The sequence below is a fragment of the Leptodactylus fuscus genome, chromosome 11 (genome assembly GCF_031893055.1).
Source record: "Leptodactylus fuscus isolate aLepFus1 chromosome 11, aLepFus1.hap2, whole genome shotgun sequence".
Taxonomy (NCBI): Eukaryota; Metazoa; Chordata; class Amphibia; order Anura; family Leptodactylidae; genus Leptodactylus; species Leptodactylus fuscus.
This window is the reverse complement of record NC_134275.1, coordinates 37,828,510-37,900,598: the sequence shown is the minus strand read 5'-3', so window position 1 is coordinate 37,900,598 and position 72,089 is coordinate 37,828,510. Positions and strand designations below refer to the sequence as shown.

Below are 72,089 nucleotides of genomic sequence, written 5' to 3'. Positions count from 1 at the left end.
CCAAGCACATTCTCTATTTATGTCCCGCTTGGGAGTCCTACCTTGGACTTATGGAGAGACGAGAATTTTTATTTTTTTTCCTTCTTCTTCTAACAAGAGAGTTGGAAGATTCCTGACTAAAAAACATCATCCGAGCACTCCTACCCAAATTTTCACTGCTATACAAAGCTTTAAATCACGGAGAAATGGGGGCGAGATGGCTCGTGACATCAGCTCATTTGCATACATGTCTCCCATTGGCTGGCTGCTGGAACTCTGTGCATGCAATGTTCTGTGCAGAGTGCAAGAGCTGCAACAGGGCTGGCCACTTATCTAGTGCTTCTTGCAGGTGAGCAAGCACACTTCCTCTGGAGTATTATTATTTTTTTTTTTTCTTTTGACATAGCATTCAGGTATGGTAACAATATGGCATTATTTTGCATTGACATCTGTTACCACCTCATCATACTGTCAGGATTTTTCTAATTCTCAAAATTTAACAAAGTAATCAATCAACAATATTTTACAGAAAGGAAACAAAAACAGCTTACTTTAACAAGTGTTTCCATTTTCAAAACGTCCACATGCCTTCAGTGTCAACATTGAAGGAAAAACGTATAGTCTTTCATGTACTCATGAGCAATTTCTTTCTTGAGAGTCTCATAGATATTAAGACAGTAGCCCCTGTCATAAAACGACACATCATAGGTGCTTATATGTGAGAATTGCTGAATGCAAAAAACTCTATCCAGGTCTACCTTAAGCAGCTTCTCCAAGATCATCTGAATGACATGGCGCAAGCCGAGGTCCCCAGCGTCATTTCTTGAACACACAAAGCGGATGGTATGACGTTCACCGGATCTTCTTTCAAATTCCATCTTGACAAGTAAGAAATGCCCAAGGCACGGAAATTGGTCCAAATCCTTCGGTTGGTAAGGGCGGACCCCTGATCACACCGTCCACTCAGCCCAGACACTTGGCCTGAGCCAAAAGGCCGAGACCGATCCTCTCCCCAGCCTGAAATGGCTGATAACAGGGAGCAGTAGACTGCATACACCTGTTCTACGCTCAGCCTTTGCCAAGACTGGAACGGCTGATAACAGAGAGCAATAGATGTCTGCCCGTCCTCTGCTCAGTGTCTCTCCAGCCTGACATGACTGAGAAAGAGAGCAAAGCAAAGTTAAAGGGAGTGTGTTAGGTATAAATAAACAATAACCGTGACATGCAGGGGCTTTAAAACAGCAGTGCAAACATACCTTTAAGATCGCAGCGCGCAGTAGCAATGTAGCGATAAGCATCTTTTTACGGATATGCAAATCAGCCATAAGTGCACCGGGGAGGGAAGGAAGGAGGAGGGCTCTTCACTTACCTCTTTGCCTACAGATAGTCGCAAGGGCTCGGCATGTCTTCTAAAATTGCTGCCTGAAGTCGACCCCCCCCAGCGCCCAGCCAGCCCGCCACCCGTTACCGTATGCAAATCTAGTTAATCGGGCTGTGCCCCATGCACTTACAGGCTGATTTGCATATTGAAAAAAAAGATGATTAGTTCTGCATTGCTTGATGGGATTGCGGCTGCGTATGAAAGGCCTCTACACAGCACTATGTTTGGTTTTGGAGATATCTTGGATCTGAAAAACGTCCCTTAACTGGTCTAGCTCTAGCCGCTGTCCAATGTCAGTTGCCTGATAAGAGAGAGCAATAGATTGCTTGCTGCATGGGCTTATTGTGCAGTCAATCTACCTACCCCCAGCAGCTTGATACGGCCGATAAGAAGGAGCAGCGGACGTTTGCCAGTCCAGCAGCCAGCCTAAAACAGCTACCATAAGAAAGCTCTGATTTAAAAAAAAAAAAAAAAAAAGGTAAGTTGGTCACAGTGAGATGTTTTTTTTGTCTGTGATGTTACTTCTGATGTTATTTCTTTCTTTATTTCTTTTCTTTTGACATACCATCTATATGACCACCTTACCCAATGATATAAGCCAAGCACATTCTCTATTTATGTCCCGCTTGGGAGTCCTACCTTGGACTTATGGAGAGACGAGAATTTTTTTTTTTTTTCCTTCTTCTTCTAACAAGAGAGTTGGAAGATTCCTGACTAAAAAACATCATCCGAGCACTCCTACCCAAATTTTCACTGCTATACAAAGCCTTAAATCACGGAGAAATGGGGGCGAGATGGCTCGTGACATCAGCTCATTTGCATACATGTCTCCCATTGGCTGGCTGCTGGAACTCTGTGCATGCAATGTTCTGTGCAGAGTGCAAGAGCTGCAACAGGGCTGGCCACTTATCTAGTGCTTCTTGCAGGTGAGCAAGCACACTTCCTCTGGAGTATTATTATTTTTTTTTTTCTTTTGACATAGCATTCAGGTATGGTAACAATATGGCATTATTTTGCATTGACATCTGTTACCACCTCATCATACTGTCAGGATTTTTCTAATTCTCAAAATTTAACAAAGTAATCAATCAACAATATTTTACAGAAAGGAAACAAAAACAGCTTACTTTAACAAGTGTTTCCATTTTCAAAACGTCCACATGCCTTCAGTGTCAACATTGAAGGAAAAACGTATAGTCTTTCATGTACTCATGAGCAATTTCTTTCTTGAGAGTCTCATAGATATTAAGACAGTAGCCCCTGTCATAAAACGACACATCATAGGTGCTTATATGTGAGAATTGCTGAATGCAAAAAACTCTATCCAGGTCTACCTTAAGCAGCTTCTCCAAGATCATCTGAATGACATGGCGCAAGCCGAGGTCCCCAGCGTCATTTCTTGAACACACAAAGCTGATGGTATGACGTTCACCGGATCTTCTTTCAAATTCCATCTTGACAAGTAAGAAATGCCCAAGGCACGGAAATTGGTCCAAATCCTTCGGTTGGTAAGGGCGGACCCCTGATCACACCGTCCACTCAGCCCAGACACTTGGCCTGAGCCAAAAGGCCGAGAAGCGATCCTCTCCCCAGCCTGAAATGGCTGATAACAGGGAGCAGTAGACTGCATACACCTGTTCTACGCTCAGCCTTTGCCAAGACTGGAACGGCTGATAACAGAGAGCAATAGATGTCTGCCCGTCCTCTGCTCAGTGTCTCTCCAGCCTGACATGACTAAGAAAGAGAGCAAAGCAAAGTTAAAGGGAGTGTGTTAGGTATAAATAAACAATAACCGTGACATGCAGGGGCTTTAAAACAGCAGTGCAAACATACCTTTAAGATCGCAGCGCGCAGTAGCAATGTAGCGATAAGCATCTTTTTACGGATATGCAAATCAGCCATAAGTGCACCGGGGAGGGAAGGAAGGAGGAGGGCTTTTCACTTACCTCTTTGCCTACAGATAGTCGCAAGGGCTCGGCATGTCTTCTAAAATTGCTGCCTGAAGTCGACCCCCCCCAGCGCCCAGCCAGCCCGCCACCCGTTACCGTATGCAAATCTAGCTAATCGGGCTGTGCCCCATGCACTTACAGGCTGATTTGCATATTGAAAAAAAAGATGATTAGTTCTGCATTGCTTGATGGGATTGCGGCCGCGTATGAAAGGCCTCTACACAGGACTATGTTTGGTTTTGGAGATATCTTGGACCTGAAAAACGTCCCTTAACTGGTCTAGCTCTAGCCGCTGTCCAATGTCAGTTGCCTGATAAGAGAGAGCAATAGATTGCTTGCTGCATGGGCTTATTGTGCAGTCAATCTACCTACCCCCAGCAGCTTGATACGGCCGATAAGAAGGAGCAGCGGACGTTTGCCAGTCCAGCAGCCAGCCTAAAACAGCTACCATAAGAAAGCTCTGATTTAAAAAAAAAAAAAAAAAAAGGTAAGTTGGTCACAGTGAGATGTTTTTTTTGTATGTGATGTTACTTCTGATGTTATTTCTTTATGTATTTCTTTTCTTTTGACATACCATCTATATGACCACCTTACCCAATGATACAAGCCAAGCACATTCTCTATTTATGTCCCGCTTGGGAGTCCTACCTTGGACTTATGGAGAGACGAGAATTTTTATTTTTTTTCCTTCTTCTTCTAACAAGAGAGTTGGAAGATTCCTGACTAAAAAACATCATCCGAGCACTCCTACCCAAATTTTCACTGCTATACAAAGCCTTAAATCATGGAGAAATGGGGGCGAGATGGCTCAGCTCATTTGCATACATGTCTCCCATTGGCTGGCTGCTGGAACTCTGTGCATGCAATGTTCGGTGCAGAATGCAAGAGCTGCAACAGGGCTGGCCACTTATCTAGTGCTTCTTGCAGGTGAGCAAGCACACTTCCTCTGGAGTATTATTATTATTTTTTTTCTTTTGACATAGCATTCAGGTATGGTAACAATATGGCATTATTTTGCATTGACATCTGTTACCACCTCATCATACTGTCAGGATTTTTCTAATTCTCAAAATTTAACAAAGTAATCAATCAACAATATTTTACAGAAAGGAAACAAAAACAGCTTACTTTAGCAAGTGTTTCCATTTTCAAAACGTCCACATGCCTTCAGTGTCAACATTGAAGGAAAAACGTATAGTCTTTCATGTACTCATGAGCAATTTCTTTCTTGAGAGTCTCATAGATATTAAGACAGTAGCCCCTGTCATAAAACGACACATCATAGGTGCTTATATGTGAGAATTGCTGAATGCAAAAAAGTCTATCCAGGTCTACCTTAAGCAGCTTCTCCAAGATCATCTGAATGACATGGCGCAAGCCGAGGTCCCCAGCGTCATTTCTTGAACACACAAAGCGGATGGTATGACGTTCACCGGATCTTCTTTCAAATTCCATTTTGACAAGTAAGAAATGCCCAAGGCACGGAAATTGGTCCAAATCCTTCGGTTGGTAAGGGCGGACCCCTGATCACACCGTCCACTCAGCCCAGACACTTGGCCTGAGCCAAAAGGCCGAGAAGCGATCCTCTCCCCAGCCTGAAATGGCTGATAACAGGGAGCAGTAGACTGCATAAACCTGTTCTACGCTCAGCCTTTGCCAAGACTGGAACGGCTGATAACAGAGAGCAATAGATGTCTGCCCGTCCTCTGCTCAGTGTCTCTCCAGCCTGACATGACTGAGAAAGAGAGCAAAGCAAAGTTAAAGGGAGTGTGTTAGGTATAAATAAACAATAACCGTGACATGCAGGGGCTTTAAAACAGCAGTGCAAACATACCTTTAAGATCGCAGCGCGCGGTAGCAATGTAGCGATAAGCATCTTTTTACGGATATGCAAATCAGCCATAAGTGCACCGGGGAGGGAAGGAAGGAGGAGGGCTCTTCACTTACCTCTTTGCCTACAGATAGTCGCAAGGGCTCGGCCTGTCTTCTAAAATTGCTGCCTGAAGTCGACCCCCCCCAGCGCCCAGCGCCCAGCCAGCCCGCCACCCGTTACCGTATGCAAATCTAGTTAATCGGGCTGTGCCCCATGCACTTACAGGCTGATTTGCATATTGAAAAAAAAGATGATTAGTTCTGCATTGCTTGATGGGATTGCGGCCGCGTATGAAAGGCCTCTACACAGCACTATGTTTGGTTTTGGAGATATCTTGGACCTGAAAAACGTCCCTTAACTGGTCTAGCTCTAGCCGCTGTCCAATGTCAGTTGCCTGATAAGAGAGAGCAATAGATTGCTTGCTGCATGGGCTTATTGTGCAGTCAATCTACCTACCCCCAGCAGCTTGATACGGCCGATAAGAAGGAGCAGCGGACGTTTGCCAGTCCAGCAGCCAGCCTAAAACAGCTACCATAAGAAAGCTCTGATTTAAAAAAAAAAAAAAAAAAAAAAGGTAAGTTGGTCACAGTGAGATGTTTTTTTTGTCTGTGATGTTACTTCTGATGTTATTTCTTTATTTATTTCTTTTCTTTTGACATACCATCTATATGACCACCTTACCCAATGATATAAGACAAGCACATTCTCTATTTATGTCCCGCTTGGGAGTCCTACCTTGGACTTATGGAGAGACGAGAATTTTTTTTTTTTTTCCTTCTTCTTCTTCTAACAAGAGAGTTGGAAGATTCCTGACTAAAAAACATCATCCGAGCACTCCTACCCAAATTTTCACTGCTATACAAAGCCTTAAATCACGAAGAAATGGGGGCGAGATGGCTCGTGACATCAGCTCATTTGCATACATGTCTCCCATTGGCTGGCTGCTGGAACTCTGTGCATGCAATGTTCTGTGCAGAGTGCAAGAGCTGCAACAGGGCTGGCCACTTATCTAGTGCTTCTTGCAGGTGAGCAAGCACACTTCCTCTGGAGTATTATTATTATTTTTTTTTTTCTTTTGACATAGCATTCAGGTATGGTAACAATATGGCATTATTTTGCATTGACATCTGTTACCACCTCATCATACTGTCAGGATTTTTCTAATTCTCAAAATTTAACAAAGTAATCAATCAACAATATTTTACAGAAAGGAAACAAAAACAGTTTACTTTAGCAAGTGTTTCCATTTTCAAAACTTCCACATGCCTTCAGTGTCAACATTGAAGGAAAAACGTATAGTCTTTCATGTACTCATGAGCAATTTCTTTCTTGAGAGTCTCATAGATATTAAGACAGTAGCCCCTGTCATAAAACGACACATCATAGGTGCTTATATGTGAGAATTGCTGAATGCAAAAAACTCTATCCAGGTCTACCTTAAGCAGCTTCTCCAAGATCATCTGAATGACATGGCGCAAGCCGAGGTCCCCAGCGTCATTTCTTGAACACACAAAGCGGATGGTATGACGTTCACCGGATCTTCTTTCAAATTCCATCTTGACAAGTAAGAAATGCTCAAGGCACGGAATTTGGTCCAAATCCTTCGGTTGGTAAGGGCGGACCCCTGATCACACGTCCACTCAGCCCAGACACTTGGCCTGAGCCAAAAGGCCGAGAAGCGATCCTCTCCCCAGCCTGAAATGGCTGATAACAGGGAGCAGTAGACTGCATACACCTGTACGGTTAAACAAACTACTTTATTGAGTTTAAAAGTTTCACATATACAAATAAAAAACCGTAAGAATTTTTTTACAAAATTATAAACTGACATCCATATACACAATACAATGACAAGATAATTATACAGTTGAGTTTCACCAGAAAGAATTCCAAGAGGAAGGCCTCCATCGAGATACGGCCTCCCTCTTGCCAAAGCGGTTCACATCTCTTAAATAATATACATAAGCTTCACTTAAAGCTAGGTTACAACAGTTTTCTACGTCGATTTTTTCTCTATTAAATAGTAAAATGTTTCGGACTTTCCATAACGCACTTTTAAAACAACAGATAAAAGACCAGCATATTTCATGTTTAATAGTATCTTTACAATTAAATAGACCATAAAATACATAACCATAATTGAGTTCCCTAAGGCCGCACACCTCTTTTAAAATAGGTCCCGCCTTCCTCCATACCTCCTGCGAGAACCCACAGTTCCACATAGTGTGCAGCACAGACTCATCATTTCCACACCTCATGCATCTAGCTGATGCTACCAGACCCCTCCTACATTGGAATTCTCTTTTAGGGAGGCACTGGTGCACAACTGACCGGGCTAGGTCTTTATGGCTATTCGCTAAAAATTTTCCAAAAACATTTCTCCATACTTTTCGGGCCCTGCCCTCTGTGAACCCACTTACCCTTTCACAAATTTCTTCCTTTCTGCTAAAAACTGTTAGTTTTTTCTGTTCTTTTAAAATATTGGGATCAATTTGTTGAAGCTTTAAAAGTCTTATTGTCCTTTCTAAAACTGCATAATGTTTAGGTGGGCACAATAAAACCGTGGAGCTCAGGGGAACCCTGGCCCACCTTTTAAAAACCATACCGCAAGTATATCTAAGAAAGGAACTAAAAGCACTGTCTGTATTAAAACATTTAAAGCAAAAGCTAAGATATTTTATATAAAAGAATTTAAAAAAATCAGGGACATCTCTCCCTCCATTCTCTCTACTTTTATACATTATCTCTCTTCTCAGCTTTTCCATTTTGGATCCCCATATAAAATAAAAGCACATTTTGGTTATCTTTTTTATATATAAAATTGAGGGGGGGAAAACCATCGCTACATATAATAGCATTGGAATGATTACACTTTTCACGATTAAAATCTTCCCCTCCATGGTAAGTTTCCGCAGTCCCCAAAAGGAGATTTTTCTTTCAGCTCTAGCAATTACTGCGTCCCAACTTAAAATACCGTCATTGATAAAATTAAAAACTATACCCAACACTTTTATATTATTCCTTTGCATAACAATACCATCCACTTTCGAAGAGTCCCAAGGATCAAAATAAAAACAGTCACACTTCTCCACATTTACTTTAAAACCGGATCCTGTACAAAAAATCTGTGTGTTTAAAAGCGCCCTCCTCAAGGATGGGGAATCGGTACATGCGATAGTCACATCATCCATGTAGGCTAGTATTTTTACATCTTTCCCCCTACCCCCAGGGATGGGCACCCCGCGTATAATTTTGTCTTTTCGGAGGAGTATTAAAAGAGGTTCTATGGCGCAAATAAATAAAAGCGGGGACAATGGGCACCCCTGCTTCACGCCTGAGAATAAAGGAACCCCCCTAGTTAAAAACCCATTGATAGATACCTTGCTAAAACAGGAACGGTATAAAAGTTTCACTTTAGATAAAATAAAATCAGGAATATTCATTGTGGATAAAATGCTAAAAAGATATTCATGGGACACTCGGTCAAAGGCTTTTTCAAAGTCCAGTGACATAATGGCTAAGCCCTGACCCCTTTCTTTTTGGTACCATATTAAGTCTCTAAGTAGGTTTAATGATTCAGCTATGCTTCGACCAGGGACACCACAAACTTGACTTGGGTGTATTAACTTAGCGATAAAAGGTTTTAAACGTGTTACTAAAATCTTTGCTAAAATTTTATAATCTACGTTTAAAAGAGTAATGGGGCGCCAGTTTTTTAAAAACCCCTTTTCACCCTTTTTTTTAAAAAGCAAAGATACTAGCCCCTCCCTCCAGGAGGGGGGTAAAATTTCAACATTAAAAACCTCTTTAAAAATCGCTAACAAATCCTCTTTTAAAATGTCCCAGAACTGCAAATAAAATTCTATGGGAATCCCATCCGTCCCAGGAACCTTCCCTGTTGAAAAGCTTTTTATTATTTGCAGTAATTCTTCCTGCGTTATGTCTACTGCTAGCCTCTCTTGGTCATAGTGGTCTAGTTTACGAGTTATAAGGCTATTTAAAAAATCTTTACAAGAATTATCTATTAATTTAGTATCGAATAAGTTTTTATAAAATTCAAAAGTCACCTCAAGCATTTCTTTTATTGACTCCTTCCCTTCCAAACTGTTTATAACCTCTTTCCTTTCGTTGGCAATTTTAAAAAAATACCGGGAACATTTCTCCCCCTCTTCCAAATCTTTAACCCGGGCGTTATGTATAATTTGTTTCCCTCGGTCATCAATGACCCTATCTATTTCTGCTCTTAAGACAAGGATATCCCCTTTAACGTCTACCCCTATCTCTTTGAGCTTAAGCAGAACCTGTAGTCTTTTATTAAGAATGAGGAAACTATTCCTTCTTTCGGCTGCCTTCTTTTTCCCCATCATAACAAAGAAAGCTCTCATCTTAATTTTTATTTGTTCCCACCATTCTAACATGCTATCGTTAACCCCTCGCTGCCCCTGCCAATGCTTGTATATTTGTAAAAAAGCAGTTCTTACCCCAGGGTCCTGCAGCAAGGGTACGTTTAACCTCCAAGGCCCTCTTTGTGTTTTTGGTTCTCCTTCGAGTTCCAGGGAGGAAAATAACAGCATATGGTCAGAAAATACATTATTATGCAGATTAAAACCTACAGGTAAAAAATTTTTAGATACAAAAATAAAATCAATTCGAGATGAGATTCCTCGACTGGTCCAGGTTGGTCCAGGATCTCCAGGTCGCAGTTTCTGCCAACAGTCTACAAGGTTAAAATCAGTTACAAAATTTGATAAAATACCCGATGAGCGGTCTTTAGTATTAGCCCTCCCTCCACTCCTACGCTCCCCCATACAAACACAATTAAAATCCCCCCCCACAATGAGGGGAGAGGAAGCTGGACAAAAGAAGGGCAACATACCTAATAATTCTATCCACTCTTGTTTGTTTGGGGAACAATAAATGTTAATAATTTGCAATTTTTTACCCTTAAATAAAACATTTAACAGCAACATTCTCCCGGGTACAATTTCCTCTGTTGATATAATGTCCACATAAGTCCCTCTGCATAAAATTCCAATGCCGGAGGATTTACAATCATTCCCTCCGGACCAGACTGAGGGTCCATGTATCCAGGATTTCTTCAAGTGTCCATAGTCCATACCATTTTGAATGTTACATTCCTGGAGTAAACAAAAGTCAAATGAAACGGTTTCCAAATACTGAAATAAAGCAGCCCGCCTGATGGGGCCCTTTAGAGATCTCACATTAAGTGAGGCGATGGTTATCGGAATCCCCATCAGGTCTCGGAATCACCAGAAAACTCGGAAATACGTTGCGTTCCTCCACCGTCTCCCTCCGAAGTCCAGTCGGGATCCATCCTTGGAGTCTCGATGTCGGAGCCAGAGCAAGGCGGGGTCTTTCCAACACGCCGGGTAAGCAATTTCGGGGGTCGCAGGCTTGGATCCTCCTCCTCTCCGTCCACGGACCCAGACGACGCTCGACCTCTTTTAGCTGACTGCGTGGAATCCATCTCCTCCACCGTCGCCGTCCCAGGCCTTTGGTCTTTGATTCCAGCCACGGGGGTCTCCGGCACGGTAGCAGGTGTAGACTCTTTACTAAGAACGCAATGTTTATCAGGCGGGTGCTCCGCGGGACTCCCTTTCTGGGGGGTATCCCCAGACGCACCCCCTTTGTTTTCGCCTTTCGCCGCATCTTTCGAGGAGGGGGCACCCTTTGAGCCAGTTTTTTGACTGCTAGGCTCAGGGGCCATAGCCCCGCTCCCTGCGGATGGGGGAGCCTTAAAGGTGCCACCCTGTGCGGCTGCCGGCTTTCTGGTTTGAACAGGCTCAGTAACCTTAGCTTCAGTTGCTGCCGGGGCAGCGGTTTTGGGGGTCTGTTTTTGGCTCCCCTGCGCGCCTCCGGACGAGGCCTCACTACCTCCTTTACTTGTAGCGGGCGCCGCGCTGCTACCACCGGAGCCACTTTTGCCACTATCATTGGAAGGTCCAGCCTTTTTTTGCTTTTTCGGGCAATCAAAGAACTTGTGCCCAAGCTCTCTGCACATGTTACAACGCCAACCGTTCTTACATTCTGACCCTTCGTGGCCAGTGTCACCGCATTTGTTACAAATTTTGGCCACGCACTGTTCCTTAAGGTGCCCATATTTTTTGCACCTTCGGCAAAAGAGAACCTCCATGCCATTGAAAAACAGCGAAACCCTTTCGCGCCCAATGTAAAACACTTGGGGCGGGTGAATAAATCCACCAATTCCCCCTTCTGTGGCAGGGGCGGGCCGGAATTTAACATCGAATTTATATTTGCCCGACCAGGCTTCCACACCTGGGACGTTAGTCACTCGCATCGGACCTGCCACCTCGCTACAATACCTCTTCAGGAATGTAACCACCTGTGACGAGTCCAGGAATGGGCTGTACATGTTGACCACTATCTGGGCTTTTTCGTGGTCGCCCAAGAATTTGAACACGAAACCCCTCAGGATCTCATCGTCCTCTCTGGCCTCTTCCAAGGCCTTTCACACACTATAATATGTGTATTTCTGATTGAATGATACTATGCCTCCATCCTTAGTGCTTTTGAGGCACAGGATCTCATCTTTCTGTACTCCGAGCCTTCTTAGCAATATCTCCTGATAAATGTATGAGAGGTCTTTCGAAGCCAGGCTCTTATCCGCAACCACAATCCGGATGGACTGTTTTAACGGGGGTTCCCCATGGTTTTGTACAATGTAGACCATATTTCAGCTTGGATCTTTATTCTCAGCAAGGGAGAATTCTTGAGGTCACTTTGACCGATGGAGGGAAGAAATGGTCGCTTTCCGCCAACCACCGCCCTTTTAGGTCTGGACCTATCCCGAAGGACAGCTGAGGTCTAGTCCTTGTCCGCACTAGGGAATCCCCCAACGAAGCTTGTCCGCACTATTTCAAAAAAGCGCAACCACAATCGCCGCTTTCCGCTTTGTGTACACTCGGTTGGGCCTAAGCCTTTCCCAGTGCGATCACAACTCAAAAAGGTTTCCGGGGACTAATCCACCAGCCCGATAGCAGCAAGGAGGTTTAGCCTGGGCAGTACTCCCAAGCGATCCTCCAAGGCCAAGCGGTGGGTACCCCTTTGCCTCCTTAAGACTTTCCACCAAGCACAATCTGTTACAACTGCACTTGATCGAGCCAAAAGGCCGAGAAGCGATCCTCTCCCCAGCCTGAAATGGCTGATAACAGGGAGCAGTAGACTGCATAAACCTGTTCTACGCTCAGCCTTTGCCAAGACTGGAACGGCTGATAACAGAGAGCAATAGATGTCTGCCCGTCCTCTGCTCAGTGTCTCTCCAGCCTGACATGACTGAGAAAGAGAGCAAAGCAAAGTTAAAGGGAGTGTGTTAGGTATAAATAAACAATAACCGTGACATGCAGGGGCTTTAAAACAGCAGTGCAAACATACCTTTAAGATCGCAGCGCGCGGTAGCAATGTAGCGATAAGCATCTTTTTACGGATATGCAAATCAGCCATAAGTGCACCGGGGAGGGAAGGAAGGAGGAGGGCTCTTCACTTACCTCTTTGCCTACAGATAGTCGCAAGGGCTCGGCATGTCTTCTAAAATTGCTGCCTGAAGTCGACCCCCCCCAGCACCCAGCGCCCAGCCAGCCCGCCACCCGTTACCGTATGCAAATCTAGCTAATCGGGCTGTGCCCCATGCACTTACAGGCTGATTTGCATATTGAAAAAAAAGATGATTAGTTCTGCATTGCTTGATGGGATTGCGGCCGCGTATGAAAGGCCTCTACACAGCACTATGTTTGGTTTTGGAGATATCTTGGACCTGAAAAACGTCCCTTAACTGGTCTAGCTCTAGCCGCTGTCCAATGTCAGTTGCCTGATAAGAGAGAGCAATAGATTGCTTGCTGCATGGGCTTATTGTGCAGTCAATCTACCTACCCCCAGCAGCTTGATACGGCCGATAAGAAGGAGCAGCGGACGTTTGCCAGTCCAGCAGCCAGCCTAAAACAGCTACCATAGGAAAGCTCTGATTTATATAAAAAAAAAAAAAAAAAAAAAAAAAGGTAGGTTGGTCACAGTAAGATGTTTTTTTTTTTTCCAGTGATGCTATTTCTTTTGACATACCATCTATATGACCACCTTACCCAATGATATAAGACAAGCACATTCTCTATTTATGTCCCGCTTGGGAGTCCTACCTTGGACTTATGGAGAGACGAGATTTTTTTTTTTTTTTTTCCTTCTTCTTCTTCTAACAAGAGAGTTGGAAGATTCCTGACTAAAAAACATCATCCGAGCACTCCTACCCAAATTTTCACTGCTATACAAAGCCTTAAATCACGGAGAAATGGGGGCGAGATGGCTCGTGACATCAGTTCATTTGCATACATGTCTCCCATTGGCTGGCTGCTGGAACTCTGTGCATGCAATGTTCTGTGCAGAATGCAAGAGCTGCAACAGGGCTGGCCACTTATCTAGTGCTTCTTGCAGGTGAGCAAGCACACTTCCTCTGGAGTATTATTATTATTTTTTTTCTTTTGACATAGCATTCAGGTATGGTAACAATATGGCATTATTTTGCATTGACATCTGTTACCACCTCATCATACTGTCAGGATTTTTCTAATTCTCAAAATTTAACAAAGTAATCAATCAACAATATTTTACAGAAAGGAAACAAAAACAGCTTACTTTAGCAAGTGTTTCCATTTTCAAAACTTCCACATGCCTTCAGTGTCAACATTGAAGGAAAAACGTATAGTCTTTCATGTACTCATGAGCAATTTCTTTCTTGAGAGTCTCATAGATATTAAGACAGTAGCCCCTGTCATAAAACGACACATCATAGGTGCTTATATGTGAGAATTGCTGAATGCAAAAAACTCTATCCAGGTCTACCTTAAGCAGCTTCTCCAAGATCATCTGAATGACATGGCGCAAGCCGAGGTCCCCAGCGTCATTTCTTGAACACACAAAGCGGATGGTATGACGTTCACCGGATCTTCTTTCAAATTCCATCTTGACAAGTAAGAAATGCCCAAGGCACGGAAATTGGTCCAAATCCTTCGATTGGTAAGGGCGGACCCCTGATCACACCGTCCACTCAGCCTGAGCCAAAAGGCCGAGAAGCGATCCTCTCCCCAGCCTGAAATGGCTGATAACAGGGAGCAGTAGACTGCATACACCTGTTCTACGCTCAGCCTTTGCCAAGACTGGAACGGCTGATAACAGAGAGCAATAGATGTCTGCCTGTCCTCTGCTCAGTGCCTCTCCAGCCTGACATGACTGAGAAAGAGAGCAAAGCAAAGTTAAAGGGAGTGTGTCAGGGGCGGATCCAGGGCGCCAATGAGATGAATAAATAGGCGTTTAAAGCAGGAGCTGTCACAGTTCAGCTCCTTCTTTAACGCTGCGCTCCGGCATTTGTAGCCGCGATGTGATGACGTCACATCACGCCTATAATATGTGTATGAGTGAGAGAGCGGAGAGAGCAGCAGGGGAGCGAGGGAAGGTGGGTGTGTATTTTTTGTGTTAAACTTTAAGATGGATCATAATGTAGGGGGCCCATGAAACTGGGGGCAGATGGAGGGGGGAGAACGGCATGACACTGGGGCAGATGAAGGGGGAGAGAACGGCATGAAACTGGGGCAGGTGAAGGGGGGGAGAACGGCATGAAACTGGGGCAGGTGAAGGGGGGGAGAACAGCATGACACTGGGGCAGATGAAGTGGGGGAGAACGGCATGACACTGGGGCAGATGAAGGGGGGAGAACAGAATGACACTGGGGTAGATGAAGGGGGAGAACGGCATGACACTGGGGCATATGAAGGGGGGGAGAACGGCATGACACTGGGGCAGATGAAGGGGGGGAGAACGGCATGACACTGGTGCAGATGAAGGTGGGGGGAGAATGGCATGACACTGGGGCAGATGAAGGGGGGGAGAACGGCATGACACTGGGGCAGATGAAGGGGGGAGAACGGCATGACACTGGGGCAGATGAAGGGGGGGTAGAACGGCATGACACTGGGGCAAAGCGGAGTAGGAGGTCATTGAAGGATCTGAGGTTACGTGTGGGCAGGTAGCGGGAGATTAGTTCAGAGATATATCGAGGGGACAGGTTGTGGATCGCTTTGCATGTTAACGTTAGTAACTTGTACTCAATCACGGTTTAACCCCTTCCCGACATGCGCCGTAATAGTACGGCGCATGTCGAGTCTGTAATTGTCCCCGGACCGATCGGAGGCATTAACCCCTCCGGCGCCATGGTCAAAGGCGCCGGAGGTGCTATTTTCCCGGCGGCGCATGGGCGCCACCATTTTGCTGGTGATCGCCGGCTCCTGGAGTCACCTTTACAAGGCTCCCAGGCTTGTCTGCAAATTGTCTCTTTTGCAGGCTGGTCTATGCAGCCTGCAAAAGAAAGGATGATTCTTTGCAAACCATTGCAATGCATTAGCATTGTAATACATTGCATTAGTGATCAGACCCCCTGGGGTTCAACACCCCTAGGGGGTCTAATAAATGCAAAAAAAAAATATATATAAAAATATAAAAAGTATTAAAAGTTCAAATCACCCCCCTTTCCCTAGAACACATATAAAAGTAGTTAAAAACTGAAACATATACATATTAGTTATCCCCGCGTCCGCAATCGCCCGCTCTACAAATCTATAACAATATTTTTCCTGTTCGGTAAACGCCGTAGCGGGTAAAATAGTCAAAAGTGCCAAACCGCCGTTTTTTCACTGTTTTGATTCTGATAAAAATTTGAATAAAAAGTGATCAAAGCAATAACATTTCCCGAAAATGGTAGAACTGAAAAGTACACCCAGCCCCGCAAAAAAAGACGCTCTATGCATCCCCGTACACTTACGTATAAAAAAGTTACGGCCGTTGGAATATGGCGACTTTTAGAAAAAAAATGTTTTAACACAGTTTTGGATTTTTTTTTAAGGGGTCAAAATGTAAATAAAACCATATAGATTTGGTATCCCTGGAACCATACCGAAACACAGAATACAGGGGACATGTCATTTTGGCTGCACAGTGAACGCCGTAAAACCAAAGCCCGTAAGAAATTCGCAGAAATGCATTTTTTCTTCAAATCCACCCCATTCTGAATTTCTTTCCTGCTTCCCAGTACATTATATAGAATAATTAATGGCTGCATCGTGAAGAAAAATTTGTCCCACATAAATTAAGACCTCATATGGCTCTGGGAGCGGAGAAATAAAAAAGTTATGGGGTTTAGAAAGAGGGGAGTCAAAAACGAAAAACGAAAATCAAAAAATGCCATCGGCGGGAAAGGGTTAAAAAACAACAACTTTATTTAACCACTTCAGGGCCAATTTGTGGTCCAGGATCGGACACATTTTAGGTTTATTTTGTATGTACGGTTTTGAGGTTTGTAACATTTTTCTCGTATGTCTCAGTCAACTAATTTTTGCGTCTTTTTTCAGGGACACATAGGGCTTTATTTTTATGTTGTTTTTATTTTCGAATGTGTTTTATTTATTTTTTATATCCGGGAAAATATAAACAAAATAGGAGGGAAATTGTGTCTGGTTTTCAATTTATTTTTTTATTTTTTTATTTAAAAACACAAAGTGTCAATGAAAAACTTTATAATATAGTTTTTCCTCTCCGTTATGGTAATTTTTATTTTGTATGGTGTCGTCGGGGGTGGGGCTATAACCTTTAATAACGGCGTTTTATTAGCGTATTATTTATTTATTTTTTATTATTATTTTACTTTTTTTTTTTTTTTTAACTTTTTTATTATATTTTTTTTTTTTTTTTTTTTCCAGATTGTGTCCCCATAAGGTGATAAGAGACCTTTGGGGACATCTGATCACCTTTTCTTTTTTTTTTTGTACTGGAGGCAGATTTCTCCTATAACTGGGGCTGCTACATTTAACCCCAGTTGCAGGAGAAATCCAGCCTCCTGCACGCTGTATACACAGCTTACTGAGCTGATCTGGGGTCCTGTAGGACCCAGCAGCAATTGCAAGACGCTGCTCCCGGTGGATCACGTGACCGCCAGGTCAGAGGGCGTCCGCATCATGGCAGCGTCCATAGCCGTGTATACAGCGCTCATTGACAGCAATTGAGAAGGCAGGGGAGGTAATAAATCTTCCCTTCCATCTCTCTGGGAGCTCCGGCTGAAGTTACAGCCGGCTCCCAGCTTCAGTAGCTGCACAATCTCTGTGCAGCTACTGTGTTCTGACTGGACGTACAGGTACGTCCTGTCAGAACAAGGCAACCACTATCCTGACGTATCCGGAAGTGGTTAAATACCAGACATACATAAAATACTAAATTCATAGCCAGATACATACATAGTCAAATTGGATGCGCAAAAAAAAAAGAACAGTAAACAGTGAACAGTATAAAGCTCAGACATACATAATAATTCATATAATTGCACATCAAAGCATTTATAGACCAGAATTATACATACAATAAACCTTAGGGAACATTCCAAGCATAAGGCCTCCATCGAGATACGGCCTCCCTCTGGCCTAGCTGTTTTACATCCTTGAGGTAATAGATATAGGCTTCACTAAGGACAAGTTTAAAACAGTTTTCAACATCAATAGTTTCTAGATTATAAATAGTTTATTTCTTACCTTCCAGAGAGCACTTTTAAAACAATCAATGAAAGACCAACAAACTATTTGCTTAGTGACATTAGAACATGTGAAAATACCATAGATTACATAAAAATAATTAAAATCCCTAAGACCACAAATCTCTTTAAAAAGGGGACCAGCCCTCTTCCAAACTTCTTGTGCAAAATTACAGTTCCACATAAATATGCAACACCGTTTCATCACTGCCGCACCTCAAACATCTGGCCGATGCTACCAGTCCCCTGCTATGTTGAAATTCTCTTGTAAGGAGACACTGATGAACCATAGACCAGGCCAAATCCCTGTGGCTATTTGCTAAAAATTTCCCAAACACGGAACTTTTCAAGCGGACAGAAAAACCCGACATGTAGGTTTTTTCTGTCCGCTTGAAAAGTCGGACATCTTTACAAGCGGACAGTGAAGGAAGGGCACGGAGTGCAATAGAACGCACCCGATCGCCATTTAAGTGAATGACAAGTGTCATGGACACAGCTAGTGTCTGCTCCTAATGTCCGTGCCAGATTTTGAACGGGCACTAGGAGCGGACACTACCTGTCAGACACTGACGGTAGTGTGAACGCTCCCTAAGATTACATAGTGTTTAGGTGGACACAACAACGCGGGAGATCCCAAACGAACTCTAAACCACCTTTTAAAGATCATACCACATGTATATTTTAGGAGGGCACTAAAAGCACTCTCTGCAGAAAAACATTTAAAGCAAAAGCTAAAAAATTTTATGTAAAAGAAGTTAAAAAAATCTGGGATATCTCTTCCCCCATTCTGCCTCCTCTTATATAGAATTGTCCTCCTAAGTTTTTCCATTTTAGAACCCCATATAAAATAAAAACACATTTTAGCTATTTTTTAATATATACAATTGATGGTGGGAAAATCATGGCCACGTATAAAAATATAGGAACAATAACGGCTTTGATCATTAAAATTTTCCCTTCCATCGTAAGGTTTCTCAGCTTCCAGACAGAGATTTTTTTCTCCGCCCTGGAGATCGCCAAGTCCCAGCTTAAAACCTCGTCGTTAACATACCGTAATTAACCCCTTAAGGACCAGGCCATTTTTTGGTTTCGCATTTTCGTTTTTCCCTCCTCACATTTCAAGAGCCATAACTTTTTAATTTTTCAGTTCATATGATGGCTTATTGTTTGCGGGACAAATTGTACTTTGTAATGGCACCATTCAATATGCTGTGCAATGTACTGGGAAGATGGAAAAAAATTCAGAATGAGGTGCAATTGGAGAAAAAATGCATTTGCGCCATTTTCTTATGGGTTTAATTTTTACAGCATTCACTGTTTGGTACAAATGACATGTTACCTGTGTTCTACGTGTCAGTACGAACGCGGTGATACCAAATTTATATAGTATTTGAAATGTTTTGATACTTTTAAAAAAAATGATAAACTTTGCAAAATAGAAAAAAAAAATAGTGTCAGCATGTTCTAACACCTGTAACTTTTTCATATTTCCATGTATGGAGCTGGTTGTGGTGTCTTTTTATGCGGGACAAGATGACGTTTCTATTGATACCATTTGGGGAAAGATCTGATGGTTTGATCACTTTTTATTCAATTTTTTATAGGAGGCAAAGTGTTGAAAAAAACGCTATTTGGCTATTTTTATTTTTTTTGCCGCTACGTTGTTCGCAGTACGGGATAAATGTTTTAATATTCTAATAGTTCGGGCATTTTGGAGTGCGGGGATACCTAATATGTTTATGTTTAATGTTCTTTAATTACTTTTATAGCTGATCTAGGGAAAGGGGGGTGATTTGATCTTTTATATTTTTTTAATTTTTTCAATACTTTTAAAAACTTTTTTTTTTCTTGTTATACATTTATGATCAGACCCCTTAGGTACCTTGAAACCTAGGGGGTCTGATCGCTCATACTATTCACTGCAATACTACAGTATTGCAGTGAATAGGAAAATCGCAGCACTTCTATTAGACGATGCCTCTGGCATCGTCTAATAGATCTAGTGCAGAGACAAGCCTGGAAGCCTTCAATAGGCTTCCGGCTGTCATAGCAACCGATCACCGCCCTCTTGTGACGTTCAGGAGGGCGGCGATCGGCAAAACATGGCGGCGCCCATGCCGCCGGCGCCGTTTACACACTGCGGTCACGTTTGACCGCAGTGTGTAAAGGGTTAACAGCAGCGATCGGCTCGGGCACCGACCGCTGCTGTTAGTGGCAGGTCCTGGCTGTATGATACAGCCGGCATCTGCCCTGTATGGAGCGAGTTCAGCGTGTGAGCTCGCTCCATACATCCCCATGCGACCCATGACGTACTGTTACGTCATGGGTCACTAAGGGGTTAAAAATAATACCTAAAACTTTAATACGGTCTTGCTGCATAATAATACCAGGGTCCTCTGAGGAATCCCAGGGTCCAAAATAAAAGCAATCACATTTTTCTAAGTTCAGCTTAAATCCTGACCCTGCGCACTGATGCACTCACGTCTCCCCGTGCACACTCTCCAGCCGCACCAAGCCCCGCCTATTCCCTACATCTCTACAATACCAGTCTAGGGAGACGGGGGAGGGGCGCTCGGCCACTCCGGAGTAGCGGAGCTGAGCGCACGGCCCGATGTAGCAGTCCGATACAGCAGAGCTGGACCTGATACACACTCAGCTCTGCTGCATCAGACTGCTACATTGGCCAGCACTGCTACATTGGAGATGAAGCAGAGCTGGCCGTTCTCTGAGCTCGGCTACTCCGGAGTAGCCGAGCTGAGCGCACAGCCCGATGTAGCAGTGCTGGCCGATGTAGCAGTGTAGCAATGTCCGATGTAGCAGTCCGATGCAGCAGAGCTGAGTGTGTAGCAGGTTCAGCTCTGCTTCATCTCAGCATAGGAATGCATTAACCAGCCGTACTTCTGTATGGCATTCGGCCAATCAACACTGGTCAATGCATTCCTATGGGAAAAAGTCAGCTCGCGCATATCGCAAGCTGACAGGGATCCCGACCAGATAGAGCCTCAAAGAGCTGGGTGAGTAACATTCCCCCCAAAATAAAGGTAATCCCTAGCTAACCCTGCCTGTAGATCTGTCCCTGTCTCACAGTCACATAGTTCACAGTCCCAAATTAGTCGAATGTTAAGTCCACCATTCGTCTAAATTGGAGGTCACCTGATTTCGGCCGCCAATTCCTTTTTCCGATTTTTTTCGATGCCTCCATTGTCATAGTTCCTGTCCCACCTCCCTCGCGCAGCTACCACGTTTGCCTCGTGGTATTCGATTGTAATCGATTACCTCAAACGGCCTGATATTGGATCAAATATGTATTCAATCGACCGGTGTTCGCTCATCTCTATAAATCATCTTTTAAAATTTCCCAAAACTGAGTATTAAATTTGATAGGGATGCCGTCAGCCCCTGGGACCTTTCCTGTTGAAAAACTTTTAACTGCTTGCAAGAGCTCTTCCCGAGTTATCTCGGCAGTCAATAATTCTTGATCGATGTGATCAAGTTTGTGTGATATACAACTGCCCAAGAGGTCTACACAGGAGGCATCAATAACCTTAGTATTGAATAAATCTCAATAGAAGTTAAAGGTTACCTCTAGCATCTCGGGGATCGTGTCCTTCCCTTCTAGGTCAGTTATGATTTCTTTCCTTTCGTTAACCTTCTTGAAAAAATAGCGGGAACATTTCTCCCCTTCCTCCAAGTCCCGTACCTGGGCATTAAAAATAATTTGTTTCCCTCTATCTTCGATTACTCTATTAGTCTATTTCAGCCCTCAAACTTAAAAGATCCCCTTTTACGTCAACCCCTACAGTGTTGGCCAAAAGTATTGACACCCCTGCAATTCTGTCAGATAATACTCATTTTCTTCCAGAAAATGATTGCAATCACAAATTCTTTGATATTATTATCTTCATTTCATTTGTCTTCAATGGAAAACCACAAAAAGAATTGTCAAAAAGCCAAATTGGATATAATTCCACAGCAAACATAAAAAAGGGGGTGGACAAAAGTATTGGCACTGTTTAAAAAAATCATGTGATGCTTCTCTAATTTGGGTAATTAACAGCACCTGTTACTTACCTGAGGCACCTAACAGGTGATGGCAATAACTAAATCACACTTGCAGCCAGTTGAAATGGATTAAAGTTGACTCAACCTCTGTCCTTGTGTGTACCACATTGAGCATGGAGAAAGAAAGAAGACCAAAGAACTGTCTAAGGACTTGAGAAGCAAATTTGTGAGGAAGCATGAGCAATCTCAAGGCTACAAGATCATCTCCAAAGACCTGAATGTTCCTGTGTCTACCGTGCGCAGTGTCATCAAGAAGTTTAAAGCCCATGGCATTGTGGCTAACCTCCCTAGATGTGGACGGAAAAGAAAAATTGACGAGAGATTTCAACGCAAGATTGTGCGGATGGTGGATAAAGAATCTCGACTAACATCCAAACAAGTTCAAGCTGCCCTGCAGTCCGAGGGTACAACAGTGTCAACCCGTCGGCGTCTGAATGAAAAGGGACTGTATGGTAGGATACCCAGGAAGACCCCACTTCTTACCCAGAGACATAAAAAAGCCAGGCTGGAGTTTGCCAAAACTTACCTGAGAAAGCCAAAAACGTTTTGGAAGAATGTTCTCTGGTCAGATGAGACAAAAGTAGGAAAAGGCATCAACATAGAGTTTACAGGAAAAAAAAAAAGAGGCCTTCAAATAAAAGAACACGGTCCCTACGGTCCCTACAGTCAAACATGGCGGAGGTTCCCTGATGTTTTGGGGTTGCTTTGCTGCCTCTGGCACTGGACTGCTTGACCGTGTGCATGGCATTATGAAGTCTGAAGACTACCAACAAATGTTGAAGCATAATGTAGGGCCCAGTGTGAGAAAGCTGGGTCTCCCTCAGAGGTCATGGGTCTTCCAGCAGGACAATGACCCAAAACACACTTCAAAAAGCACTAGAAAATGGTTTGAGAGAAAGCACTGGAGACTTGTAAAGTGGCAGCAATGAGTCCAGACCTGAATCCCATAGAACACCTGTGGGGGAGAGATCTCTTGATGGCAGTTTGGAGAAGGCCCCCTTCACATCTCAGGGACCTGGAGCAGTTTGCCAAAGAAGAATGGTCTAAAATTCCAGCAGAGCCTTGTAAGAAACTCATTGATGGTTACCGGAAGTGGTTGTGCACAGTTATTGTGCCTAAAGGTTGTGCTACCAAGTATTAGGCTGAGGGTGCCAATACTTTTGTCCGGCCCATTTTTGGAGTTTTGTGTAAAATGATCAATAATTTGACTTTTTTTTCATTCTCTTTTGTGAATGAATGTCAATGAAGTCACAAATGAATATAAATCCTTTTATTTCAGATAAATGTGAAGATAAATGATGGATCTCCATGATATAATATGATCATACAGTGACATCACTTACATCATCCAGGGTTGTCACACAGTCATCAAGCTTCATGTAGATCCGGTGGATTTCTGGAATATCAGATGCATGCGACAAATCTGAATATTATATAAAATTATGTGTAATGTTATGATGATTTGCTGATGTTACTTACATAGCTCTAGGTGATCCGGAGTCTAATGAGTCTTGCCTGTCATAAGAATATATTAAAGGGGTATTCCCATCTGGACGTTTAAAATTTTTTTTTTACTAGATATCAATTTAACACACTAATAGGAATATAATAGCAAATATACTGTATATGGTTCCTACCCTTGACCAATTTATTTCTCTGAGAAAGAGCCGCAAATTTGTGCCGCCAAAAACACAAGTATTGTGGGCGGTACTAGCGTCAATAAGTCATGTGACTGCTCTGACGCTTTTATTAGAAAGACGTGCACGCTCCCGAGAGAATGAATTGCAATCAATGGGAGGCTTTTTAACCCATTGATTTCAATGTGTTCCGCACGGAAGACCGAACCCATTGAAATCAATGGAAGACTTTTTTTATGAGCGCTTTGTGCATGGGGGATCTCTTATGGAGAGTCTTACAACCGGCAGTCATGTCGGCACTTTCTTAGCGGAGCGCCGGAATGACTGCTGGTTGTAGGTAGTGTAGGCTGGGGGGGGAGGTATGCTACTTACCTTCCCCATCTTCATAGCAGCGCTGGTGCTATGAAGATGCCGGCCGCTGCCTCTGCTGTGATACTGTGTTGTATACACTGTTCTGGCTGCTGTGGGATGAGCATGAGCTACTATGGCAGAGCTTCCACCACTGGTCACCACTATCCCTCTCAAATGTAATTTTAACTATTGTCCCCTTCAGAAAATTATTAGGAACTATTTGTCAGTGTATGAAGACTTTGTGTCCACAAGATGGCAATATATAAGCACTATATGGGTCTATATAATATAATAATGATAATAATAATAATATAATGCATAAAAATAACTACAATAATAATTCTATGAATCAGGAGCGGCAGCAAACCAGATATACCCATCTAACCCAAATATACCAAATAGAATAAAGTACTTCCTTCTGCTGCAAGTTAACCCCAAAAATATATTTAATAGGAAAATAGGAAATAATCAAGAAATACAAAATCATCACAAAAAAATATTAAATTAGATGGCAAGATGGTGGCTCTGTGGTTAGCACTGGAGTCCTGGGTTCAAATCCCGCCAGGAACGACATCTGCAAGAAGTTTGTATGTTCTCCCCGTGGTTGCGTGGATTTCCTCCCATTGTACAAAAAACATACTTAAAGGGGTTGTCCCATCACAAGGATCCTATCTATACTGTTTGTTAATGTGAATGTAAGACTTTTCCTAAATACAATGCTTCAGCAAAACTGCTTTGTTTGGCCGCTATATTACTTTATTCATTTTTTGGGACACATCCCTTGACTTACCTGGTCATAAGTCAAGTGATGTATCTGCTGCTCTCAGGGGGGAGGGAGGAGGGGCTAAGTGCACGGGAGCGAGCCTGGAGGGGGGGGGTAGTTTACTCTTTGGGGGGAAGGGGCCGCCAATACAAACCCGGCATCCGCTGTAATAGAGAGGCAGATGCCGGGGACGGTTAGACGCCAGCACAGATGCCAGCAACATCGCTATGCTTCTGCCCTGCATGAAGCCAGCAGCGGCAGAAGCGGAATAACAGCATCACTCCTGCCGCTGCTGGCTTCATGCAGGGCAGAAGCATATCGATGTTGCTGGCATCTGTGCTGGGGTCTGTGCATCTGTGCCGATGTCTACACTCCCCGGCATACGCCTCTCTATTACAGTGGACGCCGGGTCACATATTCACATATGCATAAGCCAAGCGGCGAGATGCCGCTGGCCCTGCTTGCACGCTCATACACCAGTCTAGCCTTCACAATGCGAATACAGACCCAGCACCCGCTGTAATAGAGAGAGGCGGATGTCGGGTCTGTATTCGCATTGTGAAAGCTAGACTGGTTTATGAGCGTGCACGCAGGGCCAGCGCCATCTCACCGCTTGTCTTTGCATATGTGACCCCGCCCACCAATGATGCAACAAAGACGGAAGAAAGAAGAATTTACAGCAACGAAGACTGGTGAGTATGCGAGGTGGGACAACCCCTTTAAATGAAAAAAAAAAATGTACATTGTGATCTCTATATGAGGCTCACAATCTACATTTAAAAATATATAAATAATAATAATAATTAGAAATATATCAGATAAATGGAGATCTGTGGCACATGCTCACTACAGGGCACAGTCATAACCCTAGGAGCAGATGTATAACAACCTACAAATATAACCATATGGATCATAGTCCAGTGATGCAGGGGTTAATAAATAGGGCAAGCTCATACAATGATGGTTCTTTCTCCACATAATAGAAAGGGGGAAATTGTTACAATTCCAAACTAATAATAGTGAATAAGGGGTTAATAAGAGCAGAAACATAAATGTGTGACCAGAAACCAATGAAGGAATGCAGAGATAATCATCCTTGTATAGATATGCAAATCAGCCTGCAAGTGCACTTGGGGCGGGGCATGATTTACCAGACTTGGCTATAGATAGATGTAAGTGCAAACTGACATTTTCAGCTTCAGCCTGTGTCAGGCTGGTAAATCAGACGCACCAGGATGTACAGTAACGTTCTGGTGCGCGTGAAAAACATGGAGGCCGCACTGAAACAGCACTAGCAAGCGGGTCTGCCGGGTTTCATACAGCAGGAACCTGGCAGCATTGCTCGTGATCAGAGAGAACTCTGATCACAGGTATTTAACCACTCGATACCGTGGTCAAATGCAATCACGGCATCTGAGTGGTTACTTTCGCTTTCTCTTTGCTTGTAGGTAAGTAGGTAACCTGATTATTATACTCAGAGGCCTGCTCACAGCCGTCCCCAGGGGAAGCGGGGGTGGCAGTAAGCAGGCCCAGGGAGGTAGGTAAATAGGGCGCTACCTGCTTGAAGGGTCCACTGAGGCCCGTGTAACCTCTATTATGCCCCACAGTGGCCCCCCTTGCAACCTCTATGATGCCCCACAGTCTATTATGCCACTGTGGGGCATAACATAGGCTGCAGGGGCTGCTGTGGGAAAGTACATGGAGAAGTAAGGAGTCAAAGATGTCTGTGTAGCAAACTATACAGAGTTAAGTCACAGCTGGAAGTAGTCATGGCGGTTCAAAGGGAAGAGACTGGAAATGTGGGAAGACGTCTCCACTGGGCTACAGGACAAATTTTCTCCCAATGCCAAGTAATTAAAGGGGTCTGAAGATTTTTGATACTGATCACCTATCCACAGCTGGAAGCAGTCCTTCTACTATTCAAAGGAATGGGATTGGGGCTGTAGCTCCAGGTACCACCGCTACACTGGCTGGTGCCCTGTACACTGTAGTGCTGGTGCCAAAAATATATGATCGGTAGGGGTTCGACACCCGGCCCAATCCTCTGTACAGTGCTGATTCCAGCACCCACCCAGTACACAATATGGGGCCAGAGACAGAAAGCTCCGTCCCCTGTATAGTGGCCCGGCCTCTTCACTACAGCTCAGCTCTCATTGACAGTGAAGGTGCCAGGCCACTATATAGCAGACAGAGCTTTCTGCTTCCAGCCCCTTATTGTTTACAGGACAAGCTACATACAGATGATCTTCACATGGGGCCAGGTGTTCTTTATGGCCATCCTGAGAATAGCAAATAGCCCATAATTTAAAAAAATAAACTCAGACAACCCCTTTAAGGTCCTCCTAAGGTTCTAGGGCCCAGAGATGACGGCACCTTCTGCAGCTCTTATTCTGTGTATAGGGAATAATTTTTATTACATCTGTCATGACAAGTTATTTAAGACGTGGCCATGTCCTTACTATCATTCCACAAGATCTATATATTTCCAGTGTCTTCAGTGGTTTCCTTGTATGGAGTGTTTGCACAGGCCGGGTCACTTCTGCAGTCTCATACTTTCCATGCTACATGGAGTCACAAACCAGAATCTGGCAGCTCCGATAAAGGGTAAACACCAGTCTATCATATATGAGGCCAGCTCAGCTCAGGCACTTCAGTCTTTCTATATTAGCACACTCAGATTCAGTATTGCAGGATTCCAGTACACTTGTGGTTTCCTGTGCTATTTCAGTAGTATATTGCTTTATGCCTATAACATTAGGTTTATATAGAAAAAAGGAAATAATCCAGTATCCGGCCAAGTACACAAATGCATAGAACAGGTCTTTCATTCTTGGATCCTTAAAGGGGTTGTTTTTTTTTTTATTGTTGATCCTTGAATCGATCCAGAATTGGCGCTGAAGGAGTATCACAACCATTTGAAATGGGATCTGATCTTCAATTGATGTCCTATCCTAAAATTGAAGGCTTAGGAAGATCACCAATTTTGCAAGACAACCACAAAGGCAGCTTGGGGCAAGACAGTGAAGAGGCCAGACACTGCTGGCCGGACTAGGGGACAGGTATGCCCCAGTTCACTATGCGAAGTGTCACTGTCACCCAACTGTGGTGCATGGTGTAAATAGAGTGGCTACTCCCTAATATGGAGTAGGAAGGTCACACTGTGCAAACCTTATGGGCATGCATGTATATTATATGTAATGTCTATAATGTTACAAGAAGCACCTCCTTGGTCCAGAGCTCAGAGATTTCTAGATCACCAAGCTATGCTGCTGCGTTCTCTTTAGGGCACAGCTATATGTAACCAAAAAATTCCACAAACAACACTACGCCTAAATGAGGTGGGGGCATAGAGTGCCATTAGAGTGAACTGCCTCTTTAATAGAAAGCAGGTCAGACAATGCAGCATTACTGACATCAGGTAACGGAGACTTTCTGTAGCAATTATGCATCAATTTCCATAAAAGCAATCTGTAATGGTACTGCTGAGGAAGGACATGTCTACTGAAACTGAAAAGCATTTGCTAACATTCGGATCTGTAATTAATCCCAAACCCACCCGTGCTGCTGAGCCATTACTCTGAGAGTCAGCAATGCTCTAGTAACGGGGTAAAGACGCACCAGGCGTGGATATCCAAGGGCAAGTAATGTTCCCGTCATGGGAAAGGCATGTGCTCAATAGCACAAGGCAGTTCAAGCACCCTGGGAAATTCAGGTAGGATTACTATGTGTTTTTTTTACAGAATTATAACAACCAAGCACAAGAACACCTAATGAAGTCCCTCAACACAAGAGCTCTGCAAAAACAGCACATCAAATCTCTGCTTCCCCAAAAGACTTAGGATGGAGTGGGTTAGAGAGCTTGGCTCCAGTAGACATTGGTCCAGTATTATCGCATACACTAGGGGCAACTCAGGCCAGAAAATCTGGTTTATACATTGGCCAGATCTCCTAGTCTTAACTTAGCCATGGGACAGCAATCCTTGCATCATAAGGCTGGGATTAGGAGTCTCCTTGTGGCTTTACTTTCCAGCTATACATACAGTATGGGACAGTACAACCACAAGAAGGCAGGGACTCCCACCAGTAAGATCACTATAAGGCAAGGAGTCCCGGCAGTATAGATCACTACAAGGCAAGGACTCCCGGCAGTATAGATCACGACAAGGCAAGGACTCCCGGCAGTATAGATCACTATAAGGCAAGGAGTCCCAGCAGTATAGATCACTACAAGGCAAGGACTCCCGGCAGTATAGATCACTATAAGGCAAGGAGTCCCGGCAGTATAGATCACTACAAGGCAAGGAGTCCCGGCAGTATAGATCACTACAAGGTAAGGACTCCCGGCAGTATAGATCACTATAAGGCAAGGAGTCCCAGCAGTATAGATCACTATAAGGCAAGGAGTCCCGGCAGTATAGATCACTATAAGGCAAAGAGTCCCATCTCCTGACTAGTTCTGGGCTGGAAAATCTGGCCAAAGTCTTGATTGCCCCATGTGCACAGTCAAAATATATAGATTTTTTTATTATTATTTCAGCAACCTAAACACATAGTTGTACATGCATGCTTAGCGATTGCCAAATGATGTTACAAAGTGAAGTACCCAATGTAGCACACAGATTGTCCAATAATGTACAAAGCCAGTACCCGGGAGGAATTTAGCCCAACCTTTAAATAATTTCTCTACATTAGGGCAATATCAAATAGATTTTATGGTCGGATATAATGGAGAGAGGGTTTGGAGTTTTGGGTCAGGGCCAAACAAATTCGCCATCGGGTTATTACTCACCTCTTTGCTGGTTTCCCATAGGCAATGCAAGCAGAAGCTTTCAAGTTGGAAAACTGTAAGACGTGGGTCAGGTAAATAGTGTGTTAGTTCTGCAGTTCCTGAAATGTAAGTAATGTCATCTCTGCTAGATGGAGTAGGTGGGCTTAGGTCAATATGTATCCCGTCTGTCTCCAGTCTTAGAAACCTTGGGGTAATTCAGGATGGGGCCATAAGGGCTTATATGTAGAGACAATATAACACAAGCCATACATTTTCTTAACTTCTTTCCAAGTCGCAATGGTGTCCCAGATTATCAGGGAAGTTTTAACAAATCTCAGTAAAGTGGAGTATCTAGTACGGAGTCACGCTGGCAACAGTCACAAACTTCCTAAATGTTGTTTCAAGTGTGAATAGACTGATGAATTCTACCCATTCAGTGCCTGGCTACCACTCAAGTTCTCTGCTTCAAAAGAAGCCCATTTTAGTGGCCATAGGGGCCCCAGAGGACAGCTAGGTAATAAATTGTGGTTAAGTGAGACCTTTCCATTACGGTACAACCCCTTTAAGGAAATAATATATATCATGTAAATATTTCCATTAAATAAACCACAGAGGCTGGTATAAGAAAACTTAATTTACTGGAAAGTACACATGATATTGTACTCTGTAAAAAAAAAAAAAAAAAAAAAAAAAAAAGAGAAAAGTCATCATGGAGGAAGCATCTAGGCCTGCCACCTTCTGCCCCCTATCCATCACATACGCTCTCACAATCAATGCACACGCACCCACTGCTAATGTCTTACACAAAGGCAGCCATACGCCACTCCCTCTGAATCACACCATGTATGAAGGCTACTGCAGCTCGCCCTACATTCTGGGTCATGGACGGGGATGATTTTTGGTGTGTGGTGTGAAATCACCACCGTTTATTAACCCTTTGCCCCCCCCCCCCAACTGTTTATAATATTAAAATAAATTATAATGATCTAGTAACATTGTCTCAGGGCACATTATATCGCACCCTTTGATTGCCTTATTAACATGCCACGTCGCCATTGAGGAGGAAGTAGTAGTAGTAGGTCATCAGATTCAGTCCCATTATCATCATTATTAAGCAACCATTTCAGGTTCTTCCAGGCAGAGAACCAAATATAGTAGGGAATGTGTGGTTCAGATGACCAGCACCATGTCGTCATATGACCAATACGACAATCTTAAAATGACCACTGTAGCCCTTATCCACCCCACCTCCCCCTCAATTAGCCACATAATGGCTCTAGAGTCTCCTGAGGCAAGTTCCTGATATCTGCCCATGCACATCCAGTAAGAATATCGGTGCTTGCAGAGGTTTAGCCCTAATGTTCATCTTCCACAGATCATGCAACGAAGACCAATGATGAGAAGGAGACATGCGTGGAATAAATGTACAATTACTTTTGCAACTTATTTTCCATCGCTCTTGATCAGCGAGTGGTTGGTAGATTTGGTAGTCATTATTTGGAGTCTTCATGCCATGTATCAAACCCGCTAACAGTCTGCACCTCTCATGGCTGGGTTCATCCAAATGCACTGGATGGAGAAGGACACCGGACTGGCAGTATTATCCATGTATGGTGCAGTTACTGTCAGTAGACAGATCAGATAATGGCTGACAGATCAGGAAACGGAGAAATCATTGATGTATGGTGTGTCACCAGTGCACTCGGGTCCTGCTTGGGTTGGTTGTCTTGACCACTCGTTCACTCGACATCTAGTGTACGTTGGGGCACACAGCCCTCCAACTCCACAGCCTCGGGCCATCCCTCATACTTGTTGCTGTTTTTACTGTTCTTCATCAGCTGTAAAATACAAGGGGACATTTTTTTTAAATTTAATTTGGGATTACATAGGGTGAAATTTCTCTGGCTTTTGGGCTTTATTTGCAAAAGATAAGAGGTCATTGGTTTTGGATAAAGGTTGGAGGACTTCACAAAGTGGCTCTTGCTCTAAAGGACCTGCCAGGTGACTAAACTACATCCACATCTGTGGTGAAAGCTGATCGCTACTTGGTCCATTAGCTGGGACTCCCACGATCAGCTAGTTAGGACCTTACATAACACAAGGGGTTCTGCAAACTGGACAATACTTAGCAAAGAATAGATTCTTAAGGCCTCATGCACACAACATTATATATATATATATATATATATATATATATATATATATATATATATATATAAAAAAAAAATTTTTTGTTTTATCCATTGTTGCGTACAGATCCATTCCTTTCTATGGGCCCCCACACAAAGCGATAGTTTTTGCAGCTGTGTGTCCGGGCCATAGTGAAGCGCTGCACATTATGGAGCAGGTCCTATAGCTGTCCGGATTTATAACTTGATCCATTCATCTCAATGTATGGTTAATGTGAAAATCAAGGATATCCATCCATATGACATCCGTGCCTTCTTTACTTACATACTAACAAGAAAAAAAAAAAATATATATATATATATATATATATATATATATATATATATATATATATATATATATATATATATATACCGAGCAACCCAGATGATTCCCAAACATACACTTAAATATATTTGAAAAGATCGTGTACCAAACACAAGGGAGATTTACAGCAGCAGTAATAACATCCAAATACCCCTTAGGGAACGATAAATGAAGAAGAAAGACCGATGGATGCGAGGATAAACTGCGCTACTCTCTTGAGATAAAATACGTTCTTTATTCAGCGGAATAAAGAACGTATTTTATCTCAAGAGAGTAGCGCAGTTTATCCTCGCATCCATCGGTCTTTCTTCTTCTTTACTTACATGTACCCTGCACACACGTGTGTGTACAAGGCCTAAAACAGGATTGCCCAGAATTAGAAACCCAAGCCTGCTTGCTTCCATAACCGTAACGCACCTATACACAGGTTGTGTGTAGTATTGTAGAGAGTCGCACTGAGCTGCAATACCAAACAAAACCCATGGGCAGGTGTGGCGCTATTTCCTAGCTCTTTAAAGATGCACACTAAGTTTGGCCTTTAGTGATTCTCTTTTCATTTTTATTCTAGCTGTCTCACAGGCATTGTCTTTCAGTTTGTTTGTTTTCGTGCGACAACAGTTTTTACTGGGGTCATTTTGTGATACATAAATATGGGTATTTTTTGCATGTGGAATGGAAATTATTACTGAAATGGACATGTCAGGAGTGAGGACTCTGATTTATAGTCAATCCATCATCACTGACTGCTGTATGTATATGGTATCATACATCACATACAGTATGTACATATTACTTGTTACACTATTACTATATATCTTTAGTTTTCAGCTTTGATAATAAATAGAGATGAGCGAGTAGTATTCGATCGAATACCTCCCTGCCATAGATATTCGTGTAAGCGGCCGAACACCAAGGGGTTAAGCGCATCGAATATTCGATGCGTTTAACCCCTAGATGTTCAGCCGATTACACAAATACTTATGGCAGGGGAGGTATTTGATCAAATACTACTCGCTCATCTCTAATAATAAACACAAGGAAGTAGAAAGAAAAGCCACAGACCATAGCCGTACCTGTTCAAACGGAGATTTATCCTGAACCCCTTTTGCTCCCACAAAGACCCAGCTGTCCCTGAATGCTACCTCCTTGGCTGAGCTGCTCCCCAGTTCAATGAACATCTTCCTGGCATCTTCATTCATTCTAGAGAGGGACACAAAAACCCAAGAAAGGTTCACACCATGGAAAAGTCAGTTTAGATAAAATGAAGTTGTTTCTTTTGCAACTCACTTTGTGGCCGGGTCATCATAGGAAGCCAACAGTAACAAGGTTCCTTCATGAATGGGGCGCAGATAATTCATAAGCTCGGTAACATCTTAAAAAGACAAAAAAACAACAAAAAAAACAGAAAACAAATAAACAAAGATGTGTGGAAAAGATGGCAAAGAAGTGAAGAGTATAGGACTTGTCTTTAGATAGTGTCAGGGTCTGGGGTTGCTAGGTGGGGTGGCATAGACACAAAAGTCCGGATTCTTGGTCCAAAACAAAGGTAGAGTTTATTTTCACTCAAAAATATAGTGCAGCAACAAAAGGAAACAATACAAAAATAAATAACTGCCCGGCTAGGCGCTAACTAAACACAGAATAGGTTACCTCACCTATATCAACAGAAATCCAAAAGCCAGTTGATTCACTCAGGACACGGCTCCAAAAACATGACCTCTCTGTTGACTCTCCAGCCAAGCTCTGCCAAAGTGTTGCTGCTGGAGCTGGCTTCTTAAGCCTCCTTGACGAGGAGACTCTCTGCCGGATCATCCCCAAAGTGTGGACTGGAGGGGGGTGGAAGGATAGGTCCCACTACCAATCCTACCTGCCATTCCTAAAAATCCAGCCCAGTAACTGGAACTTTGAAATAACACTCAGCAAACAATAATTATCTGCTGAGAAATGTTTTTTTCTGGAGTTTTCTCATCTCACCCACCTTCGTAGTCTGGGTGAGATGTACACCCCCTCCATTACCTGACCAGCCATCGGATTACAATAGGTCATCAATATACAACCGATAGGGATCTGGCAACTGGGGTCCCCACAGGTTAGCTAGTTGGAGACCACAGAGTTTGGGTAAGCACTGCAGCTCTTCAATGAATACCAGGCACAGTATAGTACTTTGCATAGGGCCTGTACTTGGTATTGTAGCTCTGCTGATGATGTACCATGTGACTGATGAATAAGATACATGGAAGAGGCCACAGCATTTGTGAGCACCACCTCTTTAAAAAGCAGATCTAACGGGTTTAAAGGTTAGGTTACCAATATGCAAGTCCCGATAAACCCCTTTAAAGGTGATGTTCCACAGAATAGGCGATGTGTCTGACCACTGGACACCTCACTAGTCACATGAATGGGAATTTTATGTATAATCAGTTTTTATAAAAGATTTTCAAAAAAACGTAAAATACAAAACAAACTGTGAAATCAATAAGTAAGGCACGCAGGCCACGTACAACAGAGACGGGCGAGAGAAAACCCTCGACTGGCATATCGTATCAGCATAAACTCAGTACCATGGCAAGGTGAGAGGGAAAACAAATCAGCGAAAGCCGACCAAAACAAGTAGCAATGAGAAAGGGAGGGGAACAGGGACCAGAGTAGAACATAAAAGACAAACAGAATGACAAAGCTACAATCACAAACACAAAAGACGAGACAAGACAGAAGGGAGAGGGTGAAAGCCAGAAGGGGAAAAAAAAGAAAGATAGGAGAATGTGAAGAGCATTCGAGCCCCAACTCAGGAGAAAGAGGAGAAGTCGGAGGACTCCTGAAACAGCACCCAAGACCAGAAGCACTCGAACTCGCCAGAGGCACTCGAACCTGGAGGAGTCAGGTGGATCCTCCGCAACCAGAGCTTCCATTCTCCAAATGAGGAGAAATTCCTGGAGAAACTCAAGCATGGAAGCTGGAGTAGGGCTACGCCAGTGTCTTGGTATGACAGCCGTGGCAGCCGTGAGGAAATGCCCCAGGAGGTCTTTCTTAATCTCAGAAATATTACAAGGAATGACCGACAAAAGGGCTAACTGGGGAGAGATGGCGACAGGGCGCCCCACAGACTTTAGAGCAGGGGTGCTCACACTTTGTCAGCATGTGAGCTACTTTATTACATGACCAAGTCGAAAGATCTGCTACCCACTTCTTGTAGGCGGGGCCAGGCCTGTGGGCGGGGCCGGGTATGTGGGCAGGGCCGTGCGGAGCATGAGAGCAGGAGACAGCCGCGTTCTGTGGCCGCCCAGGGATCCCCGCTGTCTGCTTGTTCATAGCGCAGGCTGAGAGTTATCTCTGGACACTGGGAGGCCAGGGCTGCGGCAGCCCCGCCTGCCAGTGTCCGTAGAGGACTCAGCCTGTGCTGTAAATAAGCAGCACCCCAGCCCCCTCCATCCCTAAGAGCAGCCTGCAAGTGTCCGGAGTGCTTGTTCACAGCGCAGGCTGAGAGTCGACTCTCAGCCTGCACTGTGAACAAGCAGACACCGGGGATCCCTGGCTGCATCCCGCGATTGACCCATACGTCCATTGCGATCGACTGGTAGATCGCGATCGACGTATTGGGCACCCCTGCTCTAGAGTATAGGGAAAAGACTGCATACCAGAAGGGCCGAAGGACCTCACAGTCCCACCAAATGTGGAGCATAGTGCCCTTTTCGGTACCACAGCGCCAACACTGGTCAGAAACCGTAGGTTAGATCCTGTGAAGTAGGTCAGGACACCTATACCATCGGGTTAGAATCTTGAAGCTCCTCTCCTGTGCACTGCAGGGCAGAGCCAGTAAGAAGGACTTGTCCCGACCAGCAGGTTGCAGACCTAAGGAGAGGTCAGAAATCCAGGCATCCACATAGGAGGGAAGCCCCGGTGTGGCATCAGTGAGGAGTATTTCATACAAGGCTGACAACGCGCGCTGAGGGGGGTCTGCGTGCGAGGATGGACTCCAAGGCCAACAAGGGTAAGGAGAGCTGGGGTGGGAGGGAGAATTTCCTTAGGAAGGATGAGAGCTGATTATGCTCCAGCCAAGATAGGCATAAGTCAGGATGAGAGAGGCATAACTGAGTGAACGATGAATGGGATTTTTGCATCCCTTTAATAAAATATAATAAGGCATAAGAGGCCAATACTGCATAGCAAGTGTGGAGAAACTCATATAGCAATAAATAGAAAAAAACTTCCACACTTTAATAGTATAAATCTATTCAAGTTTATTAGTATCTAAATATAAAAAAAATACAGATACAAACAGTGTTACCCTGTACTACACATACCACCTTGGTGTTTACTGGTACTATTATCTCTTTGATTCCCCACAATATTTGTATGTGTATTGGATGATATTATTTGTATCTGTATGTTTTTTATATTTAGATACTAATAAACTTGAATATGGTTTTAGACTATTAGAGTGTGGAAATTTTTTCTATTTATCCCTTTAATAAAAGGAGCAACTGAGACAAATGCGCCATTCACAAGGTGGCTTTAGGACCACTGTCCTCGTGATCACTTGGGAACCTGGGACTGTAATGGAGCGCTGGTCACACAAGGACTTTCGGTCCCCTTTCCTTCTGATCGCTGTGGGACCCAGGGGTCAAGCCCCGAGCGATCGGACAGTGGATAGGTAATAAGCATCCATAATGGCACAACCCCTTTAATTCTCTCATAGCTAGATTTAATTGCACATATGAGAAGTTACCTCCATCCCACATGTCGAAAGTCTTGGCCTCGATGAGTTCTCCATTCACTCCTGGAATATGGAAAGAATCATGTTAGTTTCTTACCAGTGTACAACTGGGGACATAAGACAGCAAGGGACCCTATAGCAAAATTCTGAAAGACCCTCACCCAAAGAGTATCATTTACCTCCACCTTACACTATTCAATACCAAAATTAAAAATACACCCCAAATTTAGTCTACTATATATAGGGAATCGCACCAAAGAAGCTTAGCATTGCCCACTGACTAAAGGGATTCTTAAGTTTAGTATATCACAAGAATGTAATATTGGTAAGTAACGTACACGCCAACTAACTTACCATTAACTAGTGCAATGTTCAGCCCACGACCGACATTGTTCTGGACACTGCTCATCAACCTGTGATAAAAACAAAAAACAAAACTATAAAAAGCAGTAGAAAATTCTACATTTATTGCAAGGATCCTTAAAGAGTAGCTGTTGTTTCCAGCGACTTATCAAGGGAAATAACATGGAGAATAACTATTTCTATTGCCATGAACTGCTCACAGATTGTCCCACTGATGTGATATTTAGTAATAAGCAGGAAGTAAACATCAAGTGCTCTGCAGTGCCACCACAGGCAATATAGAGAATTACACCGTTCCCATTGAAATCCATGTTTTTTTATGTAATGCACAGATATGCAGAGTCCTCCAGAGTGAAAGACATTCTTTATAGCTGCTCTGGCTAGTAGATGAGGTCCTAACCTAACCCTAGCTCACTGCATAGCTGGTAGAACCATACCCACCACCATCTTGCATGCAGTTTGGACTTACATTTTATCTTCAAAGCAGATTTTCGGGCCAATGACGTTCGCTGCCCCACTCACTACTCGGAAGGCAAAGTGCTTTTCAGGACACGGCTGCGGTAAGCCACATTTATACTTCCTGGGCCGTGGGTCTGAGAGGAAAGAAGGCAGAGGTCACAGAAAGACAGAGAAGGCTGTGACAGAGAGGTGCGGCTCATGTGAATGTGCAGAACCGGCCACTAAGGGTCATTTACGAAAGTCAGTGACGTCAGAAGTATAAAAATGTATAGATGCATTACTGCGGGGGAGGGGGGGGGGGTTATGTCAGTCAGCAACCCAAGATAACAGCTAAATATTCAGTGCTTTCAACATGGGCACATAACATAGGTTGCTTTAGACCCAAACCCAATATACAGCCTGGATGAACCACAGATGGATAACCCTCTGCCCATCTCCATAAACCTGTCAATGGTGTACCTTCCATAGAAGGAGCCACATGGTAAGAAATAGGCCCAGTACTGATCTTCCTTATTCACACAAGGTGTTCCTGCAGCCACCACTATAGGGAGCTCACTGCACTGAGATTTTGACAGCTTTAATTAAAGCATAGCTAACCTGTCGGATGACTTTTGGAGTTCTATACATTTCATGCATGCATTATACTGTATCCAAACTCTGATTGGAAGCGAGGCCCTAAAGGCATCATTCCCACTGGATCAAACTTTGTTTTACATTGTGAGACCAGTCACTATAAAACAAGCGGATTGCTGTGAGGGCATTTAGAAGACTTCACACATCAGACTTTTGTGTATGGTCTTTTCTGCAGCTGGACTGTTACATTCCCCCAAAATGTACTTAAGAATTAGAAGCTCAGAAACAAAAGGTGAGGTTAACCAAATTCTACCACAACAAGGATAAGCTGCCATATGTGTGTACAGACTAGCCACCATATGCATTGTATTCTGCAATTGTAACAGTTTTCCCGACTACAGGAGCCATCTCTTGTGACTGGAGACTAGATTCTAGACTAGACTACTGTGGCTGAACATAGAGAAAACAGGAGGTTGCGCTTCATAACTATCTGACTCAAAAGTAGCAGCATATAGGGCATTATAGAGAAGTACTGAGCAGCACTGATGTGAATAAAAAAAAGTTTTTTGTAAAATTTGTGAACATGTAAGCAGTGGTATAAATACATATGCAGTGAGCTCCCCCTAGTGGTGGCTGTAGTCATACAGTTTTAGGACTTATGTGAAGAGAAAAGAGACTTGAAGCTCCACAGTAATTTTATACAAACGCCCTATGCATCTTTTTCTGAATGTGTCCAAGTAGGTGGGGCACAAGAGTATCACTAGAAAAACATGCCAAAATTTCAGAAAATTGGACAACTAAAGACGACTTGCTCTATGCTTTCAGTGTACTTAGAAGAGACATATGACACATTTAAAATAATGCACTGACACTAAGACAAGCAAAGCTGCAGTGTAGAGCATGAGGGAAGTGACAGAACCGCACCCGACCCTTTGTCATTTCAGACTACTTTGCACCTATATTAGAATTAATGACCAAAGCTGTATCCCAATGGAGCAGAGTTTAAAAATGCAGCCAAGCAGCGAAGATTGTTAAAACACATAGAAGGTAAGCATTACCCACAAATACATCCCGTTTGCCTAAGTGGAGCAGCAATTTATGTCCGCGGTTCGTAAATGAGCCTTAGTTTGCAGGATCTACATATGTCACCAGTGGATTTGAGGTATGCTTTATCCATGGATGACCATGCAGACACTTCATCCAGGACTAGGGTGTGTGCCAGCTGTACCCAGATGTATAATGGGACTATCCAGGAGTCAATAAGCAGTCATCGATCTTGCATGTATTTTGGCATAAACTGTGCAGGTCCTGGTTTCACACATCTGTATACCAGCGCAGCACATGCCGCAACACAGTCTGGTAAGTTGTGTCGCTGTCAGAGACGCTTGCTCTGGTTTAACCGTGTTGGGCATACAGTCGCTTGCACCACATGTGAAATGAATGACAATTTCATGAGTAGCAGGTGGACTGAGAATGGTTAGTGAAAATTATCATCATTCAGGTGTCCAGTTAGTAGAAGTTAGTACAAGTGTGCCCAGGTTTTATGGAGACACTGGCACATATACTCACCAGCTGTACTGACCACATCGGAACCTGCAGACAATGAGCACAATTAAGACAACATGGCAAGTCAATATATTAGGTGGGCAATACATTAGGGGGCTGAGAGTGAAGCGTGGTATTGATCACAATATAATAAATGAGATGAGAGGGCACAGCCTGACCATGGCAGGTATCATGACTTACTTACCACCCATAATCTGCTGTAATTGGGGAAAGCCATTCTGTGTTCCCAGGATGATTCCAGCTAATATCCATGTCAGGCCCACTGTGAGGAGTACCACGATAATACGCACTGGACCTGTCATCACATACCGGAATGTCAATGTATTCAAGCCTTTCACCCACATCCCAGTTGAGAAGTTCTTCATAAAGGGATATTCCCTTCTCATAAAGGGATAGTATATGGCTAGAGTAAGCCATCACTTAGGAGGAGTGTTGAATAGGTTATCATTACCTGATCGGTGGAGATTGGATGTCCAATGCTCATGCAGATCACCTGCTTGAATGAGCAAAGCTTCCACTTTACTTGACGTTACATTCATTGGTCACATGGCCTGTTTGAAGCTCAGACCCATTGAAATGAATGAGGTTGAGCTGCAATACCAAGCACAGCCCCTATGCAATGTATTTGATACTGCAGTCTTCTTAAATAGCTGATCTGTAGAGATCCATATGGATCAGATATTGATAACCTATCTTATGAACAGGTCATTAATATGTAAACCCCTTCATGATTGGTGGGCGCCTGACATCAAGGACACCCCACTGATTCGGAGAACGGAAGGACGGCAGAACTAATTCAGGACTGTACATCAGTGCTTTGGTGACCTGTCATGCAAGGAATTGCAGGAGAGATCCACTCAAATAAATGTGGCTAGCTGCAGTTTCCTGCACAGCCAAGTGGCCAAGAGTCCCGCTGTGCATTGATAACAGCTCTAAATCAGAGCTGTGGCCACTTAAACCGGTTTCCTCAACCACAAATGGCCTTTTAATACTGATGACCTACCCACAGAATAGCTCATCAGTATGTAATTTGTGGTGGTCCAATACCAGGACCCTGCACCTATCGGCTGTTCTGGCAGCCTCCAGGTGCTGCAGTAGATGTGAAGTGGGTGCAGTCTGCTCCTATACAAGTAATAAGAGCAGAGTTACAACCCTGTCACTGAAATATTAGTAGCCTGCACATGCTTCTTCTCCACGGCAGCAGCTTCCAGCACCTGCAGACTGATGGAACAGCTTTACCTGTGTAGGGCCCGGGTGTCAGAACCCGAGGTATCAGATACAATATGGAGGAGAAAAAAAAATCAATATGGGCCCAGGACACCACTGTAATTCTAAGAATTGTTGCAGTCTCAGAGGCTGCACCTCCATTGATCATAAAGTGATGGTATATCCCAGGGACATGAGACAGGTATACCCCTTACAGGGTTAGTAAACTTACCTGCTAACCGCATAATTTAGTACAGAGGCACAATTCCTGCCCTAGAGCACTCGGCTTTTCTCTTCTTCTAGCCGTACCCGCAAAATAGAAAGAGAATATAGAGATTAGATTACTACAAGTGTCACATCGTGTGGAAGAATTTCACAAATAGTATAACTTTCCCTAAACTAAGTCCCTGTTATCTCACAGTCTCCGTCTAGATGGCGCTGTGCTACTACTCGTGGCATTTAGTGACATACAAAGGTATAATCATACATGTCTATAGTGTAAAGTGGTGGGATAAGCGGCAACACACCTCATATCCCCAAAATACTTCTAACCTAAATATGAAATACACCTTGTGAATCATAAGTGTTGCATGTGACCCTAAACACCTACACAAATACATTTTTATCCAACACTCAAGACTGCAAAATAAGTCAAACCCCAGTCATTAAGTTTACTGAATACATTGGAAAATACTAAGCCACACCACTATACAATATACGGCGCAGCTCTTTTCTGAATGCTTGGGTCCCTTCATAGAGCTGATCATGGGGGTCCCAGGTGTCAGACCCCACAGATCTGATATTAATGACCTATCCTCCTGTACACCACATCCATATCAGCAGCGGACTCAAACCTGTGGCCCTCCAGCTGCTGCAAAACTACAATACCCAAGATGCCCTGTATACTAAACATGAACTACTATCTATTAACACTATGTTTGCCTGTAAATACTGTAGTGCACCCCTATTGCTGTCTCCTTACAACATGTTCATCATATGATCCAAGAGTAAACACAGGGAACAATTTAGAAAGGTGAGCAGGTATCAAGGGCGCCCGGCTCCAGTTATATCAGAAACATAGTTACCGTATGTGGTTTCATTACTACACTGTGCAATAGCCTTAAACCTTCAATCCACAAGGACATGCTGGTTGTTCAAAGTCACAAATTCTCATAACACATTTCCTTTAAAGGGGCTCTATCAGCAAAATCATGCTGATAGAGCCCCACATATGCGTGCATAGCCTTTAAATAGGCCATTCAGTCACTGGTAAAATTATATTAAACTACCCCCCCCCCCCCCCCCCCCCCCAGTTTTAAAATAAAACCCTAAAAAAGAATATGTTGTACTTACCTATCGTGCACGGTGTGCGGGCATTCAGGGTCCGACGGCATCTTCAGCCACGCCTCCTCTTCCAGCGATGTCCTCGGGTCCAGTCTTCCTCCGGCGCTCACAAACTGCCATTGATAAATAATGTTGCGGATGCATGCGCAGTAGCAGTAGGACATCGCTGGAAGAGGAGGCGTGGCTGAAGATATCGTCGGACCCTGAATGCCCGCCCACCGTGCACAATAGGCAAGTACAACATATTCTTTTTTTAGGGTATTATTTTAAAACCGGGGGGGGGGGGGGGGGGGGGTAGTTTAATATAATTTTACCAGTGACCGAATGGCCTTTTTAAAGGCTATTCACGCATATGTGGGGCTCTATCAGCCCCTAGCCCCCCTAGGCCTCTATCAGCCCCTTTAAGTGTATGTTCACATGTGTCATGTATGCAGCAGATTTTCCATCTGGATCATCTATAGCCTATCACAGCCGCAGCGATGTGGATGAGATTTTCACAATTGCAGACTAGCACATCTGGAGACAGACATGTACTGTATACTATAGCAGTCCTGAATTTACTGGGATTGTCCCAAAGCTTCAGAGACAGTTCTGGCAAATGTGTCTTGCCTAGACCAGAAGGGGCATAAGGAGGCAGAATCAGGGGCCACGGGTAGGGAGGAAACAGGTGGGCCGGGGGGGAGGGGGGGGGACGGCCTTAAAGGGAGGCAGTGGGACGTAAGGTGGGGGCCGGGGGACCATGGGCGCAATGGTGTTGGAGGGGCCCACTGCACCCGCAAGGCAAGGGGAGGGGCCGCGCTGCAGGTGGGTCGCGCAGAGGGTGAGGGGGCTGCGGACGAAGTCGCAGGTAATGCTAGTATCTTAGAACACTCCAACACATCTGCCAAGTATATACCGTCTAACACTTCAACCACTACCTCAGTTATATACTGTATAACACACTGACCAGTCTGACAGGTATATACCGTCTAACACTCCAACACATCTGCCAACTATATACAGTACTGTCTAACACTCTGACCAGTCTACCAGGTATATACTGCATAATACTTCGACCAGTCCACCAAGTACCGTATTTTTCGGACTATAAGAGGCACTTTTTTTCCCCCAAATTTTGGGGGAAAAGAAGGGTGCGTCTTATGGTCCGAATGTGGCCTCAATACAGACCCAGCATCCGCTGTAATAGGAAGGCGGATGCCGGGGAGGGTTAGACGCCGGCACATATGCCGGGGCCTGAGACATCGCTACACTCCTGCCCTGCATGAAGCCAGCAGCGGCAGAAGTGATGCTATTCCGCTCCTCCATCCCTCCCCGCAATAGCAGCATCGCTCCTCCCGCTGCTGGCTTCATGCAGGGCAGGAGTGTAGCGATGTCTCAGGCCCCGACACATGTGCCGGCGTCTAACCCTCCCAGACATCCACCTATTACAGTGGATGCCGGGTCTGTATTGGCAGCCCCTTCCCCCCCCACCCAAAGTGTAAACTATCCCCCCCCCCCTCAGGACGGTCCCCACCGGCCCCATACCTGTAAAGTTGCAGGCCAGCTCCTGCGTGGCGATATCGCAGGAGCCGACCTGTTCGGGTGACAGCCGGGAGCCTAATGAAGGCTCCCAGGCCTGTCATTGCAATATTACCATTGCGGCTAGTCTATGACCAGCCGTAATAGTAATATACAGAATGTCCCATAGATGGTAATACAGTTGTATTGCCGTCTATGGGACTTGCAATCAAATGACTGCAGGTTCAAGCCCCCTAGAAACTAATAAAATAGTTTAAAAAAAAAACCACAAAGCTTTAAAAATACATAATTAAAAAAAAATTAAATAAATAAGAGTTCTAAATCACCTCCATTCCCTAGAATACAATGTGGCCTTGCAGCTGTTGCAAAACTACAACTCCCATATATTAAATATTTTTACCATTTTTTGCTTCCAAATTTTTTTCCCTATTTCCTCCTCTAAAATCTAGGTGCGTCTTATAGTCCGAAAAATGCGGTACTGTATAACACTCTGACCAGTATATCAGCGATATACCGTATAGCACACTGACCATCCTGTCAGGTAAATACCGTATAACACTCCAACCAGTCTTCCCCGAATATTTTCCGTATAACACTCCAATCAGTCTCCCCGATATAGTCTGCATAACACTACAACCAGTCTCCCGCCATGGCTTTTACTCACTGATTAGATGAATGGGCCTAATCTGCTGTAATCTCTCATGCCAGGTATACTCTGTATAATACTCCTACCAGTCTGCCAGGTATATTCTGTATAACACTCCTACCAGTCTGCCAGGTATATTCCATATAACACTCCTACCAGTCTGACAGGTATATACTCCATATAACTTTCTTGATATTTTTCCCAATGAGGCCTGCATTATGAACTGCCTGAAGGGATACACATACTGTCATGCAAGGGGTTAGAGAAAAGCATTGACTCATCCATGGCTGTATGTATGGCATGTTTTCCACTTGCCATAAATATATACAGATCATGAAGTATACAACAGAATTGCATTATAAGCGATTTTCTATCTTCATCACTAAATAAACTTGCTTTACCCATTGCATTAGAACAGTTGCCTTATACCTTGTAGGGCTGCAGGGAGCTCACGACCGGCTCTGACATCAGAGTGGGGACACAGTACCCAATGTTTCAGTCCGTGCTTGGAATAACGCAGATAATAAATTATTTAATCCCATTACATCACCTACGGCGACTGTGTTGTACACGTAGCTGGATGTAGTTATACTGCCAGGGTAGGCGGACGCATGTCCTGGCATATGATGTTCTCACGGCATGCAATGTTTAGTAAGGACAGGATGGAGTGACCTAAAGCGTTGGATCAAGTGTTCTCTGAGTCACTACATTCTGCCAGGCACTTCCCATTATTTGTGATTTATACTGTGCCAAACATATGGCATATGCCCCTATAAAACTAATTACATATTTATGTAATATAGTGTAAGTAATGTACAGGTACAAGAATGTAACACTGAGGACTGGAGTCACCAAGCCGCCACAGTAAACACAAGCTCAGCCCTGGTGAAAGGTTCTGCCCATGCCCTTCAAGCACTCTGTGCATGGGCACTTCCTCCTGATGGCAACGCAGCGAGCTGAATGCTGCTCTCAATGATAATGCCATGTAGGAGCAGAAACATATCCCATGCAGAGCTAATCAACTTTTTATGGCAAATCAGCCTGCATGTGCACTGGAGGTGGAGCCTGATTTGCCTACAAGTGCTCTGCTTCTCGCTGGGAATGAGATTTCAGCCTCTGCCTGCCATAACAGGAGTCATTAATTTAGTGGTGGCAGTGATACTTCCTTTCTCCACCGCCATCAGCACTAGGAGCGATGGGAGAATGAGCGTCGTGAGCAGCACAAGCAGCGTATCCTGAGAGCCATTAGGAGTCAGACTAGGAGTCGGGAATGTGTGCCAGTGCTGGAGTACTATACAACTAGCCACAGCCCCAGGCATGGAGTGGACATTAGCCCTCAGACATAAAGGCACCAGGGCAGGAAGACATAAAACCTGTTTTGTAGCCAGTCCGTGCAACATGGAGCAACATTGGGGTTATTGTGATGCACATTAACCCTGATGATGGGTCAGTTAAGGGCTCGTTCACATCTGCGCCCGGCACTCCGTACTTGAGGTTTCCGTTTCCTGCCTAAAACAGAGGCAGGAGACGGAAACCTGCAGGAGGCTCTCTCACCCATTCATTTGAATGGGTGAGAAAGCTGTCCGGCCGTGAGCGGTGGTGAGCGTTTTATGCTCTCCGCCGCGAAACCGGGTTTTATAATCCGGACACAGAGTCGGACAATGCAGTACTCTGTGTCCGGATAAAAAAATCCGGTTTCGCGGTGGAGAGCCTAAAACACTCACCGCCGCTCACGGCCGGACCCGGTCTATGGTTTCCGTCTTCTGGCATGCAGAAGACGGAAACCATAGAACGGAGACCCTGAACGCAGGTGTGAACCTAGCGTTATCTGTATTGGCAACCGCATTTGTAAGCCCTGATATAATCATGTGATCACTTACCCCAAAGGAAAATGGAACATCATGCAAGTAAAAAAAAAGTTCCAGCACCAAATATTTTTTCTCGTCAGAAGAAATATATTAAAACATAACTTTTAATTAGAAAACACAAAAATAAGTAATGAAATGCCAAACAAGGAAAAAAAAAAAAAAAAAAAAAAAGGATATGCACAAAAGCACACTACGTACTGGACCTAGATGGGCTTATGCTTTTCGGGACCAGTAGTCCTTTAGTCATAGCACTAGAGCAGGGGTAGGGAACCTTGGCTCTCCAGCTGTTGCAAAACTACAACTCCCAGCATACATACTTGTACTGCTGTTTTTGGAACTCCCATGGAAGTGAATGGAGCATGCTGGGAGTTGTAGTTTTACAGCAGCTGGAGAGCCGAAGGTTCCCTACCCCGCACTAGATGTTTACTGGGTGCAAGTTGGAACATATATACGCTCTCACGTGGGGGGTTAAGCGGCCGGCAAAGTCTGCGTGCCAGCCGCTTCCATTCCTCCCTATGGGAGCGTGCTATTCGAAACGGCTGTTTCGAAGTGTTCGCTCATCTCTAATAACAATTCTTTCCCAGTTTGGCATTTATTTTTTATGTGTTTAATCATTTATGTGTTTTCAATTAAAAGTTATGTTTTAATATATTTCTCTGACAAAAAAAGACTTTTGGTGCTCGAACTTCTTTTTTTACTTGCGAGTTGATTCATCCGGCTTCTGATCGGGAAGTTGTTCTTGAGCATCATTTTTTCTTACATTGGGCTGCGAGATTCACTATTTCTGTGATACTAATATGGAACATCCCATAATACATAGGCTATGATGTGCACACGGATATAAGAAGAGGCATGAGACGAATAGAGATTCATTATACTACACTACATATTGGTATCACAGTCCAGACCTCGGTATTACAACTCTACATCATCCTCTACCTGGAGAATTGCTGGTTGGGCAAGTCCTTAAAATGATATCTAAAGAAACGCAAAAGTGGCAGACGACAAGTGACATAAGGGGCCCCCAAACTAACAGCAGATCCTTATGCAGCAGGGATTTTGGCCCCTGAACTTCTTACATGCGGTCAAATCTATCTTTTAGTTTTCTAACTAAGTGAACAGCATAAAATATAGTCATAGGATCAACATACATCCTATACCTGCATTCATTTACAGGTGAGGCGACCACCGCCATCTTTTATCCTATCAAGTTACCTGTGCTATGTCTGTCTTAAAGGGGTTTTCCCATTAAAGGCACTGGCTCTTATCCATAGGATAGGGGATACATGTTGCATCACCAGGGACCCCCAGTGATCAGGACAACAGGGGGATTAAAAGTCTCCCTACATTCTCTACATGAAGGAGCTCGTGTGACCATCGCTCCATTCACTTCTATGGGGCTGCCGGGGGTAAGTGTCTTTAATAGGACAATCCCTTTAAAGGGATTCTCTATAATACAAACAAATTACTATTATATGGTTGGTAAAAGCTGATTCTACCTTTTCGGCAGTGCTATGATTAACAGATTTGTTGCTAGGGTCATAATGCTGGTCAACGTCACCTCATAGGTGATAAGTCCCTAGCAACCATCTTAGCCCTAGGTCCTTAGTCTGGTGTCATGCTCCACATATTTCTATACAGCAGTTTAGGTGGACCTCCCCTTTAAGTACATGGTATAGCACAGTTTATGTGCAAGCCAATCTATGGTAACCGGCCATGCCAAGTTTCTGTAACCATTTCTTCATTACATGAAAGCTTCCAACCATGTACATAGTGTCTGCCAAGGCAACAATACAACGACATGGTGGTAACGTACACAGACATGCTGGGACTTGTCGTGCCACGACATCTGCAGACGCTGCAGTCGCCTCGTGCATGACAGGGTACTCACCTCTATATACTATAAACTCCTGCGATATCACGATAGAACCAAGCGACAGCTTCCTACTCCTGACATATCCGGAAGTGTTCACAACCCCTACAGGTAGCGCCTAGGACTATTGTCAAAATATGATTGGTGGAGAAAAGAGCGGGTCATCATTGATTGGCTGCTTATCCAACCAATCGGAAGGCGCGCCGTTTGGGTCACATGGGGATAACGCTGGAGGGCAGCCATATTGGTACACCCGGAGAGCGGACGGGTCCTGTGCTTATGGCGAGGGGGACGTCGTGCTTACACTTTGGTAGATGGGGCGGCCGCGTGTTGCTATGTCCTTAGAAAATCAACCTGTAATATCAGATCCTTAGTCATACAATACTATAATACTGCCTAACAAAGCCAAAATAATAACAGCATATAGTGCGCTATACTGTCACACATAGCCAAAATAATACCCCTATATAGTGCTCTATAGTGTCACACAAAGCCAAAATAATACCCCCAAATAGTGCTCTATAGTGTCACACAAAGACAAAATAATACCCCCATATAGTGCTCTATAGTGTCACACAAAGCCAAAATAATACCCCCATATAGTGCTCTATATTGTCACACAAAGCTAAAATAATACCCCCATATAGTGGTCTATAGTGTCACACAAAGCCGAAGTAATACCCCCATATAGTGGTCTATAGTGTCACACAAAGCCGAAGTAATACCCCCATATAGTGGTCTATAGTGTCACACAAAGCCGAAGTAATACCCCCATATAGTGCTCTATACTGTCACACAAAGACAAAATAATACCCCCATATAGTGTTCTATACTGTCACACAAATCCAAAATTGTACCCACATATAGTGCTCTATACTGTCACACAAAGCCAAAATAATACCCCCATATAGTGCTCTATGTTGTCACACAAAGCCAAAATAATACCCCATATAGTGCTCTATACTGTCCCACAAAGCCAAAATAATACCCCCATATAGTGCTCTATATTGTCACACAAATCCAAAATTGTACCCACATATAGTGCTCTATACTTTCACTCAAAGCCAAAATAATACCCCCATATAGTAATCTATATTGTCACACAAAGCCAAAATAATACCCCCATATAGTGCTCTATACTTTCACTCAAAGCCAAAATAATACGCCTAAATAGTGCACTGTACTGTCATACAAAGTCAAAATTATACCCAAACGGCCATACTACTGCATTACATTGCCAGAATAATACTTCCAAACAGTGCCATAATACTGCCTTACAAAGTGTTACATCCGCACCCATTCGAAACTTCTGTGCCTTCCGCTCGCACACTGTGGCGCAGGAGGCATGTTTAGTTTTGATTCTTTGCTCAGAGTGGCTACTGGGAATTGCTCCTCTAGCAATTTCCTTACGCCAAAAAATTTTATACCCCCAAAAAGTGCCATAATACTTTCATCCAAATACAAAATAATACTCTCAAGCAGTGCTATAATACTGCCTTACACTGCCAAAATAATACCCCATACAGTGCTCTATTCTGTCATATTAAGTTACAATAATAACCCCAAGAAGTGCCATAATACTGCCTTACACAGCCAAAATACTACCTCCATACAGTGCCCTATACAATCATACAAAGTAAAATAATTAAAGATGAGCGAACACTAAAATGTTCGAGGTTCGAAATTCGATTCGAACAGCCGCTCACTGTTCGAGTGTTCGAATGGGTTTCGAACCCCATTATAGTCTATGGGGAACATAAACTCGTTAAGGGGGAAACCCAAATTCGTGTCTGGAGGGTCACCAAGTCCACTATGACACCCCAGGAAATGATACCAACACCCTGGAATGACACTGGGACAGCAGGGGAAGCATGTCTGGGGGCATAAAAGTCACTTTATTTCATGGAAATCCCTGTCAGTTTGCGATTTTCGCAAGCTAACTTTTCCCCATAGAAATGCATTGGCCAGTGCTGATTGGCCAGAGTACGGAACTCGACCAATCAGCGCTGGCTCTGCTGGAGGAGGCGGAGTCTAAGATCGCTCCACACCAGTCTCCATTCAGGTCCGACCTTAGACTCCGCCTCCTCCGGCAGAGCCAGCGCTGATTGGCCGAAGGCTGGCCAATGCATTCCTATGCGAATGCAGAGACTTAGCAGTGCTGAGTCAGTTTTGCTCAACTACACATCTGATGCACACTCGGCACTGCTACATCAGATGTAGCAATCTGATGTAGCAGAGCCGAGGGTGCACTAGAACCCCTGTGCAAACTCAGTTCACGCTAATAGAATGCATTGGCCAGCGCTGATTGGCCAATGCATTCTATTAGCCCGATGAAGTAGAGCTGAATGTGTGTGCTAAGCACACTCATTCAGCACTGCTTCATCACGCCAATACAATGCATTAGCCAGTGCTGATTGGCCAGAGTACGGAATTCGGCCAATCAGCGCTGGCCAATGCATTCTATTAGCCCGATGAAGTAGAGCTGAATGTGTGTGCTAAGCACACACATTCAGCACTGCTTCATCACGCCAATACAATGCATTAGCCAGTGCTGATTGGCCAGAGTACGGAATTCGGCCAATCAGCGCTGGCTCTGCTGGAGGAGGCGGAGTCTAAGGTCGGACCTGAATGGAGACTGGTGTGGAGCGATCTTAGACTCCGCCTCCTCCAGCAGAGCCAGCGCTGATTGGCCGAATTCCGTACTCTGGCCAATCAGCACTGGCTAATGCATTGTATTGGCGTGATGAAGCAGTGCTGAATGTGTGTGCTTAGCACACACATTCAGCTCTACTTCATCGGGCTAATAGAATGCATTGGCCAGCGCTGATTGGCCGAATTCCGTACTCTGGCCAATCAGCACTGGCTAATGCATTGTATTGGCGTGATGAAGCAGTGCTGAATGTGTGTGCTTAGCACACACATTCAGCTCTACTTCATCGGGCTAATAGAATGCATTGGCCAATCAGCGCTGGCCAATGCATTCTATTAGCGTGAACTGAGTTTGCACAGGGGTTCTAGTGCACCCTCGGCTCTGCTACATCAGATTGCTACATCTGATGTAGCAGTGCCGAGTGTGCATCAGATGTGTAGTTGAGCAAAACTGACTCAGCACTGCTAAGTCTCTGCATTCGCATAGGAATGCATTGGCCAGCCTTCGGCCAATCAGCGCTGGCTTTGCCGGAGGAGGTGGAGTCTAAGGTCGGACCTGAATGGAGACTAGTGTGGAGCGATCTTAGACTCCGCCTCCTCCAGCAGAGCCAGCGCTGATTGGTCGAGTTCCGTACTCTGGCCAATCAGCGCTGGCCAATGCATTCTATTAGCCCGATGAAGTAGAGCTGAATGTGTGTGCTTAGCACACACATTCAGCTCTACTTCATCAGGCTAATAGAATACATTGGCCAATCAGCGCTGGCCAATGCATTCTATTAGCTTGATGAAGCAGAGTGTGCACAAGGGTTCAAGCGCACCCTCGGCTCTGATGTAGCAGAGCTGAGGGTGCACAAGGGTTCAAGTGCACCCTCGGCTCTCCTACATCAGAGCCGAGGGTGCGCTTGAACCCTTGTGCAGCCTCGGCTCTGCTACATCAGAGCCGAGGGTGCGCTTGAACCCTTGTGCACACTCTGCTTCATCAAGCTAATAGAATGCATTGGCCAGCACTGATTGGCCAGAGTACGGAATTCGGCCAATCAGCGCTGGCCAATGCATCCCTATGGGAAAAAGTTTATCTCACAAAAATCACAATTACACACCCGATAGAGCCCCAAAAAGTTATTTTTAATAACATTCCCCCCTAAATAAAGGTTATCCCTAGCTATCCCTGCCTGTACAGCTATCCCTGTCTCATAGTCACAAAGTTCACATTCTCATATGACCCGGATTTGAAATCCACTATTCGTCTAAAATGGAGGTCACCTGATTTCGGCAGCCAATGACTTTTTCCAATTTTTTTCAATGCCCCCGGTGTCGTAGTTCCTGTCCCACCTCCCCTGCGCTGTTATTGGTGCAAAAAAGGCGCCAGGGAAGGTGGGAGGGGAATCGAATTTGGGCGCACTTTACCACGCGGTGTTCGATTCGATTCGAACATGGCGAACACCCTGATATCCGATCGAACATGTGTTCGATAGAACACTGTTCGCTCATCTCTAAAAATAATTCCCCCATAGAGTGCCATAATACTGTCATACAAAGCCAACATAATACCCCCATACAGTGCCATACATTGCCAATATTATGCTGTCAAATTACACCAAAATATAGATAGAAAATACAACCTTTATATCACTTTTTCTGCTAGAAATTCTACATAAACTGACATTTTGTCTAAAATAAAGAGATACAAATTCAGCATGTATACACAGCCATCGGCCTCATTCAGACCGCTGCTAGCTTCTACGTGAGACACTTAGATACATAAATTAGATACAAAGTGAGATTCATACTAAGTAGACAAGATACATACTAAGTAAGATACATACCTGCCAAACCAGTCTGGGATACGCATCCATGTAAGATTCCTCCATAGACATTCACCTTTAGGCGTTATCTCCTTATCTAGTGATCAAGGGAAGATATGAAAGGCTGGTCCAGATAATCCTGTGTGTGAAGATGGTTGGCGGTATATTATTTTTGCTATTATTATTATGATCACTATGCTCATATCTTTCTCTATGGTTACAAGTATGTAATTTGGTTTTATAATCCTGTATCTCATGTATATCTCATGTATATAGTGTTAGAGTTCATGAATCTTGCGGCATAGTACAAAAACTTTACCAGGGTGCGCTGTCTGGCAGCTTTATATTCTGTTACAATTACACGTTGCAAAGGAAAACCACTCTGAGTCACCGCATTGTCCCTTTGCTGCTCTTTTATGGTATAATCCTAGGCCAGTGATGGCACCTTTTAGAGGCCAAGTGTCCAAACTGCAACCCAAAACCCACTAAATTACGACGAAGTGCCAACACGGCAATTTAACCTTAATACTGTGCCGATCCACAATTGCGGGCAGTTACAGACCGCAAAATACAGTCGTGTGAATTGGGCTTTACAGAGATTTCGGTGATATACTTTGTACTGTATTTGGTATCATTTTGAACAATAAATGTTCACTATTTACATCGCACAGATCTGTTTTATAGTGACCGTGCAATGTTCTTATGATCTGTAATAATATCACATGTCTGCTATAAAACAGATACTGTATGATATAATTAGTAAAGGGGCCCCGACACAGTCCAATCTGCTTCACAGTGACCCCCACACAGTACAATCTGCTCCACAGTGGCCCCCACACAGTACAATCTGCTCCAGAATGGACCCCACATAGTACAATATGCTCCAAAGTGGCCTCCACACAGTATAATCTGCTTCACAGTGGCCCCCATACAGTACAATCTGCTCCACAATGGACCCCACATAGTACAATCTGCTGCACAGTGGCCACCACACAGTACAATCTGCTGCAAAGTGGCCCCCACACAGTACAATCTGCTGCAAAGTGGCCCCCACACAGTGCAATCTGCTCCACAGTGGCCCCCACACAGTACAATCTGCTCCACAATGGACCCCACATAGTACAATATGCTCCAAAGTGGCCTCCACACAGTATAATCTGCTGCAAAGTTGCCCAAACACAGTACAATTTGCTCCACAGTGGCTCCCACAGAGTATATTCTGTTCCACAGATGGGTGCCCACAGAGAGGGCTCTGAGTGCCACTTCTGGCATCCGTGCCATAGGTTTGCCATCAAGGTCCTAGGCTATCCTATAACTTGTGAGCATCCACAAGTGGTCTCAACTTGGTCAGTTGTGCTCAGTCGTGTGTCAATGTTCCATCTTTCCCCAATAATTATATCAGTGACCCATTTTTCCCCATTAGTCACAGTAGTGCCCCCTTTCTTTTGCAGGATGACTGGGCTTTGCTGGTTCTGCTACCTCTGTTCTAGCTAATGATGGATGTTTCCATGACTGCAGCAATGTCATATGACAGTGACAATCTAGTGTACACATTCAGCACTTCTGGATCTTTTAGGTCAGTGATGCATTAAAGAGTCTTTCTTGGTTAAAAAAAATATTGATGCCCTATACCAAAGTAAGGTTACTAATATTAGATCTGAGGTCTGACACCCAACACCCCCACTGATCAGCTGTTCTCAGTAGATAGTGCACAGAGAACTGAGCAGAAGCAAGCAAACAGCGCTACAGTGGCCAGATGTGTTACTGCAGATCAGCTCTCATTCATTTGACTAAAACCTAAGCTGCTGTGGCTCTGTTCTGCATTACACAGAGAACAGCGCTGTCTAATTCCTGCCTCATTTTCTGTGTATTAGCTGCTGAGAACAGCTGATCAGTGGGGGTGTTAGACTCCAGATTTGATTAGTAATTTTACTTACTAGGATAGGGCATCAATATTTTTAGCCTGGAAAGCCCCTTCAAATTTGATATTTTGTGTCACTCCATTGACTTCTCTGGGTTGTGATGTTGTTGTTCACTCTCTATGTCACAGCCTAAGCACAGGACAGACTCTTCTATATGCATCAAAGCTGCTTTGACACATATGAGTTAACTATCATTGTTTGACCCCCAATGTGAAGGGTTGTATGGTTTGGGCAACTCAGTATTAGATTGCAGCCCCTTCATTGTGACATTGTATGACCTGTTGCCACTGGCGAACCATCTGCTTGTTTTCACCATCTGTGTAATCTCCCTGAATTACCAAATAAACTGAACCCTTTAAGGGTGCATTCACACTACTGATACGCTGCCTGATTCTGAACGTTAAAACACGTTCAGAATCAGCGCGTATAAAGCAGTTCCCATTCATTTCTATGGGAGCCGGCATACGAGCGCTCCCCATTGAAATGAATGGGCTGCTTTTTTCACTACGAGCGCTCCCATTGAAGTGAATAGGAAGTGCCCGTGTGCACGGCTAGCTCTGCTCATGCCGAGCCGTACACACGGGCACTTCCTTTACTTCAATGGGAGCGCTCGTAGTGAAAAAAGCAGCCCATTCATTTCAATGGGGAGTGCTCGTATGCCGGCTCCCATAGAAATGAATGGGAACTGCTTTATACGCGCTGATTCTGAACGTGTTTTAACGTTCAGAATCAGGCAGAGTATCAGTAGTGTGAATGCACCCTTACACTCACTAGTCTCACACATCACACCAAAAAACTTGCCTATGAAAAGACAGAGGAATATAAACAGGTCCTTTGTCGCCCTCTATCTTCTTGCTATGAAAAGTGCTACAACTAAGATTTACGCTAGGTTCACACCTGCGTTCAGGGTCTCCGTTCTATGGTTTCCGTCTATTGCATGCCAGAAGACGGAAACCATAGACCGGGTCCGGCCGTGCGCGGCGGTGAGCATTTTAGGCTCTCCGCCGCGAAACCGTTTTTTTTAATCCGGACACAGAGTACTGCATGTCCGACTCTGTGTCCGGATTATAAAACCCGGTTTCGCGGCGGAGAGCCTAAAACGCTCACCGCCGCTCACGGCCAGACAGCTTTCTCACCCATTAAAATGAATGGGTGAGAGAGCCTCCTGCAGGTTTCCGTCTCCTGCCTCTGTTTTATGCAGGAAACGGAAACCCGCAGAACGGAGACCGGGCGCAGATGTGAACGAGCCCTTACTCCTATAGTAGTCTCACATCAGCAGCGCCAGGTTCCCAAGTAACCTGAATTGCAATTGTGCACCTATTTTATTGTATTTACAGCAGTATCACCAGAGAATTTTCTACAGTATATCCCTAAAAATAGTCACAGCAGTGTTATATTACTTTTTTCCATTGCTTACAGCCAGTGAAAAAACTAGGAACGGCGGGGCCCCGTGGCAAACTTTTGACATGGGCCGCCCCGACCGCCGAAGACCCCAACCGGGGTTCAGACCCCAGAGTATAATAATTGGAGACCGAAGGGGGGGTACCAACATAAAAAACATTGTTTCTTACCTATCCCCGGCTCCCCTGCAGTGCTCAGTGGTGTCGGCCATCTTCGATGACGTTCGGGACGTCACATGACCCGGGGCATAGGCCTGTGGCGTCACTTACCGATCCCAGCCACTGCCAGGATCGGTAAGTAAATAGGGCCTGTTACCGGCGTAGTAGTGGTAGCGGCTGTCGCCAGGCCCCTAATGTCCCAGACCCTGTGGCAGACGCTACCCCTGCTACCCCGGTAGTTACGCCATTACTCACAGCAGTGCTGTCAAAGGTATTCACACTAGTTTTTTTGTAACCGTATCCTTGTTTCCCCTGTAGTCACGGCTGTACCATAATATGAAGGCAGTGCTCCCCAATCCCTAGTAGTCACTGCTGTTTCCCTTCATCTCTTAGTCAATGCTGTGCCCCATCTCTCCCTTTGTGTTCATCAGTGTCTCCTCTCTCCCATAGTATTCATGTCAGTGTCTCATCTCTCCCCTTGTAAACGTGGCAGGGCCCCATCGACCTCCTCAGCAGTTCCCCTGTTTCCCCCAGTAGTCACAAAAGTTCTACTCACTCGCCCAGTGGTCACAGCAGGGCTCCCTCTTTCCCCTAATAATTACACTCTGACTCATAGCACATACGGTACTTCACGTTTGTCTGTTTCTGTTGTATTGGCACCCATTAGGTTCCTCATCTTCTACTACCTGTGTATGAGTCCAAGATAACTCAAAAGCAGCTCAGAAGAATATTAAAAGACTTGCACATGACATCTTCTCTGGAACGGATATTTTAAGGTACGGTAATTTTTTTGTTTCTAGGAATGAACTGCCCTTTACTGAAGGATTCACAAAATGTTGTACGCCCAGTAAAAAAAATGCAACCGCTCTTGGTGTGTAACTTCATGTTCGAAGTTTATTAAGAATTTCTGTGAAGCGACAAGAGCTTATTTAGGGGATTTTTATAGAATTTACTTCCTCTAAAGCTCTATTTTAGATGAAACTCTGGTTTCTGAGCTGGTTCGGATTCTGGGCCACATGTCTGGAACCAGCACCAGCCGATCCACTTCCTTGCTCCTCTCCTGGGTTTGCAGGTAATTTACTTGTACTATGGAGGACTAGATCGTTGTAATAGTAAAGCTAGTACCCCCTAATACAGCATATACCTGTGAACACGGGACAGGGGGGAGGAGGCGGATAGACCCAGAAACCCCAAAATAGAGTAAGTTTACCTCAATAGCTCCTTTAAGGGAAAATGAAGTGTTTTAAGTAAATTAGAATTTCTTGTTCACACTCTTAACAAACCACAATTTTAAGATGTGAAGCAGTTTTCTTAAGATGAATCTATTTGTGATCACTAAAATAACAGTAGAAAACCTTACTAAGACCTTATGTACATTGAGATTCAATGGGACTGTACTGTACATGCCTCACTGGTGGTAAATGCATACAGAACCAACTATAGTTCCTAGTTAAAGGAATGGTCCCCCTGAGTCATAGATGGATGAGACGGGTCCTCCAGAGTTAGAACATCCTGCATTTTTGTTAATAGATGGGTATCCCAAACTAGGGACCTGCTCTATCAGCTGACAACGCCCTTGACCAGATCAGTCTATCAATGCTATACATCTTGCACAATATTCTTGCAAGAAATCTTCATATCTGATGATAAAAAAGTCAAAAGGGTGTAACTTGGGGGAAGGGGGGGTGCAGAGGGTTTCTAAAGTTGTATTTTCCCAATATGAGCAGGCCAGTACTATATACAGTACATCACAGTTGAGGGGCCTGGTACAGATATTACTTTGGAGCCCAGGAGTTTCATGTCATGGTGGTCATACACAATTTATACACATTGGCTGAACCCATTGATTTTGGGGCAACTGGCCAAACATCTATGGTTATGGAGGGGAGGATTTCTGAACTCTCCTCCAATAGCAGGTCAGGATTAAAAAAGGGATTGGTCATGTTGGATTATAGTATGCCCGACCCTTTATATTAAAGGTAGATAAGAAGCTATCAATAAAGCAGTTAAGCACAGCCATGTCTGCTTGCTCTTCTACAGGACTGATGGAGATAGCCAAGTACAGTTTTGCATTTCTTCTGCCTAGGTCTATAAAACAGCATTTTACAGATTACATTGGTTTACCACCTTCCGGACCTGTATGATATGTGACAAGTGATTCACTGTATACCAGGAACACCAGATTCTCAAATTACACCTGTAAAGTCATGTGGGTGCCTGAATATGCAAAATCTGCTCGCTTATAGCAAGGGCTGGAACATGTCACCATTACTATGTGGTTTCATTGCTAACACCGTATCCCTTACATGTATATAGACCCACATTTATCACCTTTACCAGCTGTATTTTGCAATGTTTTACTCCAAAATTATGCCATATTTGATGCGGGAAACATTATTAATCATTTGTGCTATTTGCACCATGCTTGTCAGTTTGTGAAAGTGGTTGGCAGCTTGGCCAGGATTCACACACTTGTATGTATTGCAATTTATGTTTTTAATTTCTACTTGATCATAGATATGATGGGGGAATTTACTAATCCGTCTATGCCCTTTTATGCACCAAATATGCACCACATTGTTCTTTCTGCACCCCGCTCGCCAGTTTTTACAAGAGTGGACAGCGCCAGGTGTAGACCAAGGTGGGTTGTGGACACCTTGGTACGACAAATTTACTATACAGAAAGCTGGCGTGTGTTATATCTGAAATCTATGTCAGCTCCTGACTGGCACAGATATCACTCCTGGCACTTGGGAGTGCAGCCGAATTATTAAGAGGCCAGAGCTTCTTAATAATTCAGGCACGGTTATTTTAAGCAAGGGAAGGAAGGGTTGGGCAGATCTCATCATACCTGATCCTTTGGTTTTAAGGAAGTCAAGCTGCTGCCCAGAATGTTTGACTGGCTTATTTCCTTCTCTGTATTGGGTGCTCATGCATAGCTGTAGCTAAATTTTCCATCACCTGGGGCAAAGGTTCAGCTCACTGCCTTTAGGCCCTATTTATACAATAGTGCCATCTTTGATGGATTTAATATCCATGAACATTTGTGATGCCTGTTTTGCATCCTTTTTGGCTGTGAAAAATGGACATCTTGGAAGCGAGGTTGCTCAATGGTTATCACTGTTGCCTTGGAGTGCTGGGATTCCTGGTTTGAATCTGACCAAGGCATATGTGCATAGAGTTTGTGTGTGCTCCCATGTTTGCATGGGTTTTCTCCGAATACTCCAGTTTCCTCCAACATGCAAAAAATATACTAATAGGTAAATCGGCTCCCTGAACAACTGACCCTAGTGGATGTTGGGGATGAGTACTTGTATTTCAGCCAATAACTCCCGTACTCCACAAAGTTCCCTGAACTTTGAGTTTCCATGAGAAAAGTGCATTACAAAGTGCATACCTCCCAACCGTCCCGATTTCCGCGGGACATTCACGATTTGGGTGACATGTCCCGCGGTCCCGGTTGGAGGGAGGTATGTCCCGATTTCAACTCAGATCTGCATCCAGAGGATTCACGTTCCACCTCCACATTAAACTTCCCTTTTCCTCCGCTCCCTCGCCGCTCTCTGCGTGCCTCTCTCGTTGACACATGCGGCTGAAGGAAGGAGCTGACACAGGTCAGCTCCTCGCTTCGCCGCTGCGTGTCTCTCTCGCTGACATACGCGGCTGAAGCGAGGCGCTGACCTGTGTCAGCTCCTCGCTTCGCCGCTGCGCGCCTCTCTCGCTGACACATATGCGGCTGAAGCGAGGCGCTGACCTGTGTCAGCTCCTCGCTTCGCCGCTGCCGCCGGCTCCTGGCTTGTAGAGGAGCCGGCGGCAGCGGCGAAGCGAGGAGCTGACACAGGTCAGCGCCTTGCTTCAGCCGCATATGTCAGCGAGAGAGACACGCAGCGGCGAAGCGAGGAGCTGACCTGTGTCAGCTCCTTCCTTCAGCCGCATGTGTCAACGAGAGAGGCACGCAGAGAGCGGCGAGGGAGCAGAGGAGAAGGTAAGTTTAATGTGGAGGGGGAACGTGAATCTGGGGGCAGATGAAGGAGAGGACGGCATGACAGTGGGGGCAGAGATGGAGAGGACGGCATGACACTGGGGGCAGAGATGGAGAGGACGGCAGAGATGTGGGGACATGAATCTGGGGGCAGAGATGGAGGGGACATGAATCTGGGGGCAGAGATGGGGGGACATGAGGCAGAGATGGGGGACATGAATCTGGGGGCAGAGATGGAGGGACATGAAACTGGGGGCAGAGATGTGGGGACATGAATCTGGGGGCAGAGATGGAGGGGGGACATGAATCTGGGGGCAGAGATGGAGGGGGGACATGAATCTGGGGGAAGAGATGGGGGACATGAATCTGGGGGCAGAGATGGAGGGACATGAATCTGGGGGCAGAGATGGAGGGACATGAATCTGGGGGCAGAGATGGAAGGGGGACATGAAACTGGGGGCAGATGAAGGGTATATATGAAACTGAGGAAGAGATAGACGGGGGACATATAATTTACGGGTGACTGTAGGAGGATTATACTGTGTGCGGGCTCATGAAAAATTAACGAGTGGGCGGAGTAAACACAAAAGTGGGTGGGGCTAAATTTGCACATTTTGTCCCTCTTTCAGTTCTTCAAAAGTTGGGAGGTATGCAAAGTGTCATTGTCATATTGCAGTATCCTTAAAATTAGGACATGACCTATCATTCAATGTAAAAAAAAATTGGTCATGGGACTAGCCCCCATTCACACACACAGTAAATAAACAGACACATGCCCCTGTGCTCATGCATGCCACACATACAGCTAGTACTTGCTTAGTCCCAAGATGTTCACAGACAGAAGATACAAGTCCTTTACCTGTGCAAGAAATCTAAGGTTACAGTAACAAGATCAGGGGAGTCGTGTACACATGTAGAAAATGCCACCTAAAAATAGCTGCTTGTTTTGATAGGTGCAGGTGGTTGTATGGTAAGTGCGGGTTGCCATGCTGCTTTACATTATTGTGGGCCCATAAAGCAAACATTAAAGTGACTGGAGCTACAGTAAAATACAACTGTATAAGTGACTGGAGCTACAGTAAAATACAACTGTATAAGGATGTATTCACATACACAAATCCTTTCAGGTATAGAATTGTTTGCAGCTTAGGCTGAGGTTACACCTTGCAGAAAAGCTATGTTTTTATGCAGATTTTGTTGCATTTTTTTTAAACCAAAGTGGCATAAAAAAGAATGGAAATATATATATATATATATATATATATATATATATATATATATATATATATATATATATTCTGTCAAATACACTCCTGGCTTTGGCTCAAAAACGGTTCCAAAATCCGCTAGAAATAAAAAATGCACCTTTAGTTATGTGTGTGACCCCAGCCTTGGGGGTTGTCCCTACAGTCCCTACACAGTCTGATATGGACAGCACTGATTGGACAATGTTAGTCTATGTACACACACACACAACTGGTAAACCCCTTGTAAGTTCAAAGAATAGATGCTTCAGAATTTTTGGATTATGGCAAATACACCCCTTTATTAAAGTGGGCATATCAGGAGAGGTGACAGGTCCTCCTAAGGGGCCATTCACATGGCACAAACTTAAGAGGAATTCCAGATGAATGGGCCTAAGAAGCGGGGAGTCTCAAGCCATGGTCCCCGTGGCTAAACTAACTGTGGCAGGACGATTATCTTTTCACCATCCTGCTGAGATCTCTGCCTTTCATTGAAAACAATGGCAGGCAGAATTTGGTTGGAATCTGTCTCCAGATCAGCAACAAGTTCCTATGTGTGAAGACGTAGAGAAAATCCTAGCACATTCCATTGCATTGTCTGTAGGAGAGAATAAGGCCCTGTTCACACTTCCATCAAGTACCATCATATTTGACATGAAGAATTGCTCTGACTGCAGCACTTATTAGTCTTCCTGTAAAAATGACGGAAACCATGACAAGATCTGACAGACTCCATTACAAGTCAGTGAGATGAGGCATAATACTGTGTGCAGGGGCCACTGTGGGACATAATACTCTGTGCAGGGGCCACTATGAGGCATAATACTGTGTGCAGGGGCCATAATGGGGCATAATAGTATGTGCAGGGGCCACTATGGGGCATAATAGAGCGCAGAGGAATACGAGGGGAAGTCGGGGGGGGGGGGCGTGTCAAAATTTCACCACGGGGCCCCGCCATTCCTAGTTACGCCACTGAATTAGACCAAAGTTTGCCTTACCAAGTAATACTGCACACAACTGACCACCATATTATAGCACACATGGAGCAGATTTATTTTTCTTGTATACAAGGCATACAAAAATTGCAGTTTTGGTGCAAATCTGTGTTTGTGCAAAATAAAATAATTCTGTGCTGTCCTCCCACCTCCCGTAAAGGGGTCATGGTGAGGATGTGCAAGTGGTGGTGACACTGGCTCCACCATATTTACCATTATTTACACCAGAAAGCTACAATAAATGATGGGGGAAATGTACACCAGCTATGATCTAGAGTACATTCCCGCCAGGTGGAGCATACAGAGATGTGTGCCTCATCAGCCGGCTCTGGGGCTATGAAGACTGACGTGAGTAATGCCAGTCTTCATAAATCTACCCCATACTGCCCATGATTTTGCAGTAAGGAGCCGTATATACTCCATGTGCCCCCATACGTCCTGCACAGAGCTCTGCCAGATGTATAAGGCCTGAATATTGTTAAAGGGATTTTCCAAGACTAAAATATTGATGATCTATCCTTAGGATAGGTCATCAATATCAGATCAGCAAGGATCCAATTCCTGGGACCCCCATAGGTCAGCATTTCAAAGCCACAACAGCGCTGATTTTGCTTCAAAGTCCAGTGATGTCATCTCCATTGATCACATGGCTTATTTGCAGCTCAGTCCAATTCATGTGAATGGGGCTTAGCTGCAATACCAAATGCAGCCACTATGGCGCTGTACTTGGTACGTAGTGAAGAGGCTGTATGACACTGCAGCCACCTCATTTATTTCTTATGGGAATAATTGCAAGTAACATTGTGTCGCAGAAGTTTTGCAAACTTTACTTATAGGGAATAACTGAGGTTGTAGCAGACTGTGAGTAGTCCAGACCTCCAGTATAAGTCCCAAAGCAAGTCTTGCAGATGTTTTTCCAGTAATCATACAAATGCCATCTCAAGTAAGGGTTTACAAACTAATAGTGACGTCCATGGCTGCGGGTCAGCCGACTAGCAGCATATATCCAGTTTTTAGTAAGTACTGCCTGCATTAAGCAGCTTTTACAGCATTACAAGCTAGCAGGAACTGGTGCAAGGCTCACCAAAATGTCAAAGAACAGGTATTGACTCCGGGAGACAACCTGACTCAGCGGATACTTTTTTTAGAGCAGGAAATAATGTATATTTGCTATGTGCCGCGCCTCCAGCTTGCTTGTAAAGCCACATATCCTAGATGCGTGTACAGAGTCTTACTATTGTTACACATAAATCCTTTTACTGATTTTTTTCAGATCCTATATATAGAACCTGTGTAACTAGTCGGTCATAGACTTGGTAATTATTAACCCCGACAGTAAACTGTATGGTTACAGAGTAAAATCCAGCGCCTCCATAGGTCAGAAAATACATACATAAAGGCCTCTTATCCATACATACCGCCCAACCGCCCCGATTTCCGCGGGACGCTCACGCTTTCCTGTCCCGCCGTCCCGCGCAGCTCCCTACATGTCCCGCTATGTCCCTTTATGACTTACCGATCAATCATTCCTCCGATCACCGCCTGCTCTTATAACAGATAAGAGGCTGCGGTGATCGGAGGAACGCTTTACTATGGTTCAAGGACCTTGTGTGACATCACACGGTCACGTGACTAGGTGGGCGTGTCAGTGTCCCGTGCAGTGAAAAGAGAAGAGATCCGTTTAAGGTACTGAGAAGGAAGGGGGATGTGAGATGTAGGATGGAGAGGGAGTGTGTGTGTCTGTTTGTCTGTGTGTCTGTCTGTCTGTGTGTGTTTGTCATTATACTGAGGGCAGAGATGGAGGGGGGACATGAAACTGGGGGCAGATGAAAGGGGATATGAAACTGACGGAGAAATGGAGGAGGGGAGATGAAACCAGGGGAAGAGATGGGGGAGGGGACATGAAGTGGAGCAGATAAAGGGGGCACTTAAAGGGGCTCTATCAGCAAAATCATGCTGATAGAGCCCCACAGATGCGTGAATAGCCTTTAAAAAGGCTATTCAGGCACCGCTAAAGTTATATTAAACTACCCCCCAGTTTTAAAATAATACCCTAAAACAGAATGTGATCAACTTACCCATCGTGCATGGTGGGCAGGCATTCAGGGTCCGCCGTCTTCTTCATCCACGCCTCCTCTTCCTGCGATGTCCTCGGGTCCCGTCTTCCTCCGGCACTCGCAAACTGACATTGCTAAAAAAAATGGCCTGGGCGCATGTGCAGTAGCATGCTGCTTCTACTACGGCTACTGCGCATGCTCCCAGGCCATTTTTTTTTAGCAATGTCAGTTTGCGAGCGCCAGAGGAAGACGGGACCTAAGGACATCACAGGAAGAGGAGGTGTGGATGAAGAAGACGGCGGACCCTGAATGCCCGCCCACCGTGTACGATGGGTAAGTAGATCACATTCTGTTTTAGGGTATTATTTTAAAACTGGGGGGGGTAGTTTAATATAACTTTAGCGATGCCTGAATAGCCTTTTTAAAGGCTATTCACACATATGTGGGGCTCGATCAGCATGATTTTGCTGATAGAGCCCCTTTAAACTGGGGGACAACTGGAGAGGGCATTAAACCGTGGGAGGAGTTGGAGGGGGACCTGTCTACCTCTAGTTGCCCCCAGTTTAATGTCACCCTCCAGCTACCCCTACGGTTTAATGTAAGCTTCTAGTTGCCCACCGTTTAATATCCCACTTCATCTGCCATTTATTTATTTCCCCCTCCAACTACCCCCATTGTTAATGTCCCCCTCCAGCTGATCCAGTTTCATGTTTAAACTTAATACTTAAGTACTTAATACAGTGGGGCAGTTGTAAGGGGGACATTACAATGTGTAGACATATAATGTGCGGGTGACTGTAGGAGGATTATACTGTGTCGGGGGACAGGAAAAATGAATGAGAATGGGCGGAGTTAACATAAAGTGGGTGGGGCTAAATTTGCTGCCACACACTATGCGCGCCGCACATTTTGTCCCTCTTTCTGTTGTTCAGAAGTTGGGAGGTATGTCCATGGTCACAGCAGAGGATATCATGAAAATTTCCTTTAAAATGATTCTCACCATGAACAGGAAGAAAGCTATGCCCGATGTACATGAAAATGTTGATGTGAGCAAAGTCTGTCTATGAGCTTCATGATGTGTTGTGCGACAAAAAAATAGCACAGAAGTCACATGACTAGAACAGTTTTAGTCTGCACCTTTTTTTATAGCACAGGCATGTTGCATGCAACTTTCATTGAAGTCTATAGTAAAAAAGTGTCATGCAACCAAAATCCATAAGCTTTGGATTTTATGCAACTGTCACAGTCACGTGATATTGTGCTTCGCAATACAAGACCATAGAAATACATTGAAATATATGCTGTGGGACTTTTTGTAGTCATTGTGTAGCCGTAGCCTTATTCACACTCGCTAAATATAATGGCGGCAATGCACAGTAGACTTATGTCAGCCAAACCTGTGAAGTGCTTGGCCAATATTCATTCATCATATTTTGAGGAAAGGATAGATCAGGTATGATGACCTTCAGTATAACCAGCCCTTTGTTCTCAAGGGGAACAATCCAGATGTTTGATACCAGCTTATTCTCATTATCCCAAACTGGGCATGGATGTGTTTGGGGGGGGGTCAAGAAGTACAGACTGTCGGGGGTCTGGGCAGCCTCATAATTGGATTGGCTGGGGATCGGAGAGGTGAATATTACTTCTCTTATGTTTTTTAACCCATTCTGAACCCTGTCTTAAAGGGATTCTACCATTTAAAAACCTTTTTTTCTGTGGATAACACGTCGGAATAGCCTTTAGGAAGGCTATTCGTCTCTTACCTTTAGATGGGATTTCCGCCGCGCCGTTCCTTAGAAATACCGGTTTTTACTGGTATGTAAATTAGTTCTCTGGCAGAGATGGGGGCGGGCCCCAGAACTGAAAATGCGATGAGGGCGTCCCCACCGCTGCCTGAGAACAGGATCCTGTGCCGCCTCTCTCTTCTGCTGGATCCTCCCCTTCTTTCTTCGTCTTTCTTCGGCGGCGGCACCTCTGTCGGCTCTGATACTAGTAGAGCCGACTGCGCATGTGTGGCCATAGTTCCGAGGCCGCAATTGCGCGCATGCGCAGTTGGCTCTACTAGTGTCAGAGCCGACAGAGGTGACGCCGCTGAAGAAAGACGAAGAAAGAAGGGGAGGATCCAGCAGAAGAGAGAGGCGGCGGAGGATCCTGTTCTCGAGCAGCAGTGGGGACGCCCTCATCGCATTTTCAGTTCTGGGGCCTGCCCCCATCGCATTTTCAGTTCTGGGGCCTGCCCCCATCGCTGCCAGAGAACTAATTTGCATACAGGTAAAAAACGGTATTTCTAAGGAATGGCGCGGCGGAGATCCCATCTAAAGGTAAGAGATGAATAGCCTTCCTAAAGGCTATTCCGACGTGTTATCCACAGAAAAAAGGTTTTTAATGGTAGAATCCCTTTAAAAATATCCCCACTGAACAATCCCTTTATAGCTTACTTCAGTTTATTTAGGCTTGTAAAATAAATTCCATATGCCATCCGCTCCCTCCATGATCTCACAGGTACCTGTTCTGTGGGAGTTGGTTTTACTATAGTCAGCCACCCCCAATATCACATGTATTACCTGTGAGACAAGCGAGGGAGGGGGTATAACTGGTGTTATCTCCATTTTTTTAGCTAGTACTGCAAACCTGGCATCACGTGAAAGCTGAGAATCTCAGATTTGCTAGAACCAAAGATACAGCCATTTGAAGTGACTGTCCCTCACTTTGGGAACTGTTCCAGCTATACATTCTGCATGTGTATGGGACTGACTCTCCCTAGCAATACTTAGAACATTGGTAGTGGGAACTTTACAGCCTGTTTTCTATTAAAAGGAAATTAGATAGGTTAGAAAATATATTATAAAAATAGTCTGCAAACAATCCCCGACACGACAATAAAAAAGAGTGTTACACTTTTTCAAAAACTTTTCTAATGTAAAGATCATCTTTGAATATGTGTAACACACGTGAGCATCTCAAATTAATATAAGAAAGCTTCTTATGTGTCACTGACATTTCTGTGCATTTACTGCTGACAGGTTGACGTCATTAAGCCTGAGGTGTAAAGAATCACAGACTGCTGAACAATTCGTGTCCTGTTCTCAGCTCTTCGGACACAATGGAGAATATCCTGCAAACTTCTTCTCTTCTGATGTAAGCAATTCTCTCCTTAGCGTTAACAGGATGTGAGAAGGTCGCACAAGGCTGCTAATTTGTCAGAAAGTAAAATCCTACCTGTGGCAACACTTGTAATAATACAATGAGGAGGTGCCTAAATGGCAATCTCCTTCCATAATGCACCTACAAATGTGTTGGCTGCTGTAAACAATAGTCTGCTGACAGAGGGAATTACGGATTTGTGTCAGAAGGCTCCCAGAAAGCTTATATTTGTTTATTGTTAGGGTCAGTTCACACAGAGGAATTTGCCACGGATTTGGGGACGGATTCCGAGATTCTTCCTGAGTCCATCTCACATTGTTTTCAATGGGAAGCAGAGATCACAGCAGGACGCGAAAAAAGAAGCGTCCTGCTCGATCTTGCCGCAGATTCTTCCAGCGGAGTCCGTGACTCGATACTCCATCCTGATTAGGCCCCTTTATCCAGACCTAATCAGGAGCGGGATGCTGCAACGGAATGCTGATGAACAGTATACAGTGCCGAGATAGCGTGGTTCAATACTATACACGAACACATGTCATTGAATGCATAGAGCACTACAGGCTCTTTTTTTCCTTCCTAAATGGACTTTGACTCTTAAATCACTTCTAAATTTGTCTTAGTCTGCCAAGATGGCAGAGTGTGTTGAAATGTTCAGGGTGTTGAAAGATCTGTGGACCAAGACCCAATGCAGAGGCACCTAATTCCCCCATTAGTAATAATATTGCTCTCCCAGAGGGCCCCATTATAGTAACATTGTGTCCCATAGTGCCACCAATAGTATTAATGTTCTCCCAATGTACTGCAGTAGTTAAAGAGCCCTTAGAGGGCACCCAAATGTAATAATGCTCCCCAATGTGCCCCATTTGTAATAATGTCCCCAATAATAATAATGATCCCTAGTTTGTTCCATTAGTAGTAGTTCCCATTATAGTGCCCTAATAAGAATAATGCTCCTTTGGTGTGCTTCATTAGTAATAATACCCACTATAGTGCCCCCAGTAGTAATAATGCTCCCCCACAGATGCCCCCATTAGTAACAGTGCTCCAATAGTAATTAATACACCAATAGTGCCCCCAATAGTAACGCTTCCCCATAGTGCTCCAAGTTTAGCTGACAATCTAATATGTATGGCCAACTTTAGACCTCCATTGCTGTGTGTATGGAGCTATTATGGCAGCACACTGAACCCTATGGCTCTGTACTATCTAGCGATCGATGCCCTATGTGTCACTGTATGTTGCCTTTGTAATATGGAGGTATTATACAGTGGAACATGGCGCATCTGTCTATGTTGCGTCTGATTCTGATTTACAGAAATCCTGCTTATCTTATGGAGAGGTACGGTACGGCCCCATGGGTGCTGTAACTGTACCCCTAAATGTTCTCCCCAACCATTAGGGCCAGTAGCAGACAACTTGCAATGCTAATTGACTTTAAGAGTATTCCCTCACAGGTTCATGTAGAGACCTGCTGCAATATACATATTAGTGTATAAAGTGTAATTCGTTTATAAAGGGTGAAATAAAGTGCCATTAATCTGATATTAGGCGAGTCCTCATGAATAATGGAACATCGTCACATTAACCTCAAAACATCATCTGTTCCTTTTCTCAGCACAATGGCCTGTCTATTGTCACAATAGGAACAAAGCCTCTCTATACACATTCAATGCTTATTCCGGCATCCTCCTCACAGTATGCTCTGTTTTGGGGTAAACAATAGAGGACGGTGTGTACCCTGCAAGTGCCATGTACACCATGTCTACTGAAGGTAACCTATACTGGAGGTGGAGTCTCCGTGAGGCAGAACCTGTTCAGCAGCCATAGGAAGTCATTATCTTCTGTGCTGACACTTTATTACTTGCCAGTGAGAGGAAGGAGAGAGTCAGAGCTGGACTCTGAGAGTGGAGTATAGACACTGGAGTATATAGATAGATAGAGTCTGTATACGCTGACATCAGGGAAGTATAGCATGTCCTAGCTCCAAATCCTGGCAGGGAAGATTACATTGTCCTATATAATATCATGGAGAAGGAAAATCTCATTTGTTTGCTTAAAATAAAGGGCACAGAAGTGTCGCTTGCATTGGAGCCGTCTACTCTGAGCTGGTCCTATAACAAGAGGCGGGTATTTCAGAAGAAAGGTAGGTGGCATGGCATGGCCTTGTATGGAGTATTGTTCTACATATTTCGGTCTTCTATGAAGTTTTGTCATACATGTTTGGGTCTTGTATGAAGTCGTCTTGTTATATCTGTTTGGGTCTTATTATACATGATTGGGTCTTGTATGAAGTCTTGTTGTACATGTTTGTGTCTTGTGTGAAGTCTTGTTGTACATGTTTCTGTCTTGTATGAAGTCTTGTACATGTTTGGATCTTGTATGAAGTCTTGTACATGTTTGGATCTTGTATGAAGTATTGTTGCACATGTTTCGGTCTTGTATGAATTCCTGTTATACTTGTTTGGGTCTTGGATGAAGTCTTGTTGTACATGTTTGGGTCTTTTATTAACTATTCTACATTTTTGGGTCTTTTATGAAGTCTTGTTGTGTCTGGGTCTTGGATGAAGTCTTTTTGTACATGGTTGGTCTTGTATGAAGTCTTGTTACACATGTTTGGGTCTTGTATGAAATATTGTTGTACATGTTTGAGTCTTGTATGACGTCTTGGTATACTTGTCATACATGTTTGGGTCTTGTATAGAGAATTGCTATATTTGCTTGTGTCTTGAATGAGGTTTTGTTGTACATGCCTGGGTCTGATATGAAGTCCTGTTATACAGTACATGTCATACGTTTTTAGATCTTAGGTTATTGCTATATCATGAATCTGTTGTTGACAATGGCAAATGGCAATGAGTTCCTGTTTCTGTCCTTAGAAATAAGGGATAGACGTGTAATGTTTAGAAAAATCCTGGTCGTTCGAGCCCTTTACGCTAGTCATACATGTTATAGTTGTACACCATTGATGTTACACCTTTTATAACAGAACGGTGATACATTTGGGGTATTGTTAGCATTATAAGTGTAAAATTGCTGGAGGATGTAATATTACGTGTCGTCCATTAAAATGAATGGGTGTTCATATAACACATGGTCACATAGCTGAATAAAAAACCTTCTGGGTTTCAGAAGTTGCAGCTGGCCATGTATTGTTCTTGCAGTGGTCACAAGGTCAACCATGTAATACACTGATATACACTGATAAGCAGGTCCACTCAGTCACTCTTGGTGGCTATCTACTTTGACTAATCCCTAAAACCCTCCATTGTGATGACTTAAAGGGGCATATTGAAAGAAATTGTCTTTGTGAGATAACCACAACTTATTGAGATTATCCTTGTTTAGGTGATGGTATCTTTAGATTCTGTTGGGTAAATCAAACATGGTCAAGGTTGGGAATTACCACTATACTCATCAATGGCAAGATGCCATTACTAAGGTTCTGAAGCCCTTCTGGGTATCAGAACTTTCACCTGACCATATATTTCCTCGGCCAACTATGTACTACACCGATGAGCAGGGTCCATTAGCGCGAGAGTCACTCTTTGTTGGTGACTCTTTTATGTGGCTAATCCTGAAGACTTTCATGATGATGGTTTAATAGATCATATAGAACAAGTTTGGCTTTCTGAGACAACCACAGTAGAAATAGATGATCCTTGTTTGATGGCATTATCTTCAGATGTATGGCCAGATTTAGCTGGATAAGTTGAACATTGACATGGTCAGGACAATCAGTCGTCAAAATCACTATACTTGTCAATCACAAAATGTTATTAATCTTTCTAAGGTTCCAACTATTCTGGGTATCGGAAGTTGCAGATGTCCCTATATTTCCCCTGCAAGGGCCATTTAGTCAGCCGTGTCTTACACTGATGAGCAGGATCCAGTCAATTGTTCATTGTTGGTGGCATTGTTCCTGAAGACCCCACACTGATATGGCTTAATAGGGCATATAGAAAGGAATTGTCCTTGTGAGACAAGTAGGTATAGATTGTCCTTACTTGTGTGATAACGTTATCTTTATACCTATGACCGACCAAATTTAGTTAGGTAAGTCAAACATAGCCATAGTTGGGACAATGGGTGGTCAAACTCAATTACAGCTCTAGTTATCATCGATCACAAAATGGTCAGTATGATGGACAGAAAGGAATTCCCGTCCCCAATATCTATACCTGTCCAGCTATTATTTGGGCAGAGTGTTGTGTTTCCTTTGTTTGTGACTAATTCATCTTTGGTCAATTATTAACAAATCCCCTCAGATTTACAGTAATTAGTATATACAATATACTCACAAGTACAAGGTTCTACAAGTACAAAGGGCAACTTCACCACCCACTAAAGCAAATATCATATAAAGCAGTCAATCTGCAAGATCCTTCAACGAATACAGACGGGTATTCTACCATTCCCTGCCACTGCCAAAAAGTCCAATACAGAACACTATAAGTACAAAAACATTGGCAGTGTATAAGATAGCCAATGACATTACAGTGTTGTGTTAATGGGCCGCGGGTTAGAGTGGAGATATGGTATACATGGGACATCCACCATTCATTATGAATGTGTTCCACCATAAAAGTAGAGTTGATGACATCAGCGTATAGGGACTCTATATACAATGAGGATAAAGCATTCATTTGTATGGTAGATAGATCAATGCTGGTGGAGGCCATTGAGTAAGACCCTGGCTAGAAGCCCCTCCGCCTCCATGAACTCCTATTTATTTCTTTGTTTTATTATAT

The 72,089-nt window shown here is 44.1% G+C and overlaps 2 protein-coding genes across 5 annotated transcripts in view; one reads left to right on the top strand and one right to left on the bottom strand.

The window, feature by feature from the left end:
• Nucleotides 1-30,063: 30,063 nt before the first annotated feature.
• Nucleotides 30,064-48,082, bottom strand: FAM3A (FAM3 metabolism regulating signaling molecule A). Of its 4 annotated transcripts, none has more exons than XM_075258824.1 (10): nucleotides 48,003-48,082; nucleotides 40,968-41,034; nucleotides 39,714-39,824; nucleotides 39,533-39,556; nucleotides 37,401-37,524; nucleotides 36,923-36,981; nucleotides 36,581-36,631; nucleotides 33,142-33,226; nucleotides 32,928-33,054; nucleotides 30,064-31,196 (listed from the first exon to the last, which is right to left on the bottom strand). In XM_075258824.1, exons 2-10 carry the CDS (start codon nucleotides 40,978-40,980, stop codon nucleotides 31,098-31,100), a joined length of 693 nt encoding a protein of 230 aa, XP_075114925.1. In that variant the 5' UTR covers nucleotides 40,981-41,034; nucleotides 48,003-48,082; the 3' UTR covers nucleotides 30,064-31,097. The 4 variants fall into 4 exon arrangements, with proteins under 4 accessions (XP_075114925.1, XP_075114926.1, XP_075114924.1 ...); XM_075258825.1 differs by having other exon boundaries at nucleotides 40,968-41,031; nucleotides 48,003-48,071; XM_075258823.1 differs by lacking the exon at nucleotides 48,003-48,082 and having other exon boundaries at nucleotides 40,968-41,048.
• Nucleotides 48,083-69,220: 21,138 nt separating this feature from the next.
• The window catches only part of LOC142185114 (ceramide kinase-like), a 17,726-nt gene continuing 14,857 nt past the window's right edge, over nucleotides 69,221-72,089 (top strand). Inside the window, exon 1 of the mRNA XM_075260369.1 lies at nucleotides 69,221-69,484. Within this exon, the coding sequence (XP_075116470.1) occupies nucleotides 69,367-69,484 (118 nt within the window). The 5' untranslated portion in view covers nucleotides 69,221-69,366. The remainder of the gene's footprint in view (nucleotides 69,485-72,089) is intronic.

Excerpts from the sequence above, each read along its gene's own strand:
- FAM3A (XM_075258824.1), bottom strand. Across the intron at positions 36,982-37,400 it reads ATCTGCTTTGAAGATAAAAT|GTTGATGAGCAGTGTCCAGA; the intron begins GTAAGTCCAAAC and ends TTTTTATCACAG. Across the intron at positions 31,197-32,927 it reads ATAAATCTCCGTTTGAACAG|CTGATGAAGAACAGTAAAAA; the intron begins GTACGGCTATGG and ends TGTATTTTACAG.